Source organism: Sminthopsis crassicaudata, chromosome 2, assembly GCF_048593235.1.
Source record: "Sminthopsis crassicaudata isolate SCR6 chromosome 2, ASM4859323v1, whole genome shotgun sequence".
Lineage (NCBI taxonomy): Eukaryota > Metazoa > Chordata > Mammalia > Dasyuromorphia > Dasyuridae > Sminthopsis > Sminthopsis crassicaudata.
Genome location: NC_133618.1, coordinates 7,361,480 through 7,433,568, shown reverse-complemented (window position 1 = coordinate 7,433,568; position 72,089 = coordinate 7,361,480).

The window sequence follows — 72,089 nt, the reverse complement described above, 5'->3', positions numbered from 1 at the left end:
AATTTTTTTTTTGTTTTGTTTTTTTAGTTAATAATATTTTTCCCAAATACATGCAGAGACCATTTTCAATATTCAAATATTTTTGTTCCAAATTTTTCTCCTTTTCTCTTCCCTCTCCCTAAGACAGAAAGCAATCCAATATGGATTTAATATGTGTGATTCTTCAAAACATATTTCCATATTCATCATAGTGTGCAAAAAAAAATGGGATCAAAAGAGAAAAGACCATGAGGAAAAAAAAACAAGCAAACAACAACAACAAATGGGTGAAAATACTATGCTTTGATCCCTCTTCAGTCTCCACTGTTTTCTCTCTAGATGAAAATAGCTCTTTCTACCCCAAGTCTATTGGAATTGTCTTAGATTACCACAGAAGAGCCACATCCATCACAGTTGATCATCACATAGTCTTGTTGCTATGTGCAATATTCTATTGGTTCTTCTCATCTTGCTTAGCATTGGTTCATGTAAGTCTTTTCCAGCTTTTCTGAAATTAGCCTGTTCATCATTTCTTATGGAACAATAATATTCCATTATATTCATGTACCATAACTTATTCATCCATTCCCCAAAGAGGGACATCCAGTTCTCAAGGGCAACTTCTCTCCACACATTCAGACACCCATTTCCTCTCATGGGGACAATTTTGTTTACTCTCTGATTGTTCTCTCTGTTTCTACCCTCCTCACTTCATATAGATAGATGGATGGGTGAGTAGATAGATAGATGAAACAAAGATAAATAGCTATAGAGATCGATAAATACAGATATAGAGATAGATATAAAGTTACAGAGATAGGAAACAGAAGACTGAAGGGAAGGTGGTGGTGATAAAAACTTGGTTCAATAAATTGAAGAGCTATCGTGCCCTTGTATTATGTGGGCCAAGAGTAGAAGGAGCAAAATGCAAAAAAGATAAATATCATTAAGATTCTTTTTCAGATACAGGTTGGACCAGATGACCTTAGAAATCCTCTCTACCACTCAGATTCTATGATCGCGGATAGACAATAATCTCTTCCATTTGGTCTTTATATAAATCTCCATCTTTGTTGACAAATGAGGGCTAACTTTTTCAAGATCAAGGTCTCACACTTAATACATACACGTTATTATTGAATGAAAAAATTGTCCAGTAGAAAGAGCAATGAACTTGGAGACATGAAACTCAAGTTGAAATCCTGAACCTATCACCTCCACAATGTCAAAGAAGCCACTTGCCCTCTGTGACCTTCAGTTTTCTCTTCCCAAAAATGAGGGAGTTGGACTAGATGGCCCGCTAAGGGCTTTCCAACTTTATGAACCCAAGACCTTAAGATTTCTTCAAATTATCTCAGCAGAGTGAAATGAGCCTGACCAGGAGATCATTATAGACTTCAACAACAATACTGTATGAAGATATATTCTGATGGACGAGGCCCTCTCCAACAATGAGATGAACCAAATCAGTGCCAATAGAGCAGTAAGGAACTGAGCCAGCTCCACCCAGAGAAAGAACTCTGGGAGATGACTATGAACCGCTACATAGAATTCCCAATCCTTCTAATTTTGTCCGCCTGCATTTTGGATTTCCTTCACAGGCTAATTGTACACTATTTCAAAGTCTGATTCTTCTTGTTCAGCAAAACAACTGTTTGGGCATGTATACATATATTGTATTTAATTTGTACTCTAACCTATTTAACATGTATTGGTCAATCTGCCATCTGGTGGGGGGAAGGAGGGGAAAAATTGGAACAAATGGTTTGGCCATTGTCAGTGCTGTAAAATTACCCATGCAAATATCTGGCAAATAAAAACTATTATAAAAAAATTATCTCAGCATTTTTCATACAGGACTAGCCTCGGCTTTATGAAGAAATGAATGAATGTGTTCTTCAATATAACCAATAATGTGCTACTTAAAATACATTAATGTTGAAAAGTTCAATTGCAAACAGAGATAGAGATTTCATTTTTGTCCCTTTAAATTGGAGACGGCACACATAAATGTACCATGTAGACATCAAAGGGAATGTTGAATGCTCTGGATTTTCTTCCTATGTCACTGAGTGAAAATCCTCAATGAAATACTCCCCGGAGTACGATTACTTCTTCCCTTTACTACCTGGGCTTAGATAAATGGCCTTTAAATTATGAAATGAAGGAGGGAAGAGACACAACTTTCTTAGCAGGTTCAGTTCTTGAAATGGATCAAGTAGAAAGGGAAGTAGGATTTATCCAGGCTATCATTTTAAAAGCCACTTTATTTACAAAAGATATACTGGAGGTCTCCATATATGTATTAAGACTCTGCCTCAGGGATTAGGTACTATGATGATAAGTGTTTTGAGAATAACAGTGGGAGGAAATTTTACAGTGAGTAAAAAAAATATATATATATCTGAGCTAAGATATTCCTTAGAGCATAGAATGTTAGAGTCTGTAGAGACTTTATAATACAAAATAGGATTTATGAACTAGGAAGGACCTCAGGACATAGAATGTGAGTGCTTGGAAAAACTTTCAAACATAAATCAATGTCTGAGCTGGAAGGGACCTTAGAACACAGAACTACAGAGTCTGAAGGGACCTTAGAACCCAGGCTGTCTGAGCCAGAATGAATCTTAGAACATAAAACACTAAAATAGGAAAGGACCTTTAAGATCCTTCACCCATTATTGTCATTTTACGGAGAGAGAATGAAGTGATTTTTCATGATCACATAATCAATTAGCTGATAGCTGCCAGGTCAAGAACCTGAGTTTTGTGACTTTAAATCTGTTCTTTCCCTTCTGTCATCCAATCAACAAAAACCTTTGTGGCCACGTGAAGATGGAGTCTAATGAGGAGGATGGAAAGGGGATCAGCCATTGAATAAGTATTTATGAAGAGCCTCCTAGGGGATTTTTTCACCTGAATTTTATAGAAAATTTACTTTTTTTGGGTATGGATAGAACTGAAAAGCCGGAGAACTTCCTTCCTATGATTCTGTCTTCTGTTATTCTGACCATCTCAAATTAAAGCATCATTTTTTCACTTTGTTTTTCTTATTTTGTTTTTGCCTCATGGCTAATCTGAAAATGTTTTGTATGATTTCATAGGTGTAATTGATATACAATGTCTTGCCTTCTGAATGGATGGGGGGGCCTAGAGAGAAGGACAGAATTTGGAACTCAAAATTTATTTTTTAAATGAATGTTAAATATAAATAAAAAGGTGTTTTTTTAAATCATTGCTCCTAATGCTGTACTATTTTCAGAACTACATCCAGAAGGCCTATCAATATTCAGGTAACATCTAAGAAGCAGGGATCAGATCTTGCCTAAATTTTGCCTTTCCCATAGTACCTAGAGAGGGCCCTGCACAGGGCAGGGACTTAACAATTGGTGATTGAATTGCAGAAGGAAGGCCTGGGCTAACTGGTATCACTAGCAAATCTTTTCCTTGCACTGGCCGTAGACTGGGATCACAGGCCCTTCTGCTGGCAGACTCAGCCCCAGCTTTGCTCAGCTCCTTGTTTGGATGCACCAGATTAGGGCCCTGAGCAATGTTCTTCAGCCTCTTTTAAAGCATTTAATCAAAATCTGCCATGTGACCGGTGATGCTGCCAGACGTTGCTCACAGTGGGGATCCTGGTGGGGAAAGAAGCCTGAGACCTCATTACTGCTCCAACTGCCATTACTTGTGTTCAAGTTCAGTTTAGAAGTCAAGGAAAAATCAGGGGAATGAGGGCCAGAAAAGCTCATGGATTCAGAAGGATGCTAATAATGTGCAATAAGACAAAGTCACTCTAATTGAAAAAGCATCTATGAAGGGCACACAATAAAAATAGATAAAAAGATAAAAAACAAACAAACAAAAAAAAAACAAAATAGCTGGAGTCTCTGGGAATTTCCATTCTACCTGGAGTGATCCAACATGCAGCAGCAGGTGGACACAGAGAGGATGGCCAGGGCAAGGACTTCTGTTGCCCTCTTGTGGTGGGCAAGTGACCTCTGGTTTTCAAAAACTGCAAAGTTGGGGCAAATCCTCTGCATCCTTTGCTTCCCTTTCCGGCCAGAGTCTAGTGTGGACCCGTCTGCTCTCTCCCCGACCATGCAATGGCCATTGTCCTTACTTCAGGGAAGATAACTGGTCGGGAAGTCCAGTCAACCTGTGCTCCTGTCAACCACTGCCTGTGGGGTCTTGGGGAAGTTCTGAGCCTTCTTGGTTGATTTCCTCATCTGCAAAATGAAGGTGTGGATCAGTATCCACAAGGATGTCCAGTTCTAGATCGACCATCACCCCTTCGGCCAAATTTATATCACTAACGCATAGATCTACCCTTGTCACTGCATTGCTAAAGAAGCATCGATACCTCCCCGTTGTCTTCAGGATCCTGTGAAAGCTCTTCGCAGAATATCTCCCACTCTTGTTTTCTGATGGATTTCACACACACACTCATCCCCATGTGCGTGTAGGACAAGCAGAGAAAGTGTTGGGATTCAAGAGCTGGTCTTGCCGGTGGAACAGCCGGGAGGCCAGTGTTATTGGGATACAAGAGTTCATGTTGGGGAGTAAGGTGTAAGAATATGGAAAAGGTCCTGGGGGAGGGCAGTTGGAGGAGCAGGTTTTAAGGGCTTCCAATGGCAGCATTTTCTATTTGCTCTTCAGTAAGGAAAATTAAATAGGGAGCCACAGGAGTTTATTGGGTAGGAGAGTGACGTGATCAGAGCTGCTTTTTAGGAGAATCACTAGTGGATGAATGGAAGATGGGCTGGTGCGGAGAGAACTATTCATTATGCTGTACTGCTTCAATACCAATGGAAAACATTTAACGCTTACTGGATTAAATAAAAGGATTAATAGGATGCCATCGTAGAGCTTTTGTCAATTTGTCTCATCATCATTGCCTTCTGCAATCTGACTTCTGACTTCCTCCACTTGAAAGCATTCTCTTTAAGATAAGCAAATGTTCTTTTTGTTGCTAAAAGTCAAATGGACTTTTCTGGGGGGGGAGGGGGGTTTACACTTCTTAACCTCTCTGTGGCATCGGACACAATTGACCAATCTCTTTTCCTGCATACCCACTGCCCTCCTGGGTTCTCCTCATCGCTCTCTCCCAGTTTGCCTCCCCTTTGACCACTTTTGCTAACCCATCACTCATAGTGAAGCTCCTCTTCATGGAAGGATCTTTCCTGTGTCTTTTCCTCTTCTCTCTACTCACTTTCTTTTGGTAACCCAAGTGGTTGCTATAGATTCATCACCCTCCCAAGAAGACTCAAAGATCTCTCATTCTAGCCCTCATCTCTCCACCCAATTTCCATTCTAAATCACCAATCGCCAAATGGAAATTTCAAAATGTCAAAATTAATGTATCCAAAATTAAATTCACCTTTTTTATCCTTGAACTTTGCCCTCCACCTAGCTTCCCTGTTTCTACTGAAGACTCCGCCATCCTTCCACTCACCAGTTTGCTGCGTTATTATCATCAATTCCTCATTCACCTTTGCCCCATAATTCCAAACATTTACCAAATCTTTCCTTTCCCATGTGATTATATGTAGTTTTGTTTTCTCCACCGAAAGACTGGCTGTTTGTATCCCTTGACTATTTTATCAATGGGGGAATGATTTGCATTTTTATAAATTTGACAGTTCTTTATACCTTTGAGAAGGTCCCACCTCAATCAGTGGCCATGATTCAGACGCTTCCCTTTTTTGGATGCTCAGGCAATATCGCACGCCTCCTCTGCTAAATCGAAGGAGGGCTGGCATTGGAATCGGGAGAGCGAGTATCTCCCCGGATGAAATCACAAAGTTCTGCTATATATAAAGTGCCGCTTTGGGCATCGGGAGAGCTCCAGACTTAAAGGAGATACGAGCCAGGCCCGTGCTGGCTGGTGATTGGGAAATATTTGTTAAGCAGAACTGACAAATCTCCAGCACTATCAACATTTACTGAACAAACAGAGCGTTTGCTGTGTCAGGAGATGTGGGGAACATAAACAAGTTAAATCCTCAGAGCATGCAGTAGATGAAGAGTCAGGAGGATGGGCCTTAAATCTGAAACTTTTTCCACTCGTGAAAACATGAGAAATTTTTTTCATGATCCCAGGTTACAGGAATATAAAATAGGTGCACAAATCCATCATTCAATGATACTAAATCAGAATTTGGCGAGCCCCACAATGAGGTTTGAGACTCCATATGAGGCCATGATCCGTAGTTTAAGAAGCTGGGGTTTAAACGAGCTAAATCCAGCATCCTCCTTTTGCAGAGGAGGAATGGGAAGCTGATAAAGGTAAATGACTTGACCAAGATCACCCAACAAGACTAAGGCAGGATTTGAACATCTTCCTAACTTCAGGACCAGCGCATTATGTGGCTCTTTAGAAGCCTTGCAGAAGCAAAAGGCCCAGTGCCTGCCCTCAAGAAGCTTACATTCTATTGGAGAGAAAACATAAATCATAAATAAAATACATAATAGATAAATAATAAATAAATAATATAAATAAATAAATAAATAAATATTAATTTATATATATATATAAATTTATATATTAAATATATAAATAATATAAATAAATAATAAATAATATAATAAATAAATAAAATAAAATACAGCAAACTCTGAAAAGCGCCCAAAGCACAGTGGGAATGACCCAGAAGGCACAGGTCTCAGTTGTTTGGGAAGCTTGGAAAGGTTGGAAAGGCTTCTGCAGGAAGGGAAGCATCACTGTGCCTGCGAATAAATGAATCTGCTTCTCCTCTGAAGCTCTGAACCTGAGCCAGGCTTCTGCAGAGGTGCCACTGTTGTGCAATCTGGGGTACCGCACCCCAATCTCAGAGGCCAGCTCAGTCCTAGAGGAGTTAAAGAAAACTTCCTAACGCGGAGAGCTGGCGAAAGTAGAGCGCCCCACTTTGGGATGCGAAAAACCAGGCAGCGAGGGGGAACCAGCGGATAAATGGCTGGATCTGGAGTCAAAAAGATCAGAGTCCAAATCTTGCCTCAGATTTTTATGTGACTCGGGGCAACACTTAACCTCTGTCTGCCTTTGTCTTCATCTGTAAAATGGAGATAATCATAATACTTACTCCCAGGGTTGTTATGGGGATAACAGGAAGTAATTTTTATGAATTTCTTTGCCAACCTTAAAGTGCTATAGATGTGCTTATTCTTATTAATTATGAAAAAACCCTGTATTAGGGATATTTGCAAGGAGATGCTGTTCCTACCAAAGTAGCAGTTGGGTTGTCTCTAAGGTGCTTCCTAACTCTGACAGTCCACAGTTTATGTCCCCTTCTGGCTCTGACATCTCCTTTTTCTATTTCAATAGTTCCTGATGCTCTATGGGCTCATTCCAAGATCCTTCCCCAAGCTGACCTCCTCTCTGCTGTTGCTAAAGTCCCTGATGTTCTGGGAGCTCATTCTAAGGTCCTTATCAGCTTGGACATCTTCTGTTCAGTATTCTAAGGTTCCTGATGTTCTGTGAACTCATTCTAATGTTCTTACCAGCTCTGACATCCTTTGTTCTGTTTCTAAGGTTCCTGATGCTCTATAAACTCGTTCCAAAATCCTTCCCAGATCTAACCTCTTCTATGCCGTTGCTAAGGTTCCTTTTGTTCTATGAGCTCATTCTAAGGTCCTTATCAGCTTGGACATCCTTTGTTCTGTTTCTAAGGTTCTTGATGCTCTGTGAGCTCATTTTAAGGTCCTTACAAGTTCTGATATCTTCTGTTCAATATTCTAAGGTTCCTTTTGTTCTATGAGCTCATTCTAATGTTCTTACCAGTTCTGACATCTTCTGTTCAATATTCTAAGGTTCCTTTTGTTCTATGAGCTCATCCTAAGGTCCTTACCAGTTCTGACATCTTCTGTTCAATATTCTAAAGTTCCTTTTGTTCTATGAGCTCATTCTAATGTTCTCACCAGTTCTGACATCTTCTGTTCAATATTCTAAGGTTCCTTTTGTTCTATGAGCTCATCCTAAGGTCCTTACCAGTTCTGACATCTTCTGTTCAATATTCTAAAGTTCCTTTTGTTCTATGAGCTCATTCTAATGTTCTCACCAGTTCTGACATCTTCTGTTCAATATTCTAAGGTTCCTTTTGTTCTATGAGCTCATTCTAATGTTCTCACCAGTTCTGACATCTTCTGTTCAATATTCTAAAGTTCCTTTTGTTCTATGAGCTCATTCTAATGTTCTCACCAGTTCTGACATCTTCTGTTCAATATTCTAAAGTTCCTTTTGTTCTATGAGCTCATTCTAATGTTCTCACCAGTTCTGACATCTTCTGTTCAATATTCTAAGGTTCCTTTTGTTCTATGAGCTCATTCTAAAGTCCTTATCAGCTTGCACATCCTTTGTTCTGTTTCTAAGGTTCTTGATGCTCTGTGAGCTCATCCTAAGGTCCTTACCAGTTCTGACATCTTCTGTTCAATATTCTAAGGTTCCGTTTGTTCTATGAGCTCATTCTAATGTTCTTACCAGTTCTGACATCTTCTGTTCAATATTCTAAGGTTCCTTTTGTTCTATGAGCTCATTCTAAGGTCCTTATCAGCTTGGACATCCTTTGTTCTGTTTCTAAGGTTCTTGATGCTCTGTGAGCTCATCCTAAGGTCCTTACCAGTTCTGACATCTTCTGTTCAATATTCTAAAGTTCCTTTTGTTCTATGAGCTCATTCTAATGTTCTCACCAGTTCTGACATCTTCTGTTCAATATTCTAAAGTTCCTTTTGTTCTATGAGCTCATTCTAATGTTCTCACCAGTTCTGACATCTTCTGTTCAATATTCTAAGGTTCCTTTTGTTCTATGAGCTCATTCTAAAGTCCTTATCAGCTTGCACATCCTTTGTTCTGTTTCTAAGGTTCTTGATGCTCTGTGAGCTCATCCTAAGGTCCTTACCAGTTCTGACATCTTCTGTTCAATATTCTAAGGTTCCGTTTGTTCTATGAGCTCATTCTAATGTTCTTACCAGCTCTGACATCTTCTGTTCAGTATTCTAAGGTTCCTGATGCTCTGTGAGCTTATTCTAAGATTGTTCCCTGCTCTGAAAGCCTATGTTCTTTATTCTAAGGTTCCTCATGTCCTGGCAGCTGTGTTCTAAGGCCGTTCCCAGCTCTGATGTTTGATGTTTTGTGTACTTAGAGGCAGCAAGTTTGAACATAGCCTCTCAGAGTGGAGGTTGAAAGACAGCTCTGTTACTCACCGTGTGATTCCTCTTTGGACTCCAGTTTCCTCACCTCTAAAATCAGGGAGTTGACCTAGAGGACTTCGAAGGTCCCTTACAAGTCTGTTCAGTGTTCTAGAATCTTTTTGATAACTCATAGACTCTGTTCCTCATTCCCCAGTCCTTTCTGACTCTGCCATTGTGGATTCCATGTTCTAAGATCCCTCTCAGCTCTGGCATCTTGGGAAATATTATTAACACAAGATTTTCCCCACTAAATCCCCTTATCTTCTTCTTTTCATAACTTACTCTTATTTCCTCTTTCATCTCATTTTATAGCTCATAAATACAAAGATAATGGTTTGTTTATAGCACAATATAATTATGTAATTGGGCTTTTTTATTAAATAAAAACTCCGTAATGGCAGGATGTTTATTTTATTCAAATATGGCTTGCTGATAAAAACTAATTGACAAATTCATAGTAAGCCCCCAGTTCCTAGCAGTGGGGCTCACGAAAGCAAAAGAAATGAGCCCCAGCCCTTCATTTTCATTGTGCAAAGAATGTCATTCCTTTTCCACAGAGCTTAACTTAGGATCTCATTATCCTATTATTACAGCAGCTTCTTAGTTAGTCTCGGAGTCTCCAGTCACTCCTCCCCTCCCCTCCGATCCATACTGCACAAGCTATTTGAAAAGTCCTCTTTCATATAGCTGTCACACCTCTCCTCAAGCATATGCAATGACTCCCCGCATCTTCTCCTCTGTCTGACATCCAAGATGTCAGACTGCTATGCCCACATTATATCTCTACGTACAGGAAAGTGGAATAATATGCTCTAGGATTTTGTCAGGAATGGTTGTCAAGCTCTCTGCCCTGAGTTGACACAAAATTTCATCATGATTGTCTCTTTTTACAAAGAACTGATGGCATTTGACCTTTCCATTTCCCTTACCTGCACCTCCTTTCTGGTTCCCAGCAGTATTTCAAAAATCAACGGATGCTTTTCATCATTGGACTTGTCCTGGATTATAATATCCTGTTGACATTTTTGTGGAGGTCATTTCATACATGTCAGCAGAGCTCCCACAAAGCTCTGTCCAGGGTCCTTTTTTTCCTTTGCTTCTCTATTATTTCATTTAAGGATCTTATCAGCTTCCATGGATTTAATTATTATTTATATCTTGATGGGTCTAAGATCTCTACCTATCCAACCTCACCTTTCTATTGTCCTCGAGTCGCACATCTCCAATTGCCTATTGGACTTCTGGAACTGGATTTCCAGTAAACATCTTAAACTCAATATTTCTAAAACAGAACTTCTTCCCCTCTCTCATTCCGAATTTCCTTATGAATGTTGAGAGAACCACCATCCCCCAGGCAGTCAGGCTCATAGCCTCACAATCTCATTAGACTTCTCCTTCTTTCTCTTCCACTGTTTAATCTTTTGCCAGGACCTATAGATTTTTCCTGTAGAACATCTCTTCTCTGATACTACCCTCACTGCAGTATAGGATCCATCACCTCACTCCTGGATTATCATAATAGCCTCCAGAGGAACTACCTAGCTCAAATGTCTCATCCCTCCTTCAGCCACCAGAGTGATTTTCCATGCTTGGAATACTCTTCCTCCTCCTCTTCGCCAGCTTCTGGCCTTTCATTTCAAATTTCAGCTACCAGAAGCTTTTCCTGATCTCCCTTAAGCCCAATGCCTTTCCTCTTTTAATTATTTCTCATTTATCCTGTCGATAGCCTGTTTGTACATCTTTGTTTGTTTATTGTCTCCCTCATCAAGTTGTGAGCACATCTAGGGTCCAGATTGTAGCCCTAGAGCTTAGCATAGTAGGTCAATAACAAATACCTATTGACTGACTGACTGACTATGATCATAATCATATGATTATGTCCTTCTCTGATCTTCTTGACTCCAAGAAAGTTTTGAAGGCTGTTTTGTTGTACATCGCCAGCTTCTGAACATTCTAGGCTTCATCTGTCCCAATACTATTATTGCAGAACTGTTCTTTTCTGATGTATCCATGCTTCCATCTTTTGTATTTGTCTTTTGAAAAAATCAGAGTTGATGAGTTTCCTTGATAGCCAAGTTCTTCTCTTTAGAGAAATGCTGTCTTTCCTCCTCACTGGAATGTTTTACTTGTCTGCCCCTTCAAAATTTGATTTTAGAGCTTGTCCATCTCTCTTAGGTCAGTATTCCTGAAACATATCAGACCAATGAACCTCTCAGGACCCAGACAAACCTTTTCTTCTTCTAACTTTTTGGTCCAATGTCTGAGATGGCAGCTAACAGGGGCACTGTGGAGTATGGCACTCGGTGAAGCATTAAAGTGGCCAGGGTCATCCAATGCATCCCAGGTCATCACCGGCTGCCCTGACTTTTGTCCTGTCACTGGATTTTAACAAGAGAGAGAGACTGATGACTTTGTGCAGTTTTTACTTCACTTAAATCCAATTCATGCACAAGGGAAGACATCTCCCCATGATGTCATTGTTTCTCTTTAAAAATGAAAGACAAACAACACAGCCTATTTGTATTTAGACACCTGATGGGACAGTAAGTTTTATTGCCGGTTCTCTTGGTAAATATTGTCTCCAGGGACTGACCGGTTTTGTCTTTTGCTAATTTGCTATGTTGTCCCTGCAACTATAAGATCAAGCTTGGCAAACCCAGACCCTCAAAGCTGGAAGGGATTACAGAAGCCTTCAGTGCACTTCCCATGTGAACAAGGGTCCCACCACAACATACGCAAATGGCCCCAAAACTGTTATTTTTAGCCTTCCAAACATCCTTTTTTTGAGGTTGGGGAACTTATCCTTTCCTCAAGCCTAAGTTTGCCTCTTTGTCTTGTTCATCCATTGTTTCCATTTTACCTATGAGACAAATCAATGAATCAATAAACAATCATTTATCAAATACCTATTCCAGGTAAAGTTTTGGGTACTGGTGAGATTCTTTTTCTTGAGGTCAACTAGTTCACTTTGGAATAGCATCAAATATTGGGGAACTTATCCTTTCCTCAAGCCTAAGTTTGCCTCTTTGTCTTGTTCATCCATTGTTTCCATTTTACCTTTGGGGCAAATCAATGGATCAATAAACAATCATTTATCAAATACCTATTCCAGGTACAGTATCGGGTGCTGGTGCACTACAGATAAAAAGTGGACCAAAGAAACAAGCTCTGCTCTCAAGAAGCTTCTTTTCTATAGGGAGAAACAAGCACATATATTTATATCTGTTCATACAATGGGAGTTGGAGGGTTTATTATGGATATAATCTGCTAGAGAAGATGGGATGGAGTGAGAATGTGTATACATGGAGAGGGATTTACCTGGGCAAAAAAAAGGGGTCGTGTCTTCTTGTGAGACAGGGAGGAAAAAGCAAAAAAGGGGTGGAAGACACACAGTGATGTGTAATGAGGAGGGAAGAGGAGAGAGATCTCAACAAATTCAATGAAATAGGATTCAGAGAAAGAATTACCTGATCTCCATGAGGCCCTTTGCCTTCTGAACTGCCTCCTTCCAATTGCTCTTATGATGACCAATATTCCTTCCATTCCACTCTCCCTGAATATCTTTGATGCTCATTCTGATTCTGTTCTCTCCAGACTAATGGATGTGCAGAGATCTTGCCTTTGGTGGATTCTTTTTCTTTTCTTTTTTTTTTAATTTCTTTTTTTATTTACAAAGCATATGCATGGGTAACTTTTCCAACACTGATCTTTGCAAAACCTTGCTTTGTCCCAATTGTTCCAATTTTTTCCCCTCCTTCCCCCACCCCCTCCCCTAGCTGGCAGGCGGTCTAATACATGTTAAATATGTTGGAATACATGGTAGATCCAATATGTTTACATGTTCATAGTTATCTTGCTGCACAAGAAAAATCGGGTCAAGAAGGAAGGAAAAGAAAAACTGAGAAAGAAAACAAAATGCCAGCAAATAACCACAGAGAGAGTGAGAGTGCTATGTTGTGGTCCACACTCTGTTCCCACAGTTCTCTCTGAGTGTAGCTGATTCTCTTCATTACTGAACAAATGGAACTTGTTTGAACCATCTCGTTGCTGAAGAGAGCCACGTCTGTCAAAAATGGTTGTCGTATTGTCTTGTTGTTGCCGTGTATAGTGATCTTGTGGTTCTGCTCATTTCACTCAGCATCAGTTCCTGTAAGTCTTTCCAAGCTTCTCTAAAATCATGCTGCTGATCATTTCTTACAGAACAATCTTATTCCATCACATTCATGTACCACAATTTACTCAGCCAATCGCTAACCGATGGGCATCCCCTCAGTTTCCAATTTCTGGCCATTACAGAGAGGGCCACCACAAACGTTTTTGCCCTTTCCCTCCTTTAAGGCCTCTTTGGGACATAAGCCCAGTAGAGACTGCTGGATCAAAGGGTACACACAGTTTGATAACTTTGTGAGCACAGTTCCAAACTGCTCTTTTTGGTGGATTCTTCCACTAAGCTTCAGAACCCCCATCTTGGGGTCACAGAGCACAGGGGCTAAATCCGTGCATGAATACACTTAGCATGCTGCATGGTGCAGTCAGACTCACGCAGGATCTCTTTCCAAGCTGGCGCATCTCCATGACTAAATATTTGATCTGGCCCCTGTAAGAGCTCTGAATGCATCCGCTTGTCTCTCCATCTTTCCTATGGGAGAGCTGGTGAGCCTGTCAAAGACTCGCCCCGCATTGGAGCAGACTCTATCTGCGGCGTTCCCCCGATCTGGCCAGTCTAGCAATCCTGTCAGAAAAGGAAACACGGCCAGTCTGGCATGACCTGTTCTCGATGAAGTCGTGTGTGGGTAGTTTTTCTCCTCCTTCATTTTCAGCTTAAAGCCTTTTGATCAGGTGCTCAAGCTCCCAAGCAGAGGCGGCTTTCAGGAGGCAGAGAGGATGAAGGAGCATTTCCCAGGGATGAAGGGAAGCCTGTGCTGGAATCCAAAGGCAAGAGAAAAGATGGGATGGGAGAGCCAGCTGAATTTAGCATCTACATGGAGAACATTCCTCAAACTCTGAAACTTATCCAATCCAAGGGGTCTCGGAATCACTTAGTCTGACCTCTAAGTGAGAGACCCAACCTCAGAAAGGGAACTTACACAGAAAGTCAGGATCGGGACCTGGAGGATGGCTTGTAGCCCCTGGCTCTCCAGCTAGGCCCAGTGCTAATGGCTTCCTGGGGCAGAACGCCTTCAAGCAGAGCTGAGATTTCCTCCGATTCCACGCACCTCTCCACCCTCCGATGAGGACTCTGTCCAACAGTTTCATAACAACTTGTAATTACAGATTCCTACATTATGTTTGATGCCATCCGTTCAATCATCACCTTCTTTCTAATTAAGCTTGCCTGAACACAAATATGATTTTTTTTTCTTTCCCATAGAAACACTCCATCTGGGGCTGGCAACTTCAGAGATAGCAGCACCTCTCAAGAGTTAACACAGAGCCAAGACGACTGGCTGGAGAATGGAAAAGAAAAAGAAAAAAAGTGTTTGTATGGGGGAGGAAGAGAAGGAAGAGGCCTTCCTTTTCAGGATCCAGTCTGGTGCATTTCCAGTTTTCTTATCTTAGAGCTTTTTTCTCTCTACAAATAGGATGCATTCATGCTTTATTGATAAGCTTCCAGAAAACATAAAGGATGGGAGGGAGGGAGGAAAGAAAAGGATTCTGTGTGTGTGTGTGTGTGTGTGTGTGTGTGTGTGTGTGTGTGTGTGTGTGTGTGTATGAAAGAGAGAGAGAGATTGAGAGAGACAGACAGACAGACAGACAGAACAGAGAAGGAAATCTGGATTCTGGCTTGGCATCATCATCATGCAGACATTTTCTCACCCTCATCCTCAGTTCCTTCTTCTAGAAAACAAGGGGACTTTAACGTACTTCCTAATTCTGACATTCCATGTAATAACAAACACCCCCCTTTTCCCAGCTCTGACATTCTGTGTTCTAGGTATCAAGGTTCCTTCCATCTCTCAATTTCCCCGTGTTCTAAGGCTCTTCTTGGCTCTGACATCCAATGTGCTGCGGTCTCATGAGATCATGGGCCTGCATATCTACAGCTGGTCCCTCAAGCCATTACCTTATTTTATAGATGTGAAAACAAAGGCCGAGGGAGATAAGTGATTTGCCCAAGCTATAAAGGAAGCGAGCAACAGGTATTTGTTACACACTTACTCTGTCCTAGGCACTGGGGACACACTTACAGAAATTGTTCTCAATGAGCGTACATTTGGATGGAGGAGACAATAAACATACTTATTGATGCACATAGAACATATACAAACATTTATAAGAAACCTGGGGAGCACCAGTGGTTCCAGGGACCAGGAAAGGCCCCCATATGGGAGCACCAGTGGCTCCAGGGACCAGGAAAGTCCCCCATATGGGAGCACCAGTGGCTCCAGGGACCAGGAAAGCCCTCCATGCAGAAAGTGGGGTTTGATGTAAATCTTTAGGGAAGCTAGGGGATTAGGGAGAGCATTTAAGACATGGGGAACAGTCAACTTAAAGGCAAGGAAATGAGAGATGGCGCATCACGTGTGAAACCCCCAGATGGCTGGACCATGAGCAGATTGTGTGGAATGGGTTAGGAGTAGGATGGATTGGAGGCAATGGTGGAAGGCAAGGAAACCAATGAAGAGATCATGGCAGTAGTGCAGGCTGTGGCGGGGATGGAGAGAAGGAAACACTTTAAAGAGAAGCTGTGGAGAAAGAAAGAACGAGATGCGGTCAATGACATTTGGTCAATGGCCTTGCAAATAGCAAGTAATTAGGAAATGCTTGTTTCATTGGATTGATGCAGAATCATTGGCTTTTCCAAAGCCTTTTCCCTCCCTCTTACCAAGTCCAGCTTTCGAGGGGGCTCCAAGTCTAGTGCCATTTAAAAATCTAGGAGGCAGTTATTAGTCAGATCTGATACCTCCCACGATCCCTTTGGAGGCACCGCCCACTTGGCAATTTTATAACATTCCTGTTCAGTCATAATAATTTTGTTCCCTGTGATTCCATTTAGTGCACCATTTATGAAGTGTCTTCTAGGTGAAATGTAGACTCCTTTCTATGTCATTCTGTCTGTCTCTGTCTCTTGCTCTCAATAAAAAAAAAAAATTATTCATCCGTGTATTATTGGGTATATTCTCATTTCTCTGATTACTATTTTCTCTCCATTTGGATAAGTGGGTTTAGTTGTTATTTACCATATGCAGTCTTTTACAACTGCAGTTTGGTGGGAAGATGATCAAGTCTTAGTTAATTATCTTATGGCACAGGGAAGTCAGGGAAGGGGCCCCAGATGCTCAATCAGCAAGACTTTGGGCTGAGTTGAGCCTCTGGACTTTATTAGATGTGTGGCCGTAGGAAAGCTCTTAGCCTCTCTGAGCTTCGGTTTTCTTATCTATAAAGTTAGAATGCTACCTCAGGGAACTATTTCGAAGATCAAATGAAATAATAGACATGGATTGCTTGGAAAACTTCATGAAAAATCCCCAAGTTTTATAGCTGAAAACTACCTCAGCAGCATCTAGTCCAACTTCAACCTAAAAGAGAATCTCCACTATAAGATGATTGCTGTGTAGACATCCTGATCCAGTCCAATCCCACCTAAGGTGCTCATTCTCATCAAGGGCAACTCTTATTACTAGGAAAGTCTTCAGTTAACATGGATTTAACATCTTTTTACAACTTCTGCCCCTTAGTCCTGTTCTACTCTTGGAGGTTCAGCATGATACGTCTGATCCATTCCCTCGGATAATCCTTCCCAATTTAGAGCCATCTCCACTTTAAATGAATTATTTGTGCTGATCTGCAGTAAAGCCTTCCAAGCTCATGTTGGTCTAATCAACCGCACGTGGGCACACCGTATCTTGATCCTGACAAAAATGTCGTTTCTATTCTCTTCAAGTCCAAAGGACATCCACCAACCAACCATCCCTTCAAGGGAAAAATAGTTTTCCTGCCTTCCATGAATATTCTCTCCTCTTGGTTAAATCTCCCCAGCTCTATTAGCCAATCATCATAAGCTACAGACTCACAGCCCTGCGGCATCTTCTCTGGTCTCCCAGGGACTTTTTCCAGCTTAATGGCGTCCTTTCTAAAACATGTACCCAGAACTGAACACCAATGTGAAATTATCATTTGTCGCCATTTGTGTGACCTTGGAGAAGTAATATCATCTAAGTCTCATTGTCTTCATTTGTAAAATGACTTCTGACACTGGATGCCCTCTGAAGCCCCTTCCTCTGATCCTCTAGTCCACTATTATTATTAGCCTTCTCCTGATGCAATAATTAGTCAGACTCATGATAGATTTTAGAAAGGATTGTATATCAATAGGAAAACCAGATGCAACTGTAATCAGGGAGACTTATGTCCCTGAGTTCAAATCTGGTCTCTTGCTAACTATGTGGGCAAGTCACTTAATCATGCTTGCCTCAATTTCCTGATCTGTAAAATGAGCTGGAGAGTAAATAGCAAAATACGCCTGCATCTTTGCCAAGAAGAACCCAAATGGGCTGATGAAGAGTCAGTCATGACTCAACAACATTTAGTAATCAAGCTTATCAAAGATGGTTTTAAAAATTAAATTTTAATCGATATGACTTTTATATGCCCCAAATTTTCCCCTGCATCATCTCCTCACGTGGACAGCTGGGACAGAAACAGCTCTGCAGAGCCAAGGGCACACCCTTCCTTTGCTATCACACTCTTACAGTGAGATCAGACTTGCAGAGCTCAAGCCTAAGCATAAACTCAAGCTCAATGACTGGAAGCTTTTTCATCCTTCTCTCCATTCATGGAGACTTCGGTGTCCTTTAGGTGCAGCTGTCATGTGGGCTCCAAAGGTTAGTGTCTCTGTAGTGTTTTGTGACTGGGTTTCTTCAATGCATCTGGTTCCTTCTCATTATGTCCCTCATTTCCTATGCAGAGTCAACACTGCTGCTGGGGGACACTTCCACCCGAAGGGAATATGGCGACTCCAGATCTTCTCACCTTTTTAAGTTCCCAAGGCTGGGACCTGTTCATTGTGGATGAAGTGTGCAACATTTCCTCTGGACTCATTCCCCTTTCCCCACTTCCTATCCCCTGGTAAAGACTCAAGGTGCAGTCTCCTCAAAACACTCCCAAGTCAAGGAGCTAGAGCGGTTACTGTGATTTCAGCTGACAAACTAGCCTGCAATGTTATCCATGGACCCCAAAGTATTCCTGATTCTTTCAGCTAATGACAAAATATTTTCCATCTGACTCATGCACTTTTATCAGGGATTCATATCCCTTACCTCTACCAAGAAGATTCAGGACTTTTCCCTAAAATTGATTCTATAGCAATGTCTGGTACCTGTTTATACCTGATTTACATTTTGATTAATTTAGTGAAGAAGTTACACACACATCACAGAAAAAGACAGGGAGAGAGAGAGAGAGAGAGAGAGAGAGAGAGAGAGAGAGAGAGAGAGAGAGAGAGGGAGGGAGGGAGAGACAAAAAGAAACAGAGAGAAGGGGAAGAGAGAGAGAATAAGGGAGGGAGAAATGAAGAGAAAGAGTAAAGAGTGAGAGAGGGAGGGAGGGAGGAAGAAGAGAGAAAGAGTGACTGACAGAGAAAGAGAGAGGGAGGCTTACAAACTACAATTCTATATACTACACTTCTCAAGCTTGCCCTAGAACTCTGAATATTAATAGTATCTCCAATGGATGACCAATCTTGCCAGTAGCAAGTTGGATGAGTATCCCACAAGATAACATGAGATAAATCCAACATGAGTAATGTGAAATAAATCCAATAATCAGCTTATAAATTTTACAATGAAAGGGACCTACTTCATCCCTCCTTATTATAGATATGAAGTACCTTGGGCTCAGAAAGAGAGGCTTTCCTAAAGTCATATAGATAATTCTTATCTTAGCCAGACCTCAAATCCAGATCCCCTGGGTGCGGGCCCAGCATTCTTCTCTCTGAGCCACATTACATTGCTTAATACCAAAGAATATCAATCTGGAAGGACTTTTAAAGACCTGCTAAGTCCCTTTTAGATGGAAAAAATTAGGCCAGAGAGGTTAAATGTCAGATTTGGAATTTGGTCCCTCATCTCCCCAAACCAATGCTCTTTTCACTAAGTCATCCTCTTGCTCTCACTGAATCAAGTACACCTGATGAAGTCATTTCTCCAGATGTCTTATTTTCCTGGGACAAGTCAAGGTCCTGACAGGATATTCCCATCTAAAGAGGCTCCAGAAAATCATTTTAATGTCCCTTCCTTTTCTCTGTCCCCTCTTTCAACCACAGTATAGTGCATGGCATAAGTTATTTAATAACAGTGAGATTTGACAGTTTTAGTGGCACTAAAAAAATTGCCATATGAGGTATTTGGCAGAATGACTATAGAAAGTGCGCAGCGATTCACAGATGTGCTTGCCTCTTCCTGGGCGTCATCACTGAAGCTGTGCAGCTGCTCCCCAAACCTCATCTGGGCCCCTGGGGACTTCCCGAGCTCCCAGAGCACAAGCTTTCCTCGTCCGCAGCACAAGATCTTTGGCGTCCAGGCTCTGGGGAGCCACCAGGACCGATGAAAGTGCTGGGCGACCAAAGTGGGGTGGGGGTGGAAGCAGTGTTCCCAGAGGGGATTCCTTGGCTTAGGAAGGGAATCTCTCCCACTGGCAGATCAGGGACATAGAAGGTCCCCATTTGTTGTACAGGGTTCAGAAAGTACAGAGACACTGAAGAAGGGTTTCAAGAGGCCAGTGTGTCTTTTTGATCCTGAACACTGTTATTTAATTCCAATTAATGTAACATTTATCGAGGAGAAGACACATCCAGCCTCTTGTTTGCCCAACAAAACCTCGATATCTGCTGAATTATCCTGGAAAACTCAATGCGTTGCTTTCTTTGTATTGGCAGAAAAGTAATGGAGTTTATGTTTGGAAGTAAGACAGAGAATACAACAGCAGGTGGATGGCACATGAGGGGCAGAGAGTTATTCAGTGTGAGAAGGGCTTACCGGTTATACTCTTTGTCCCACGTGTCATGTAACACATCCAGGCAAATGGACGAACAGCTGAAGCAATTAGTTTGACTTAGTGTACAGTTTTTAATTGTGTTACTAAATCCGCCGAGTAAAGGGAGGGATGAAATTTTTATCTGAAGTGTTGGCAAGTTATTCTGGGGAAGGAATAGAATACAGAGTTTTTATCATGGCTTTGTCACCAACTAGTGCTTGCTCTTTCTCTTCCTCTCTTCCCTCTCTGTCTCTCTGTCTGTGTCTGTGTATGTGCCTGTCTCTCTCTTTTTCTCTCTCTCACTCTCTCTCTCTCTCTCTCTCTCTCTCTCTCTCTCTCTCTCTCTCTCTCTCTCTCTCTCTCTCTCTCTCTCTCTCTTTCTCTGTGTGTCTCTCTGTTTCTCTCTGTCTCCCTTTCTGTCTCTTGCTCTCTCTCTCTTTCTCTGTCTGTCTCTGTTTCTCACTCTCTCTGTCTCTGTCTCTCTCTGTTTCTGTCTTTTGCTCTCTCTTTCTCTGTCTTTGTTTCTCTCTGTCTCTCTGTTTCCCCCCTCTCTCTGTCTCTCTCTGTCTCTGTCTCTGTCTCTCTCTCTCTGTGTGTCTCTCTCTCTGTCTCTCTCTGTCTCTCTGTCTCTCTCTCTGTCTCTGTCTCTCTCTGTCTCTGTCTCTCTCTTTCTGACTCTCTCTCCTTCCCTCCCTCCCTCCCTATCTCCTTTACCAGTATGTGTCCTATTAAAAGTTGTGAGACTTGACCTATTGCTAGACTAGCTAGACTCTAGCTAACCAAAGCAACTCCATATTTGATCATTGATTGATCCATGAGTATACCAAAAAATAATTGTTCGGTTGGCTATATTCAGGCAAATAATGCAAGTCTACTGAGCATAATCAATTGAGCAAAATTTATCTATTCTATGTATGCGAAATAGCACATTTTCTGTTGTATTTGTACTCAATAAAGGGAGTTAGATTGACCATCCTTAAGAATCCCCCCAGTTAGACCCCTTAGAATCTGCCTGGCAACCACAATCAAATATAAGTGCCAGGAACCAAAGATCTGGTTTTTCAGCTGGGGTTCCTTCTGTACTCTCAAGCCACTGCTCCTATTCTTTGGCTCTAGAGCAGGCGAGCCTCATTCTTTCATACATATAAGAAGGAAAACAGAACATTGTGACTTGTTATTCTTTGAGCATTTACATCTATTCTTAGAACCGCTCTCAATTGCCTCACAAAAAATCATCTAGTAGACTAATCTTTCAGTAAAAGCATTTAATAAGATGGTATAATAACAATTGGTGGGAAAAAATCCTCACAAGGGAAAAAGAAAATAGAGTTCATGTTGGTGAAGATGTGAACTAGTCTAACCATTCAAGGACTATAAAACCACGTCTACCCTTTGACCCAACAATACCACCACTAAGTCTATGCCCCAAGGAAATGAAGAAAAAGGGAAAGAAAAAGTGCAAAAATATTTATTGCAACCAAAGACTTAAAAACTGGGAAAATATCTTTCAAATGGTGAATGGCAGGAGAGGTTATGGCATATGAACGTAATGGAACACTCGTGCTGTAAGAAATGATGAAGTGCATGATTTCAGAAAAGAACTGAGAGTAGAAGGAATTGATTAAAAATGAAGTGAGTAAAACCAGGAGAACAACCTACAGAAATATTGTAATGATAATTAACTGTTAGTACAATGACCCAACACAACGTCAAAGGACATAAAATGCTATCGTCCTTCAGAAAGAGAATGGATGAAGGCTGAGTGCAGAGTGAAATATCTTTTCCTTTCTTTTTTCTTGCTTTTTTCCAGAACATGTTTTTCATGACTTTATATGAATAATGACCATAGATTTCTTAATAAGTAAGGTTGGGGCTTAGAAAGGGAAGACAATTGGGAATTGAAAATAAATATATTTTAAATAAATAAATTGAAGATAACAACCGTAATAAATAAAAAAATCAGGCACTATGGTATATTCTCCAACATACACAGACATCCAAAATCCATGGAAAAACAGATTCAAACTTAGAAAATAAAGTTGTGAAGCATATAAATATATATGTGTATATAAACATCACATGTGTACAAAGAATAACTCAAACCTCCTAGTTTTTTGAATACCTAGCCAATTATCTTCTCTGCTGTGAAGGTCATTCTCCTTAAAATGATTTCCTTCCTGAGTTAATTATATTTCTAAATCTGTATCTGTCTTTAGTGTTTTTGCCTGCTCCTGACTTGATCCAATCTCCTCATCCACCCCACCTTCCCTGGCTCTTACAAGTAATTCCATCTTAGAATCCTGGGGTTTCTTTCACTTCTTGCTTCAAATCCAGGACCTAAAAGTCCCTGAAATGGACATCCAAGCTGACTTTCAAGGCTGATACCGAGGCCTGAGTGATGTGGGGATTAGTTCTCCCCGACAATCACACTGTTCTCTTTTTGATCCAATTAAAGTAGAGTTTGACCCATAAAAAGAGATCAGGGCAAAGATGAATCTTGTTTACAAATTCAAAGCTAAACGTTTTAATTTACTCATTGATCGAATCTACGAATACATTAATTTAGTTGAAGATGTTCATCTCCCTTACATTTCTTTTGCAGATAATAACATAGCAGTTCATGCTGTGCAAAGCTTTTTATAAACATCGTATTATTTGACATTCTCACCAATTATGTGCTACCAACTCTGAAAGAGGTATAATGTTACCTCCATTTTATTGTTGAAGAAGCTAAAGCTAAGAGAAAGGGCAGAAACTCTTTATTCTCCCAACTATGTCCTTCTCCTATGACTGCAAATAGTAGAACCCCAATTAATGTTGAAAGTGCCCACAAAACTCACTAGGCAAAACCAGTTACTGCCTTCTAGAAGAGATTTATGCTATAACATATAACTAGTGGAGCACTAATTTGTCAGGCTTTACAAAAGGCTGTAGTTTAATTTCACCCAAACTCGAATCTTTAGTGGTTCTCTGTTCCCCCGACCAATCTCCAAAGAGACCAGCCTATTCCTTTCAACTTTTCATTACTGGGCTCTCAGTAAACATTTGTATAGATAAATAATCGATTAAGTATTTACTACAGCCCAGGTATTATGGGAAATGGGCAGAGTCATAGCGATATGATATTTTGCCTGAGACTTACCCCCCCCCCACTTCTGGAGACTAATGAGTTACACAAAGGTTACTCCCCATGATAGAGACCTACAGTTCCTGTAAGTTCCTTTCAAGCCCAGTACTACTTAACTAATTTGTTCTTTGCCACTTAGTTCTAAGGCTAGTTGTTTTTTTCTTTTTTTTTTTTCTATTACTTTTTTAAATTGAAATTTTTATTTTCAAAACATATGCAAGGATAATTTTTTCAACATTGACCTTGAAAAACCTTGTGTTCCATTTTCCACCCCTTCTCCCCTCACCCTTCCCCTAGATGATAAATAATCTAATATAAATTAAACATGGGAAAATATATCTTAAATCCAATATAGACATACATATTTATACAAGCCAATTTTTTTTTTCACACTTGGTACCCAAGAAGCCTAATTATTGGGGATAAGGTAATGAATGTTTCATTAAAAAGATATTTGGGTGAGGGAACTGAATCCTACTTCCCAATTCCAAAGGAGCATCCCTGGTACTTTGACTGATGACCAAGAGAAGACAGATAATTGACGGAAGAGGGAACTGATAAGAGAAAACAGAGAGAAGGCTGCTTCTCAGTTATCTCGTTGTTTCTAATTCTGCCATCAGGGAGAAAGATCTATGGGCGGAAAATGATAGAACAAAAAGTGGCTAATAGGGGTTTGAAACCCAAGATAAATGAGTGTAAGTAAGAAAGCCCCTCACTTGCCTGGACGATCCAAGTCTGCTAACTTGGGTGAATTATAGCCAAGGCGATGGCAGTGTTGAGGGCGTGATTGCTGGACCGCTGGTATAATTTACAGAGAACCAGAGGGCAAGGTGGCAGGAGGTAGCATGATATCAAAGAAGGGCAAACGTTCTGATCTTCAATTAAGGGGGCACTCTGCAAACAATCAGAGACGGAGCTTGATTTCAATTCCACACAGAAAAGCAGAAGGGGCAGACTCTTACAGGCATAGTTAAGGAATACTAAGAAGGAGTCAGGGAGCACAAAAAGCCCACCAGGTCTCATCAGGAGCAGGAGATGCCCTATATTTCCTCTAAACCAACAAAAGAGGCAAATACTCTGTGTGTTCTGGACATCACAGCTAGCAGAGCACTTCACAAGGAACCTCGTGAAAAAGATAGAGACATGAGAACTAGATAAAAATAATCAGATGCCTTATCTGAGGTCTAAGGGTCCGTGGACCCCTCCCCCAACTAAGAACACTAACTATACAGTTAATAATCCTAATATTATTAATAGCTGTCATTTAGCAGCGACTTATATTGAGTGTGGACAAGGGAAGGGAATGCATGTTTATAAAACACCTCCTGTGTCAGCTAGCAGGCTAATTGCTTTACAAATAATATCTCACTTGAGCTTTACAACAATAGCAGGAGGTAAATATCATTATTATCCCCATTACCTAATTGCAAGGAGACTTTGACTTGTTCAGGTAGAATAACTAATTTCTGGAGTTGAATTTGAACTCAGGTCTTCTTGCTTCCAGGCCCAGTGCTCTCCCCACTGAGCCACCCAGCTGATTTTTCAGCAGCAAAATGATGGTGATAATCGTACTTACCTCCTAAGGCTGTTGCGAGCTTTGAAAGAGGTAATGAGTGTTTGACATAGTGCTGAGCAATAGTGAATGCTACATAAGTGTTGGTTGTTATTGTTATCATAGGAATGCTTTCTTCACTTGAGAGTCATTAGGAAAAGGTTCACTATGAGTCATGATTCCCTCCTTTAAGATCTCATGGTATGTAAGCCCAGGAGTAACACTGTTGGATCAAAGGGTGTGCACAGTTTGATAACTTTTTGAGCAGAGTTCCAAATTGCTCTCAGAATGGTTGGATCCATTCACAACTCCACCAACAATGTATCAGTGTCCCAGTTTTCCCACATCCCCTCCAACATTTGTCATTATCTTTTCCTTCTTATCTTAGCCAATCTGAGCTGTGTGGAGGGGTATCTCAGAGTTGTCTTAATTTGCATTTCTATGATTTATAGTAATTTAGAGCACATTTTCATATGACTATAAATAATTTTAATTTCTTCATCTGAAAATTGTCAGTTCATAAATTTTGACCATTTATCAATTGGAGAATGGCTTGTATTCTTATAAATTTGAGTCAATTCTCTATATATTTTAGAAATGAAATCTTTATCAGAATCCTTAAATGTAAAAATATTTTCCCAATTTATTGCTTCCCTTCTAATCTTGTCTGCATTTGTTTTGTTTGTACAAAAGCTTTTTAACTTAATATAATTAAAACTATCTATTTAATGTTCAGTAATGAGTTCCAGTTCTTTGGTCACAAATTCCTTCCTTCTCCACAGATTTGAGAGATAAACTATCCTTTATTATTCTAATTTGCTTATAATATCACTCTTTATGTCTAAATCATGAACCCATTTCGATCTCATCTTGGTATGTGGTATTAGGTGTGGACCAATACAGTGCTTAGTTTCTGCCATACTAGTTTCCAATTTTCCCAGCAGTTTTTGTCAAATAGTTAGTTCTTATTCCAAAAGCTGGAAAAAATGATGTTTTTATAGAAGAGACTAAGGTACAGTAACAGAAACATTGTGTGATGATCAACCATGGTAGACTCGGTTCTCCTCAGTAATACAATGATCCAAGAGAGTTCTGAAAGACTCATGATGGAAAATGTATCCACTCTAGAGAAAGAACTATGGTCTCTGAATGCAGATGGAGGTATATGATTTTTACTTCCTTTCTCTGTGTGAGTGTGTGTGTATTTCCCTTTTATTCTGTTTCTTCTTTTACAGCATGACTAAATGTTTTACATGATTGCATGCATGTATAACCTATATCAGATTGTTCTTTTTTAAAAAGAGGGAGAGGAGAGAAGGAGAGGAAGAAAAAGGAAGGAAGAAAGGGGAGGGAGAGAGGAAGGGAAGGAGAGAGGAAGGGAGGGAGAGAGGAAGGAAGGAAGGAAGGAAGGAAGGAAGGAAGGAAGGAAGGAAGGAAGGAAGGAAGGAAGGAAGGAAGGAAGGAAGGAAGGAAGGAAGGAAGGAAGGAAGGAAGGGAGGGAGGGAGAGAGGAAGGGAGAGAGAGAGGAAGGAAGGAAGGAAGGAAGGAAGGAAGGAAGGAAGGAAGGAAGGAAGGAAGGAAGGAAGGAAGGAAGGAAGGAAGGAAGGGAGGGAGAGAGGAAGGGAGGGAGAGAGGAAGGAAGGAAGGAAAGAAGGAAGGAAGGAAGGAAGGAAGGAAGGAAGGAAGGAAGGAAGGAAGGAAGGAAGGAAGGAAGGAAGGAAGGAAGGAAGGAAGGGAGGGAGAGAGGAAGGAAGGAAGGAAGGGAGGGAGAGAGGAAGGAAGGAAGGAAGGAAGGAAGGAAGGAAGGAAGGAAGGAAGGAAGGAAGGAAGGAAGGAAGGAAGGAAGGAAGGAAGGAAGGAAGGAAGGAAGGAAGGAAGGAAGGAAGGAAGGAAGGAAGGAAAGGAGGGAGGGAGGGAGGGAGGGAGGGAGAGAGAAAGGGAGGGAGAGAGGAAGGGAGGGAGAAAGGAGATAATTAAGAAGCAGGGCCTTGGAGTGGGAACAAACACCTCTGAATCTCTCTTGCCATGAAATGTAAGCAAAATGAAAATCCAACACGGGACTAGGATGTCCTTGGGGATAAAAAATAGGATCTGGGTCTTCGGACAAACGTGCACATACATACAAGCAAATATTCATCTATTCATATTTTCTAGAAGACTGCACCCGAGTTAATTCCTATAGTGGAGAAGAAAAATGAGCCAATTAGTGAATTAAGTTAGAATCCTGTAATTATAGAATATTAGTGCTAGAAGGGACCTCAGAGATCAACCAAGAGTCCAAAAGCCTCATTTCAGATAGAAACAAGTAGAAGCAGAATGGGGGAGGAAACTCTCCCAGCTCATTTCTATCTCACATGCATTTCTTGAGCTACTCCATCTTTAGCATGATGCTCCGTGGGGGGAATTGAAAGCCAAAAAAACCAAAGCACTCAGCAGTCATTTGTTAAGCACATATTCAGCCAACATTAAGTGCCTACTATGTAGCAAGCACTCTGTTTCTGGGGACGCTGTGCCCCAAGTACTCTGAGAACAGCTGGGGAAGAAAGCCAAAGTGGCCTCTGTCCTCCTGGAGGAGGCTTGGGCAGTAACTGGAATATAATGAGATAAGGATCAATGGATGGGGTAGCCACAGAGGTTGCGTGGAGCCATCGCTGTAGAGGAGGGAGACAAGAAAAACTTCCTGCAGAAGGAGCCTACGAGCCCAATCTGGTCGAGTTCAGGTTCTAATAAGCAGAGGAGAGTAGACAGAGATGGCTTTTCAGCCCATGAGGAGACATGAGATAGGAGGAACACAATCGTTTTGTTGTTGTTGTTCAATCATTTCAGTTGTGTCCAATTCTTCATGACCCCAGTATTGGGATTTTTTATATTTTGGGGACAAATATGTTGGAGAAGCTTGCCATTTCCTTTTCTATTTCCTGAGGTAAGCAGGGTTAAGTGATGGGTCTAGGGTAGTAATTAGTAAGAGCTGTATTCCGGGCTCTATACTCTATCCACCACACCATCTGGCTGTCCATAAAATAGAAAACTGAAATAATCAGGATCACCAGCAGTCCCTAACTCTAGGAAGGTTTAGTGGGAAGGAGCTGGAATCAGCAGAACTGAATTTAGCCTTCACCTGTCTCCAACTGTGGGACTTTCTGCAAATCTCTCACTTCCCAGTCTCCCTTTCCTCTCCTATAACAATGGGAACTGTCAGCCCTGTCAGCCATAGGAAACGACTTACCAGGATTAAATGAGGTGCTGGATTTGAGAAGCTCTTTGGATCCATCACGTATAATGGACGTGAGCGTTATGGTTCCAGGTGCCTCATCCCTAGACTGAGAACAATCACAGTACTGGTCAAACTGTGTAGACCTGAATAAAGGGCAGCAATCTGTTGGGAAGGTTTCCCAGATAGGATGTTTACACTAAAGAAATGTCTACATTTTCACAGGGATGGGATGCGAGATGATGGCAGTAGATTTTTCAATTCTCCCATGAGACATGCTTCTGGATGGAATTTATTTCACTGGAAGCAGAGAGTTTTTTGTTTTCTTGGGGGGACAATGCGCATGAGAATGGAAAGGGCCTTGAGCTGAATAATAAGAAAGAACCTATGTTGGAGACATGAAGAGGTTTGGAACAGTATAGGAGGTCAAAAGTTGACTTTGGGGAGATGGAATCTGAATAAATTTAAAAATCAATGAGAAAAAATTATAAAGAAGAATGTGTCCCATTCTTTTCCCCTTCTAGTGCAAGTTCTAGTTCTGAGTTATTTGAGAAGCAAGATGAGTGAAAATTATGTAAAATGGAAAAGGATTAGGGAGGATTAAGAAAGATTAGAGAATGGAACTTCAAGAGGTAAAATGAAAAAAGAAAAATAAGGGAATGCACAACAAAGTGGAATAAATTGATCAAATGGAGTAGGAGTAGGACAAACTACTTTTAGAAAACTATAACATTAAAAATGAATAATTACCTACAAGAAATTAAGTGGGACTTATAACTGAGCTATGAAGAGCCACAAGTAATTTCAGGAAGCAAGGTGGGATGGGGGACAAATCAACCATTTTGAAAAGTAGGAAAAATTGTACAATCACACCATTGAGTTGGTTCGGTGTTTGCATTTCTGAATTCTGCTATATTGAATGATTTATTTTTGTGTTCCAGGTGTAAACTGAGACAAATAGGGTTAAGTGGCTTGCCTAGGGTCACACAACTAGTTTATGTCTGAGGTCAAATTTGTCCTGACTCTAACCCCCAAATTCTAGACACCTAGGATGGAAAGATGCTACATGGAAGAAAATGGAGAAAAAGGGACACCTGCACAATTAGAGCTTAAAAATAAATTTAAATACTGTATTTTTCTTTAAAAAAAAAAGAGAGCTGAATTCTGTAAGGAATAAAAAGCTTCTTGTCCTTCCAAGAATGATTGTTAGAATCACAGAAGCTATCTGGTGAGAGACCATCTAGTAAGAGACAAAAGAAAGAAAAGAAGGGAAACAGAGATTAGGGATTCCTTACTCAAAAATGGCAGAGAAGCTATTTATGACCCTAGCAACTATATGGAGAGGTCAATCATTTTCCTTGGGCACATGTTCAGGACATAACAGAGATCCTCTTATGAGTTCTCAAAATTGATGACAAATATCACCTTCTAGTGAGTCAAGTCGTCCAAATTACACTTTCCAGAGGAATCTTTGAAAAATATTGGCAACAGTAATGAAGCTTTCAGCAAGAAAAGACCATAAGTCTAACACTCTATCTTCCAGATTTTTGCTCATTGAAGGCAAGAGATGTAGATGAGAAAAGTTAGATTATGAAATGAATAGTTAACTAAGAATGGGGCATCTGAGAATGGGTTTGTATTTCATTCTCACAGCTCATAAATACTGGCTGACAGATTCCTGGCCAGAGATGGAGAACTTCTAACAAAGTCTGGTAAGAATATAGAATGTCTTACAAATCTATTCCTGGGATTTAAAATCAAAAGGATGGTTAAGGGAGGATAGCCACAAAAAGGGAAAGAGAATGACACTTATTACAACCACAAATTCATTGAAAACCATTGAAGGAACAAACAATAAATTCTAGGGCTGCCAATGTCTACAAACTATTGAAAGCTTAAGCAACAAAAAAAGAGCTAAAGACAAGTAACAAAATGATTACAGCACTCTCTTCCATATGAACTCCATTCTGTTCTCTTCTGTGCATTTCTTTAAATGTTTCACTCTTTTATTTTTATTAATTAATTTTCCCTCCATCTCTAATACCTTACCTCTAATGAAAAGCAAAGAGGAAAAAATCCTCATAAAAGTAAACAGTCCATCAAAAACAAATCCAAATGATGATTGTATCTAAAAAAAAATCTGTTACTTCCTGTGGATTGCATCGCCTCTCTATTAGAATTTAAATGATATGCTTCATCATGGTCATTGCACTGATCAGAATTATTTTCTTTCAAAGCTGCTTTTATGTTGTTGTCATTGTAAAAAGTGTTCTCTTCAAATGTCCTCCCTGGTATTATCATCTCCTTAAATTATTCTCCCTTCTCATGTTTTACTTGTTCACTATTGAGTTTGTTATATTCCTACATGGAATTCTAATGCAAATCCTTGTGTGTGCACACAAAGATGTATTCCACCTCCTTTATATCTCATAGAGCAGGAATATACATTTGATCCATGGTCCTTCCCACCCCTATGTCCATATTTATATTTTTCTCATGCATTTAATTATGAGAAATAACAAGTTCAACTGATTCCTTCCTCATTTCTGCACAAATGTATTCCTCATTTCTTTCCATCTCCTCTTCCTCTCTTTCCTCTCTTAAAACCCTCAGAACAAAACAAAACTTTCAGATCATTTTCTAGTTAACTCTTTCCAATACCAATTTTGCATTTTTCTTGACTCTTCTGTTTACATTTCACCCTTCCTATTCAAATCTGCATTTTTTCCCATAAAAATCCACTGATAAGTAGAAGTATGTATATAATGATTTTGCATATATACATATTTGTGTCTAATAATGGTCATCTCTAAGATAGGGATAGGAGGCAAGAGGAAATAAGGGGGAAAAGACATTTGCATGATAACTTTATTATGTATTTAAAAGGAATAGCAAGTTGTTTAATATATTTTCAGTTTTGTGCGCAAACATACATGGAAGTCTTCTATTTCAATTAAAATCTCACCTCTCCACTTTGTGATTATTTTCAACTTTGTTGGGAAAGGTATTTTTAGTTTTAAGTCTAAATATTTTGTCTTCTCAAATATGGTATTCCAAGATCACCTTTCATTTATGATTAAAGCTGCCAGGTCTTATATGTTTCCTTGATACTTTAACTCCTGAGAGATTTATAATCTTTTTTCTTTGATATGGAAATTTTTCTTTTTGGATTTTCTTTCAGGGGATCAGCAATGGGTCCTTTTTATCTGCATTTTGCCCTCTGGCTCTAATAGATCTGGGTAGTGTTCATTTGTTATATTTTGAAATATAACATCTAGGCTGTTTTTCTAATACTCCTTTTCATGGTCCTACCCAGCATCTTCCCTTACCCTGCCTTCATTGATGTTTTCCCTGTAAGATTGCTTTCTCTGAAAAACTTCCTTGAGAGTAGGTATTTTGGTTTAGGTTTTGTTTTGTTTTGTTGTTTTTGTATCCTTAGTTCTTATCTTATATCTGTACATAGTAATAAATCCATGTTGACAAATTAATTTAGATGGTATTCAAGAATCCAATTATAGTACTAAATCATTTCTCTGTGACCTGTTTTCTGGGTTAGTAACTTTTATTATAAGTTTATTATAATAAGTTATGTTTTATTATAAGTTATCTTACATATTAATTCTTTTTCTTTTGTTCTGTATTATTATCTTGTGAAATTGTTCATTTGTTTAGCTTATTCCAATTTTTAGGGATACCCCAATATATCTCTAATAATCTATTGACCTTTCAAACCGGAACTTTCATTTTTATTACATACTCCATTCCTTTTAGTTATTCATATAGTCTTTATAGATAAATAAATACACTTATACATATATATGTGGTAAACATACATATACAAATACATATAAATATATATTTGTATATATATATAAATCTATATGTCTACAATTGTTATAAAGTTGCTATCTTCTTCTCAACTGGATTTTAGAAGATATCAGAATCCATAATCATTCTTTATAGAAGTTGGAGTCTTCTTTGTGTTAATCATCTTTTCAACCTTAATTCCTTAAATGAGACTTTGTTCCATGGTGAGTCTTCACTCTCTGATAGCCTTTTTGGTGGGGAGGATGTCCTTTCTTGGTCTCATACTAGATCACATGTGTTCTCATGTTCTTCTCTGTTTTCCAGGATTAGGTTCCCATGGATCCCATAGATCATTAAAGTTCTAGGAGAAGCATCTTCAGGAGCATTTAGGACACCTCTGAACAGAGAGTTAGCAAGCTCAGTCTTCAGGTGTTTTTCTCTGCTTTACCCATACTGTCAATGAGACTCTGGTGACTTCAAAGACTTGTGCCTGGCTTGCCAAGCACCCTGAGAAGTTTTAAGGAGGACTCCCTGCTCTTGTTCTGTCCAAATCCTGACCATGACTCCATCCTGACTCTGGTCCAGGTGACGGGCTACTTTATTCTTTCAATTTTATGTCAAAAGTCAATTGTCATTTTTTGATCATTAATTCATCTGACACAATTTTAATTTTTTTCTGGAGTGGGTACGTAAGAGCTGGTGTTGCTTCCTATGCTCAAAGAGCTATCTCGATGGGCAGTAAGAGGCAATGTTTAGTATTCAGATAAGAGCCAATGTGTTGTCAGAGACTGCAGTCAATCTGACATCAGACAACCTGAGTTCCAATCCCAACTTTCCCATTTTCTCCCAACAGGAAAATCACTGATCTTTCTGGTTCTCCATTCTTTCCTGTATAAAAGGAAGGAGGGCACAGAGGAGAAATCATTTAGGATCCTTTCTCTCTGAGTATCAGTTTTCCCATCTTTACAACAGGAGTTGGACTTAATGATCTCTAATTTTCCATTCTGAATCTATTGCCTTTCTTCTCCTAAACCTCTGATCTTATCCTAAACAGATGGCATTGATATTCTGAACCAAAATTACATATCCCCCATATTGGGAGTTGCCTTGTACTCCATGGTATGTTATATATTCTATGAAGGGAAAATAAATAGAAGCAAAAGAGAGAAGGGGCTTGCTAGGCCTGACCTCAGAACTTTAATCACAATGGGGTCATGTGTGTGTCTTTCCTTTCCCCCGATGGCTTGAACAAACTTAAAACAAATTGAATGGAACACTAAAAAGACTATTGTGCCATGGAGCTCCTAAGACAATAGCTTCTCAGAGTAAATAAAGCAGCCAATTTTGCAATATGACAGATGGAGGAAAGTTTTCTCTCTCGCAGAAGTCTTTGACAGATAAGGTGTGCCGTGCACCGACATTGCCGTGAAGAATGGAGGTAAGGATGCCCGAGCGGGAAGGCGTAAGTCACTGGTCTCTCAAGCCAAGCGGGAAAATCCTGGAGGGAAGGTTTGTGGCTGGTGGAAATGAAACTAGGAAATCATTTTCCCGGCCTGGGGACATGAATAATAAACAGGCGCATGTGTCGATAGCTGCGCCAAGACTGGAGAAGGAGGCAGAGTAATGGGGCCGAATTCCCTCATTTCCCCATCTGTAAAATTAGAATAATATTTCTGGAATGACCTTCTTCACAGGATGTCGGCAATCAAAGAGCTTTGTAAACCAAAGAATGGTGAACACTGCGAATGGTTGGGGCCATTTTGAGGGAAAACACTCGTTCTTATGACTCACATTCCTATAACACTATTCAATGGGATAGAACATAAGCTAGTCATAGATAAATCCCTTGACCTCTCTGAATCCCAGCCTCCTTATCCATTCAATGAAATGTGTGAGCCATTGTGCTCTTCCCCAGCTCTATAGTGCGTGATACTAAATACTTGTTGTTTGACGAACTGATAAGATTTCATGGTGTCCGAAAAATATTTATCTCATTAAGAGGCCTCTAATAAGCTAATTATCCATTGGGATATTTGTTCTTTTTAGCTATTTGCAGTGGGAACCATACCAGCCTCACCTTTGATCAGAGCAAAAGTAGGCAGAAAATAGGGAAGTCGGAAGGCACGTGGCTGGATTGAGGAGGGTCTCTCTCTGGCAGGCGAGAAATCTAAAGTGATTATTAAGTAGTGAGTGCTTGCTATTGACCAGACTCAAATAGAAATACAAGAAAAAAGAAAGACAGTCCTTGCCTTTAAGGAGTTTATGTTCTAATAACAATAAAGGGGTTCTAAAAAGTTCTGCAAAGAGGTACCCAAAGTTTATGGTGTCAAAAGGAGAGCAGGGAAGGGAATAAAGGATGGCTAATCTATTTCTCTGTCATCTCCACTGTCAATTAAATGGAGAACCCAGAGGAAACTGGAGGAGGAGACATTCATATACAAAATACAAAAAAGGAAGACAGCCCCTGTTCTCAAGGGGCTTATAATATAAGGGGGAAGGGGAATACAGGGGGAAGAGCCCAGGGTCAGAGGGAAGCTGAGAAGGGAACTGAGGCATGGAAGGTGAAAGCCAGACTTGGAAGGGAATATGAGACAGGCCCCTCCCTTAAAGTGAGCAGCTCCCTCAGAGACTCTGGTCTCAAGTATGGAACTTGGGACATGCGACATCATCTTAAATCTCAAGGGAGCTATGGAAAGTCTAAAAAGACCTTAACTAGGAGCATAATGATAAGGTTAGCCTGGAACTGATAAGGAGGATAGAGGAAATATGTATGTTTGCAGGTGTGAGTGTGTGTGTGTGTGTGTGTGTTTTGTGTTTATACAAACATATACACATATATGACCCTCTCTCTGTCTCTGTGTCTCTCAGTACCATTTCTCGTGTCCCCATCTCTCCCAACTTTAAGTTTTACTGGTTTGTTTTGTCTTTACCTTATAAACATTTACATATTACTCCCATTTCATGAAAGGTCTCATAATAAAGTAAAACAATTAAGTAAAACAAGTAAGTCAGTAACCTTATCTGATTGTACACACATTGCACATATATAGTGCATTCTTCTGCTCTCTATTTTTTAAAATTAAAAAATTAATTGTTCTCTTTAACCCCACTGGCATAAAAGACCAAATATACTATAATAAGTCTGTACAGTCAAAGAAAACAAACTTACGCATTATATTACATTATTATTACACATGTGTGTATGACTGAGTATGTATGTGTGTATGTAATCATTATTCACTTTAAATCCATCATCTCTCTAAATTTCGGTCATAGATAGCATCTTGAATCAACTGTCTTCGGGTGGTGCAGTGGACCGAATGCCGGGCCTGGAATTAGGAAACTCTGAGTTCAAATCCAGCATCAGACATTTACTAGCTAAGCAAGACACTCTGCCTCAGTTTCCTCATCTGTAAAGTGAGCTGGAGAAGAGAATGACACACTTTGCTAATATTTTTTGCCAAGAAAAGCCCAGAAGGGCTCCTAAAGAGTCAGATGCAAGTGAAAAATGACTAAACAACCGCTTCAAGTATCAGGAATGGTCACTGTATTGATCAGAGTTCTCAAAGTTTTCCAAAATTGTTATTGTGTAAACTGCCATCCTGGTTCTGCTCAGGATTAAGATGGTAATTCATTCAGCTTCATCTTTAAACTATAAGCACCTTGAGATTATAGTTTTTTGTCTCCTTTTTTGTTTGTTTGTTTGTTTACCCAGTGCTTAGCCCATAATTGGCACTTTACAAATGTTCACTGATGGATTGAGTGATCGATCCACTCACGTCCAAACTATCCATTCTCATCCATATCCCAGCCTTAGATTTTCAGAGCACATCCCTCTGATATACTGATTTGCTTCCTCACTGGATTTCCACATTAGTCGCATAACCAGCCCGCGTTCTCAGATCTGCATTTCTTTGGTGAGATCCTGTACGCAGTTTCCCAGAGAGTCCCTTATTTATTCTATTTCTTCATCATGGTCATACCCACTCACGTCCCTCCATTGCCTTCTGGCTGATCCTCATTTCTGACTCCTTAGAGAGGATAAGGTTCTATAACTTTTGGCCTTTCAACAGTGTCGTGGAATTATTGACTTAAAACGAACAAGTTATTCCTCATGTAGGTACTTGGCCCATGGGCTGGAAACTGGACCAATGATACCATCAGCAACTCAGCACTTATTTAAGTGGAACTGCAAGTAATTTTTTTCCTGGTTACCTGTCATTGGAAATCATTTCTGCAATGTGCAGATGTGTCAAAAGGCCTTCAGGCATTTCTCTGAACCATGAGTCAGCAGATAGTTTCTCCTACAAGCCTGGATGATTGGGGGCAAAGGGGAGGGAATGCATTCCCATCTGAGACTTTGGAAGATATAATGTTGTGTCCGGGAGTGTAAAAACAGGTGAATTAGGTTGATTGAGTTTAAAATTACATTTGGAGACTACTACTTTTCAGCCGCCCTGCCAGGAGTTTGACAACCACTAGCAATTACTATTTGTTGAGTGAACAAAGAACTTATTAACCTCCTTTTCCCTTCCAGCGATCTCTACAGGGTTTCCGGTCCTCCTTCCCTATTTGGAAATGTGATACACATCATGATCTGCATCATCAAATCCTCAAAGAGTTGGAACATCACAGGGCATCCGCACTTTCACTGATCGTGTCCAAATTAATAACTTGTACCTTACCTTTGTACCTACGGCTGCATCCACCGTTTTATAAACAAATTGGACAAGTCAGCTATTGAATAGCTACTACCCATTTATCTCCCACCTACTTTTCTTGTTTTTGCATTCTGGGAGAATGATTTCCATGTGATGAATCATGTATGAGCTTCCTTTCACAGACATAGGGCAGAACGCTCTCAATTCAATACCATGTTTCCAAAGACTCATATAGACAGAATAAAGTACATGTTTTTCTGTTCAATAAATGGGTATTAGTCCCCACTCCCTCCAAAATGATGACTTTTTCTGTCAATGATTCTAATTTGCGCATGAATTGCCTCTCCACGGAGATGGAGAAACCAACAAAACTAGAACATGTGAGCTATTTTGACCTGAAAGAATAGGAAGGGATTCTCAAGTTTGAATCAAAAAAAAAAAAAAATCACAGAATTATGGGAATTGGAAGAAATCTCGGTGATCCCCCTCAGTGATCTTTGTTGTAGCATTCCTGACAAATCGTGGTCTGCATTCTATTTGAAAACCTTCAAAAGAGGTTCCAAGAACCCGTTACCTGGAAAGGCAATACCATTTCCCCACACCTCTTGTAGTCAGGAAGTTTCATTTTGTTTATTTGCTTGCTTTTCCTGACATTAAGCTTAAATTTCCCTATTTGTAGCTTCTGTCCATTGCTCTAAGCAGACCAAATTTCATATTTCCTTCACAAAAGCCCTTCCAATGTTATCAAGCCATCCTACCTACATGACTCCCCAAGAGCCTTCTCTTCTCCAAGCTACACTTCTCCCAGTTCCTTCAACCAACCCTCAGTTGTCATGAATCCAATGCCCTTTGCCTTTCTGATGGTTCTCCTCATAATGTCCTACCTAAGCCATCATGTCAAGAATTGAACACATTATGCCAGATTGTCCAGAGTGGGAGGGAGCAGGTCTGTCGTCCCTCTCTATTTCAGGAAGTGAGGTCCCTCTTACCGGAGCCTTCAACCAATTACTTCAACCAATGAACTTGCTCCTCCCAAGCAAGCAAGCTCTTCCCCAGAAATTCACAAGTAAAACTCCCAGTCATGGCCAGAACTAGAGAATTGTTAAGTACCGACTTAGCACTTAGTAAGAACCTAATATCTCATTATCTCATTAGCACTTAGTAAGAACCTAACAGGAGCCCAAGATCACAATGGCTTTTTTGGTTGCCACGTTGCATTAGTGCTTTAGATTCCCTTTATATATTCATTTGTTGTGGTGGCGTTGATGGGATTTTGTTTGCTTTTTATTTATGGAACCTGTGATTTGTTATACGATAAGCTCTCAGGAGAAAAACTCCCTCTATCAGCTCAGGTTAGTTCACATTGAGAGGTGCGGTGACCCATAATCACATAACCTGCACGTGTAAGAGGCAGGATTTAAACCAGCCTTGATGATTCCAAGGTTAGCTCGCTGTCCACCACCTTACCCAGCTTCTCTTTTGAATTTTGAATGAGAGAAGGCGAGGGACCTTCCTCTGGTCAAGAAAGCATTAAGAATAAATTACAAGAAGCTAACTCAATATAATTCCCTTCACCCAGAGGGCTCTACCCACTCAGCAATACTGTCTCCCTTTTGGTCACTCTCCTCCAGATACTATCTAGCCTATCAATGTTTTTCCTAGACTAGAGGGATGACTTTGAAATTAGCATCCAAATGAGAAATACTTTGCAATTCTTAAAATACCACGAAAAATATTATCATTCTAATGGTTATTGTTATTATCATCATCATTATTCCTTTTACCTGCTTCCAGAGCGTCTGTTTCTTTTAACACTCTTTAATATTCTTCTGAAATCCTGACAATAGATAATTAAAAACCTTAACCAGTCTGGCCTGAGAAAAAAAAAATCAATTACCTTCTTGTCTATGAAAACACCCCAGTTCTGGGACTGCATGTTCCCGGGGAACTATATTTCCTGGGCCTCCTACACAATAACCAATCCAGAACTTGAGTTTCTACGGCAGGTATAGGACCAGTTGTAATTGATTTAGAAGATGTATTTAGATACCTTTAATAATGCATACCACCCACAGAACATTACTTTGTGCATTATAAATATTTCAGGGCGGAGAGCTTTTAATAGCCCCAGATATTACTCGTTGATCATATTAGACAAATGATAATACCAGCCCATTCTCTGAGGCCTCCGGGTTCTCCTCCTGAAGATATATTTTCGTGTCTCCCAAACGCTTGTCGGAATAAGGGCGCTGAGAATAGAAACTGCTGGCGGTGAGAGGGCCCTTTTTGGTGACAAAGTCCCTCTGGTTTCTTCTAGCCAGAGGTGAGATTTCTGTAGCACTTCACAGTTTGCAAATATTGTCTCAACTCAGACTCTCCACTGGTGGGTAGCTCCTCTTGGTGGTTGTTGCTGATTGCTGTTATTGTGGGGACTGGGAGTGAGTATGGAGGATCTATGAGTTCATTAGCATTGGGAATTCCAAATTAATGTGTTCCATCTACTTTCTGTAACTAACAAGCTTACCTGGAAAACTGACCCCTACATTTTATAATTATAAAATTAATAAAAAAAAAAAAAGAAAGAAAACTGACCCCTCCTTATGCACCCAGTACGTCTGAAGCAATATTTGAACCCTGGTGTTCCTCTATTCTAGGCTATTCCTGAAACCACAGTATCACACTCTAAGAATTAGTGAGCCCTTTACTGATTAATCAAATGTCCTTGATCTTGAAGTCATCAGAGGAATTGAGGTTTAGTCCCCATGCAATCACTCAGATCTGTTCATTGCTGACTCAGGCATTGTCCAATAGCTAATGTTTATCTAGCACCTACTGTGCGCCAGGCAGGCAAACGGCTTTACAAATAGCACCTCATTTGATCTTCACAACCATCCTGGGAGATGGGAATTATCATTAGCTCCATTTGATGAGGAAACTCAAGGGAACGGAAGTTAAGTGTTTGCTTAGGGTACCACAACTCATCAGTAGCTATAGCTGAAGTCAAGTCTTCCTGATTCTAGATCCATCACTCTATCTACTGCTCCTAAAATAAATGGTTGTTTATTTGATCCTCTGTTTGGGAGGTTAGTAAAAATAAACAAAACAATAATCAGGCTCTCTCTCATTTGTGCAGAGCCCTGATTTAGAATAAAACCCCAACATTTGATTTGGTTTTTCTCTTCCCCTATTAGAATGTCAATTCCTTGAGGACAGGGACTGTTTTGTTTAATTTGCAGCTGGATCCCAGGTGCTTAGAACTGTGTCAGACACTTCGAAAGTGCTTCCTAAATCACCCATCCATCTATCTAATTCATCCATTTTATTATTTCCTAAGGCACAATAATTTCCCATTGCATTAATATATCCATCATGACTTTCCCTTTGGTTTCTCACATGGACTTCATTATTATCTCCGGCAAGATCTCATCAGTCTTGTCTTTAGTACCCTCTGTCCTTGGGCTCCTTCCTCCCTCTGGAGAGGGTAGCGAGGGAACATCAGAGATCCTTCCATATAGCCTGTGTAAGTAGGAAGCCTAAGGCAGACATATCATGCTTTCTGAAATGGCTTCAGGCTTCATGGCCCAAGCTGGGTATCCTCCCTTCCTCTTCTTCTCCCAATGTATGCCTTCTCCCAATAGACTATAAACCATATGAGGTCAGGGACTGCCTTTTGACTTTCTAAATATACCCATTGCCTAGCACTTTGATTATCCAGTTGTGTCTGATTGTGACTCCATTTGGGGTTGTCTAGGCAAAAATATTGGAGAGAATTGTCATTTCCTTCTCCAGCCCATTTTCAAATGAGGAAACTGAGGCAAACAGGATGAAGTGACTTAAGTCACACAGCTAGCAAATGTCTAGCTGGGTTCAGATTTGAACTCAGGAAGATGACCCTTCTGACTCCAGGTCCATCGCTCTATCCACTCATCACCCGGCCTCTCTAATTTATATCTCCTATAAGCTATCATTAAAATATCACCTAAAAACAAGCAGTTTAATTTAAAGAATAAGAAAAGTTGATGGATACACCTTGGGAAGTTCTCAGCTGTGCTCTGGACCTCTGACCTGGAATGTCTGCAGACCTCTCCATTGTTATTACAAGGAGTTGCTTCAGAAGGGATTCACCTACTGCCATTTCCCATCTATTCCTTCTTTCTCTGAAAACTGTTGGATGGTTTCTCAGTTGATTGCATATCAACTCATTATAGAACCAAAGAATCTTAGATTTAGAACTAGAAGGGACCCCAGAGGATTTCTCCATGGCCCCTCATATTGCAGACAAATCAATTAACAAGAATTTAACTAGAACCTACATAGTAGAACCTACTATGCACCAGGAACAATTAACAAGAATTTAACTAGAACCTACATAGTAGAACCTACTATGCACCAGGAACTGTGTTAAGTATTGGAAAAAAATGACATAACTTAAATAGGAACTTGCAATCTGAAGAGGGATACATATGTGTCAAGTACCTATAAAACAAAGTGGGGGGGGAAGAAAGGGAGGCTCAATACTGTCTCAGGCTACTGTCACATTTCTTGGAAATTATCTGGAAGAAGCAGCCAGAAAGACTGGAGAGGAGCCAGCCAGATGACTAGGAACAGAACGAAGTAAGAATAAGATCACAAAAACCTCGAAAGATTATCAAAGATACGAGACTGACGACAGTGGCAAAAAGGGCAGAGATGTGAAGAAAGCGGGGATTGGGAAAGTCCATTGCAGATGGCAATGAAGAAATGATCAATAATCTGGGGAGAGGAGCTGGTTGAAGGATGAAGCTGGAAACCCAGCTGTGGAAAGATAGGGAGAGGAGGAGGAGAAGAGGAGGTCCCTGCTGCACTTGGAGCCCTCTTGGCTGGGACCAGCTCCCGCCTTCATTGGCTTTGCTTGGCCCTTGGATAGCCTCGTGGCAAACAGAAACCGCCAACAACTTTTTCCTGCGTGTGAACTTCAAACAGTCCCATTTTAACCCCTTTGATTTTCCTTCCTCTTTGATTTCTACTGATTGATCTTAAAAGCTGAATCTCGTCTTTTTGCTTTTCTGCTGCTTTCTGTGATAGAAACCCCACTCAAATTCTCCCCTCCTCTGGGGCTACAGTCAGTCGGTCAGCTGCTAGGTGTTGGGCACTGTGCCAGATGCTGGGGAAATAAAGAAATGAAGAGATGATCCCTGCTCCAAAGGAGCCCACGGTCTAACGTGGAAGACAACGTGAAAACAATTGTGTACAAATAAGAGATAACCAAAGGAAGGAAAGCTTGGCTGTGGGGGAAGGGGGACTGGCAAAGTCTTCCTGAAGGAAGCCAGGGAGGCCAGGAAAAAAGATGTGAAAGGAAGAGAATTTCAATAGTGAGAATGTCCAGCACTAGAAAATCAGATGTCTCGTGTAAACGGCAGTAAGGAGGGCGGTGTCCGATCCCATCTTATGTTGCTATGGAGAAGGCAGCTCCTATCACTTTTACAGAGCTTACTACAGAGCAACTATTGCTTCGCAATAAATTAAGAGTTCATTAATAAATTATTAAATTAAATAATTTTTTTAATTTTAATAATTATTAAATTAAATATTTTTTTTAATTTTAATAATTATTAAATTAAATAAATTAAGAGTTCTGGAGTTCACCAAAGGGCCACCAAATAGGTTTCAGGTCTATAAATAATAAATAAAATAAATAACTAAAAATGTGGGGGGGATACATCTTTATTTTCACTAACCTCTCATTAAATTTAGCATTTTTTCTCATTATCTATAAACATTATTTTGAGAAGTTGGGTCCCTACACTTTGTCAGGCTGCCCAAAGAGCCCAAGATATGAAAAGGTTAAGAAGGCAGCCAATGAAGTGGAACATCTTTGCTCTGTCCCATTTTCCCAGGGTCACGATAAAACAGTATCAAAAACTATTCTCACTTCTGGCTCCTTCTCTTGCTTTTACTATTCCAGTGCAAGCAAGCAATCGTGGAATCTATCAAGTATTTAATGAGTTAAGGGGATGCCCTAGATATTTTGGCCACCGGATTCAAGTTAACCATGACTTGTCTATTCCAGCTGATGTGAGCCTGAAATGGCAGTAGTCAGTCCTTAGACTTCAGTGGAAGTCTAGTGAGCATAATCTGGAATAAACTCAGAACATAATTAAAAACTCTTGATCTCCAATTAGCTCAAGCACCCATTTCCCTCCCATGGGATGATTTACCCCTCAGTCATATTTCACATTCCACCTCTGAGAATTCAACAACCTACTGTTAATTTGTTAAAACAGATTAAAAAAAAGAAAACAAAAAAGAATAAAAGATATATAAAATAATAAAAATAACATTGTTGTCTAGACTGGTTTATACTCTCTTCCCATCCCATCTCCTCCCCTTCCTTTTTTCTCCTCTCTCCTCACCCCCATTTCAGACAGTTTGAAGCAAACAGGAAAAAAGAATGGTCAAGTTTTTAAAAAAACAGCATCTCCTCAGAGACTAAGTTAACTTTTGAGAAAAGAAAATAAGGAGTGGACAAGAATTCTACTTGACGTCTCCAATGTCCATTTGGCCCAGTCTAGTCTTGTCACCGTTGTTAGGCCAGGCTGACCTTCATTCCTGGACTTGTCATATTTATACCCTGTCTCATCTGAACAGCTTCACGAAAAGATCTCACTGCCTTTTGTTTTGAATTGCACCATGTGCAGCCCATCCCCCAGAGGAAGGCAGATTTAGAAACTCAACTTGCCTTCCACAGACTTTTGACATCGACTATGGAGCAGGGAACCTACAGATTACCCTGAAAAGCCAAAACCAAGTGGATAAGAGCAGAAAGTAGCCTGGGATCTTAGGGGCCAGAATGAGAAAATAGCCATGGAGCCCATGACACTAAGGCCGAAAGCAACAGGATCACAAGTCCAGAAGCCAGGAGCATCTCTAGCATTGTAGGTATGACATGCCCCAGTTACATGTGCTCCGGTCTGACGTCTCTGTCAAGCCCTTAGCATCCACACTCGGGGTCCTGAGGTTTGTGCCTTTGAATATATTCCCTAAACATATTTCCCTATGCATTTAGTCACAAACATATGACCAGACTGTGTTCGTTCTCCATGTATGTGGCCCTCTATACTGATGGTCTGGTGACTTTTATGGAAGGTTCTTTATGCATGCAAGGGTACATCCTTTCTCATTATCCCATAACTGTTCAAATCAAAATATCCCTGTCTGGTCACCAGACATCTTTATCTGCATTAGCTCTTCCATTCTGATGTAAATTCTTTGAAGGTAGGGATTTTCTTCCCTTTTATATTTGTCTCTCCCTTGGTTTAGGATACTGCTTGCTATAGCGTTTTAAAATTCATTTTCTTATCATTTTATTTATTATATCATTTGATTACTTCTTTACATTTAAGCTGATATATTTTTTAACTATCTGGTAAAAATCAAACATATTGGTGGGGATCTGTGAGAGACTGGAGGAGCTCCCAACTTGGAGAAATCAGGGAAATCAATAAATCTTGTAGAAAGTAACACCTGAGCTGGATCGTTAAAAATATGAGATTTCTCCAAAACTAATGCACACAAGATTAGAAGGGAAGCAATAAATTAGGAAAACATGTTTACATTCAAGGATTCTGATAAAGGCTTCATTTCTTTCTTTCTTTCTTTCTTTCTTTCTTTCTTTCTTTCTTTCTTTCTTCTTTTCTTCCTTCCTTCCTCCCTCCTTTCTTTCTTTCTTTCTTTCTTTCTTTCTTTCTTTCTTTCTTTCTTTCTTTCTTTCTTTCTTTCTTTCTTTCTTTCTTTCTTTCTTTCTTTCTTTCTTTCTTTCTTTCTTTCTTTCTTTCTTTCTTTCTTTCTTTCTTTCTTTCTTTCTTTTATGATCTTGTGATAAAGAGATCCATCTGCACCCAGAGAAAGGACTGTAGGAACTGAGTGTGAATCACAACATAATATTTTCACTCTTTTTGTTGTTTGCTTGCATCTGTTTTCTTTCCCTTTTTTTTCCTTTTTTGAACTGATTTTTCTTGTGCAGCATAATGAATGTGGAAATATGTATAGAAGTATCGCACATGTTTAACATATATTGGACTACTTGCCATCTAGGGGAGGGGATAGGGGAAAGGAGGGAAAAATTTTAGAGCAGAAGGTTTTGCAAGGGTTAATGTTGAAAATTATGCGTGTGTTTTGAAAAAAAAAGCTGTAATAAAAAAGATGTGAGAGTTTTCAACAGATGGAGATGTGGAACATGGGAACATGGCAGAGAGGAGAATTTCAGGCTTGAAGTAAGGGTATGGAGCAATGATTGATGGTGACAATAATGATGCTTTCATATGCATAAGATTTTCAGATTTTCCAAAATATGGGGTTTTTTATTTGTGACTTTTTTTTGGAAAATTTTCTAAGTCAGAAATCCAGATATTTTCATCGAGAAGTGGTTAGTGTAACTATTATACAAATACTGCTATAATTGTGATAATATTATGGAATTTTCATTTGATTTGCTCTAAAATTCTATGAATTATTTATTAAAAGCATAAAATGCCATATAGGAGAGTACTATGGAACCCAGAATATGGAACTTCAGATCTGGGAGGAACCTCAGAGCATAGAACATGGAATACCAGAGATGAGGGAGACAATAAAATAGCATATAAGAGCTTGGATGGATCCTAGAATGTAGAACACAGAATGTCAGAGTTGGGAAAACAGAGCACACATTTTCAGAGCTGAGAGGGACTTTAAACTATGGAACAGAAAATGTTTAAGCTGAGAAGAGTCTTAGGATAGAGAACAAAGAATGTCAGACCCTAGCGGAAGAGAAAGATTTCTTAGTATGACCCGTCATTTGCTACAATCAAGCCTCGAAAGAGGAAATATTTTGCCCAAGGAAACACAACAGGTCAGAGTCAGATAAATTCCTTCCTGTGTTAATTCTCCCACAAGTGCTTTGCCTTTTACTCATCCTCTCCCCTCATGGCATCCCCGATCCATTTCAATATTCTGGGGGACTCAGAACTCATCTCTTTAGATGACGCTATCGTTTTCCAGAAAGGGCAAACATGTTTGGGGGACAAAGCTTCCCTGTTTCTGAATGCCCCCCAGACTACTCAGATTTTTGTGTCTTTCTTTTCTTTAAATGGCATAGACTTGCTAATGGAATTGGCGCTGATGACTTTTTTTTTTCATTCCCGGGTAGCCAGACGTTGGCTTAACAAAGGCAGAAAGCTAGAAAGAGATGATAGGGATGAGCCGCACTGAAGCTGGATCAATGCCCTGTCACAGGACCAGAGCTTATTCCAGCCTAGCCTAAGCCCGCTCCTTTTGTAGTCCACTGCCAAGCTCTATGGTATATACTGTCCCGTAAAAATGAGATATACTTGGAAGTTTGCAGTAAGAGCTCTCCCGCGAATGAGGCTACTAAAAAAAGCAGGTGGATCTACTCAGGGGCTTATGGGATTTTTCTTCTTTTCCCTCCTCCCAGTTTTGTTGTTCCACATACTAGTTGTGTCCCTTCCATATTTTGTGCCCCAATTTTCTCTCCTGAAAAATTAGGAATTAGGTCAAGCTGATCTTTAAGATTCCTTTGGGTTCTAATATTCTACTTTCAACTTTGATGCCCTCCTGGATCTGAAGTCTGTGACCTTCTCCTGATCAATTTTCCTTTCTTCCTCTATTTCATCTCCCCATCACTATTTTATTCTTCATTGAATAATCCATGCCCTGTTTTATTCTCCATTGAATGAATGACTGACCCACATTCGACATGTGACTTGTGACCAAGGAGTTTCTCTAACTGCTGGACAGCTCCACTCTTAAACTGTCCACTGTTGGTCTCAATATGGTTTCTTGTGGAGACTGCTACTGCAGAGGCCAGTGAGGAAGGAGCTCTCCATCCAATCTCTACCACTGATCTTTCTCCTTAATCTCAACAGAAAGGTCAACAACTAACGTATGACCAAGTCCAACAATATTCAAGCAAATGATGGATCTGATGGATCTGCTTTGGGACAGACAGGTCACTTCCTTCTTTTAATATATGAAGAGGTCAAGGGTCAGAGAAGAAAAGCTAAGTTGTCAAGGGAAATGAGTGGCCTTGTCAGGGCTTGAGTAGTCACAGGAGACCTTGTTCCACAATGGTTCATCACAAAAAGATCTGGGCGGTTGGGCAGACTGTAATATAAATATATTTAATGTAATATAATATATATAATATATTATATATAATATATAATATATAATAATATATAATGTAATATAAATATATAATAATATATTATAGGTAAATATAAGCCATTAGGATAGCCATCAAAAAATGAATGAGCCTGGGTTGAATTGAGATGGTCAGAGTATCTAAAATTAGAGAGGTAAAACACCTTCTCAATTGATCTTTCCTAGAGAGATTACATGTAGAGAATTGTATCCAGTGCCAAGATATATGTTTGAAGAAGACCATGGATAAACTGGGGTCGGTCCAGAAGAGGGCAATTAAATAAGACCTGGGTTCATTTCATATGAGATTTAGTGAAAGAAATCAAGAATATTTAGCCCGGAGAAAACAATTGGAGAAGACACAATAGAATTTTTCATGTATTTAAATGGCTATCATAGGAGAAAGAAATTAAACTTGTTCAGCTTGGCCCCTGAAGACAGAATTAGATGAAGGAAATTGAAAAGAAACAAATTAGACATGGTGACAGGAAAACCTCCTCAATAATTAAAGCTATTCCATGAGGTTAGGGACTGTCTTGAGAGATGGCGAGTTCCCTCCCAATAGAGGCCTCCATGCAAAAGTCATAGAGAGGATGCTTGTTCAAGGACAAAATCAGAGAAGTTCAAAGATGGAGGGAACCTTTGTGACTCTGTGGTCCAACTTTTACATGAAAAAGAATCACCATTTTACATACCCAACAAGGGATAATTTCAGTTCCTCTTGAAGGTCTCCAGGAAAGGGGAGCCCTCTGTCTTCTAAGGTAGACCATTACGTACCTGGACATCTTCAAGTACTATCCCTCATTCCATCCTGCCCATAAGATCAAGCATAAAGTGGTCTTCCTTCAGCTTCCATTTATCGAATCAGATTGTTTTTGAGGTTTCTCCCAACTTTGAAACTCGGTTGTTCTATTACACTGAGTGCCAGTTCACGTCTTAAGCCCTAAAAATCATTCATTCATCCAACATCTACTGTGTTTCCTAAATCATCATTCATTCAGCATTTATTAAGTACCTAATGCAATGCATTGTAAATAGGGGAGATCCAAGTTTAACTAAAGCATGACCCTTTCCATCCATTATGGGGCTGATTGTTTAGGAAAGAAGGAAGCACATACAGAAAGAACTATAATCCCAAATAAAGTATGGTAAATTCAAAAGAGAAGACTCATTGATGTATTATGAAATCAGATACCTAGGCTCGGGGATATCAAGGATTATTTCATGAAAGAAGTGTTATTAGAACTGCGGCTTGAATAGTAAATACAAGAGACAAAGATGGAGCCAGAGGAGTGTGATGGGAATTCCAGGTGTAAGAAATGATCTAAGTACAGCCCCAGAGATGGAGCAGGGGAAATTGAGTTTTAGGGGCTCAGAGGAATAGGTAGGACAGTAAAGGAGCCTTCTGTCCCCTCTCCTCGTCTTCTGACAAGGGAATGTTGTTTCTCTAACTCAAGAGATGACTTGCTTAGTTGCTCAGGATTCCAATTTGATGATGCACTTTCTATTCCTGGCCCTGCCACTGTTTCTCAGAAAAGCCTCGGGAAAGAAAACAGACTCGTCATGCTTCATTTCCCCCTAGACCGAATATGGGCAATGTTACCTGCCAGCTCCCCAGGAATGGCATTGTGACGCTGATCACGGTAACGTCTACCCAAGTGACTGGAGGCTCTTGAAAGAATATCGTGGGCTAAATATAAAGTGCGACTCTCTTCCCCCCTCCCTACCTCCCAACCTTGGAAATCTTTTGTCACCTTGCCTTGGGATGAAAGTAATACACGCAAGAAGTGATTCACTCCTATCTGGAACAAGCATGGTGTTGGATTCTTAAAATTTAAACATGTAAATGTTTTGAACTTGAAAACTTTGTGGGGAGAACACACCTTGCCTCGTCCTATAATCCCAACAGAATAGATCACATGCTGCGTCAACCAACGGTTGTGGATTTCTTATTCTGGATTAAGATTTGAAGACATTTTAGTAGATGAGGAAATTCTGGCTAAACACAGCAATCAGGAGCTTAATGAGTGTGACAGTGGATAGAATGGTGGAAACACTCGGCTGCAGGTTGTGTATTTTGTCACTTATTGCATGGCCTTAGGCACATCACTTGACATATAGGAACCTCAGTTTCCTATATAATTAAAGAGATGGACTAGATGACTCCCAAAGTCCCTTTCACCTGCAATCATTAATCCTGCAGAGGGTCTTTGCCAATCTCCCCAAAACCCAGTGCCTTCCTACCTCAGGTTATTTCCTATTTGATGTGGATTTAATAGGACCTACTTACATGCATGTCTTCACCCCATTAGAAAGTAAACTCATGAAGGACAAGACGTTTTAACTCTGCCTTTGTATTTTCAGCAGCTATCTGGCACAGAGTTAGTGCTTAATAGATATTTGTTAATTATCTGATCGATTAAGATTCCCTTAGTGTAAAGCATTGTGCTGGCAATGGAGCCACGCTGGACAAGGTAGCAAAGTACAAAGATTACCCAGGACTAGACGGAGAATACTGGAGTTTGTTTAAATTCTGGCTCTCCCAAGTGAGAATTTGAAGCAAGTCACTTCCCCTTCATGATCCTCAGTTTCCTCATCTAGAAAATGGAGCATAATAAGGATTTCACTGACCCTCATCAGCATAGTAGACTAGAAGATATCTAAGATTACTATCATCTTTTTTTCCTCATAAACTGGGGCTTTTTTTTCAGATCCTTTGTATAATATACTATATAATTCTCCATTGTCTATATAACTTACTATGTGCTTTGATGCTTTTTTCTATAAGCTTTTCCTTCAGTGTTTATCAACAAGTTTTTACAATCCTGTATTTAAAATCTGAATATTTTAAGATTACAGTCTGTTTTTCATTCCTGATCCTATGAAGGTCAGAGCTTGAAAAGAAATAAAGAAAATAAGAAATCTAAGGAACAGAAGGAACTTTTCCCAGGTGAAACAGAGTGAATTGAAAGCTATGCTTTGGATGTCAATCGTATTGTCTTTCTATCATTTAAGGAAAACAGAAAGAAGTAAAATATGGGCAAGTAAGGGTGCGGCTCAGTGGGATATCAGAGCACCTCCTAGGACAAAGAGCGGGCGATTTCATCCATCATAAAAATCACTGGGGAGATGTTTGGAGTGCCGAGGTGACCGACTCAACTGTTTACTCCTTGTCTGGATTTTGAAGACAGGACAAGAATGATGACAAATAGCATGCGTGCATCTGGCTCCTGCACCACAGGAAATGCCTGGTACTGTGTTTGAGCATTTGCCAGCATCTCCTCCTCCTAAGATAAACGCTGGCCCTTGAGTCCAGGCCCCAGCCCTGAGGTATTTTGTATGCTCTGTACGTCTATGTATATGTGAGTTCTTCACCAGATTCCGCCATGTCCCCAATTCTCAAAGGCATCTGGGACATTTGCTCTGAGAAATGCTAATAAGCTGTCAAAGAAATGAAAAAAAAAAAAAAAAAAACCTGAATCCTTCTTAAGCTGTCCTATTTGTCTGCTCGTGAATTGACCTCGGAGGATGGAGAAAATGTTTTATACATTACTATATTTTGGACAGTTATTTCAATCTTTATGTCCTAACTAACATTTCATAGTCCGGGGAGATGTTTTTGGAATTATCCAACCCTAATTGATACACAGAAAATGTAGGGGACACATTCTCTTATCTTCACTCTGAGAGGTGCTTTCTGGAACACAGTAGGCACTTAATAAATGCTTGTTGATTTATTGTCGGCTTGTATGAAACATCATTCCAAACAAGGTACTCACAAAAGCTGGCATGGGGCATGAGGGGGAAAGAAACTGGAAGCAGGGCAGTACCCAAAGTGTGACGTTACCATCCCCAGTTACAGTTGGAATCCAGAACTTAAATCCCAAGCAACTGGAGAACAGGGGAAAGTTCTTGAGGGAAATACTCTATTTATGTGAGACTCAGGGTGTAAGTTGCAGGTAACTCATCAAGATCCATCCCCTCCTTGAGTTCCTTTTCTGTAAAGATACAGATCTGGGATACAAACACATCTTGGAGGAGCTCCCTCTGCCATGGTCTTTGTTCTAAGGTCCCTCCCAATTATGACATTCTGTATTCCGTGTTTGAAGGGCTCTCTCGGCTCTGGGATTTTATATCTAGATGCTCAGGCCTCTTCCACTCTAGTACTTAGGCTCGAGGCTCTATGGTTCCTCTCCTTCCCACTCTCCAGCAGCTTCATTATTCTGAGTCTACGTTCTGAGCTCTTTTCCACTCCTGGCATTGTACATCCTACTGTCTAAGAGCCTTAGGATACAGGTATCCTATGTTCTATTTCAGAAGACATTTTGTCTTCTGGCTCAATGGTTCCCCACTCACCACACTCCTGTCCCAGATCTTGCATTTTCGCTTCTCTGAACAGATGATTTCAGGATCTTCCCATGTGACTGCTTACTGCTGTCTGGTCCCATCACTCTCTGCAGCCCCTTGGTTTGATTAGAAACTGCTTTGCATCAATGGACACTCCTTCCTCAAAGTGTGACATGCAGAGAGCAGCTGCCAGAGTCCAGGTCCCTCTAGATATGTTGCTATTGGTGAAAAGCACCTAAGAGATATGGGAAAAAGAAGCTACAATTCATGGGGGTAACATCTGAAAGCTTCATGGGGGGCCTTTGAGGACCTCCAGCTCTACAATATTTTCCAGGTACTTTTCATGAGAAGACTTAACCCCAAATGATGGACGTCATAGGGTTACAGATCTGGAGCTAGCAGGGACATCATAGACAATCTAGTCCAATCCACGCGTTTTAAGGATGAGAAAATGAATCTGAAGGGAAGTGACTTACTTAAGGTGACACTGGTTGAATTCGAACTCAGTGCCTCAGAAGTCTTTCTACCATGGCTCTCTAGTCCTCACCTAGATCTGAGAGAGTAAGAGTCTCTCCTGCCCTCTTCTCTCATTGGTCCCAAAGCCTTTGGCATACTTTTATTAATGCTAGGGAGCTCTTTTCTGACTATGGGCCCCAGCAGCTGTTCCTCTGTTCTCCAGCAGATTTCATCAGATTGTTATGAGCTAATGATCATAATAACAAAGAGGGGCTGAGCTGAGCTTTCCCTGGACCGTTCCCGGGTCCTTAAGTATGTTTGCCAACAATAATCCTGGAAGACGGAGACGGCTCAGAGTCTCAAGGCTACTAGTAACTACTGGATGACCTTGAGCTTGGTTTTTAGCATCTCTAAACCGCACCACTTCTTCTCAGGGACTCTGTGTGTGCTGGGGTAAAAGTCTTGGCAGACTGCAGGCTTCCCCCTTCCCAGCCTCCCTGTTTCTCCCAGGCTGCTCTTGACTTCCCGGTCACTACCAGGAGGCATTCCTGACTCAGTGGCTCCAGATCAGTTGCCAGGGCTTGTGTCCAGCTTCACAAAATCTCCATAGCTGCTGCTCTGCTGCGTGCCCTCCTCTGCTCTCACCTGGACTATTGGAATAAGCTGGTAATGGTGCCCTGGCGTGGGCCCCCAGTCTATCCTCTGCCCAGCTGCCAAAGTTCTTTTCCAAAAGCACACCCTGCTGACCTTCCTTCGGCTGCCTCTTTCCTCCGAGACAAAATACAAACTTTTCTTTGGCTTTGAAAGCGCCTTCTGATTTTCTTCTATATTATTCCTCTCCATACAGTCAACAAGTTTATTAAGCTCCTCCCATGTGCCAAATGATGCAAAATGCTGGGAATCCATAAAAGCAAACAGAAACACAACACTCTCAAGTGGCTCAGTCCAATGGGGAGAAACTTAGAAACAAGACGCATGTGGGGTAAACAGACAGCCACAATTCCTCACCCAAGATCTTTATATCACAGGACACTTTGTATCCCACCTTTGCACTGATGTCCCCGTGCTTAAAAGGCTCTCCCCTAAACGTCCCTCACTTCTTTTAAGAAGCAGGTCAAACGCCACCTTTGCAGACCTTGGTCTCTCCTTCTCTGGTGGCACCATTCCTTCCAAAGCCATCTCGTAATCGTCATGTTAGTTACACATATGTACAAAGTCTCCAATATAAGCTCCTTGAGGACGGCCCCCGCCATTTTTCTTTGTATCCACAGTATTTAGCACAATGCTTGGCACTTAGTAAGTGCTTCATCAGTTACTTACTTTATAGATGTGCAAAGAAACCCATAATTATTAAAAGCTGTATTGATAATAATAATAGATATAAAGTTTTCCTTCACTTTGGAAAACCTGAGTTCTAGTCTGAGCTTTGAGATTTCCTAGCTAGTCATGTGGCAGTGAATAAGTCACCTAATGTCACAACTCCACAAATGGCTTTGCCAGTTTATAGGTTATAGACAGCATTGAAGGGAGGTTTACTAAAAATTCTTGACATCAGTGAAATCATAGGTTCAAAATTTTCTCCAGATGATGGATATGGAGAAAAGAGAAAGGAGGATGAATAAGAAGAAAAAAAGAAAAAATAAGATGAAGAAAAGGAGTGAAAAAGAGGAAGACAAGAAAGAAGGAAGGGAAAGAAATGGAAGGAAGGAAGGAAAGAAGGAAGGAAGGAAGGAAGGAAGGAAGGAAGGAAGGAAGGAAGGAAGGAAGGAAGGAAGGAAGGAAGGAAGGAAGGAAGGAAGGAAGGAAGAACGGAAGGAAGGAAGGAAGGGAAGGAAGGAAGGAAGGAAGGAAGGAAGGAAGGAAGGAAGGAAGCAAGGAAGCAAGGAAGGAAGAAAAGAAGGAAGGAAGGAAGGAAGGAAGGAAGGAAGGAAGGAAGGAAGGAAGGAAGGAAGGAAGGAAGGAAGGAAGGAAGGAAGGAAGGAAGGAAGGAAAAGGAAGGAAGGAAGGAAGAAGGAAGGAAGGAAGGAAGGAAGGAAGGAAGGAAGGAAGGAAGGAAGGGAAAGAAATGGAAGGAAGGAAGGAAGGAGGAAGGAAGGAAGGAAGGAAGGAAGGAAGGAAGGAAGGAAGGAAGGAAGGAAGGAAGGAAGGAAGGAAGGAAGGAAGGAAGGAAGAAGGAAGGAAGGAAGGAAGGAAGGAAGGAAGGAAGGAAGGAAGGAAGGAAGGAGGAAAAAGAAGGAAGCAAGAGAAGCACAAATTAAATTTCCAATTAACCTTCAATGGTTCCCTTAGATAGATAGATAGATAGATAGATAGATAGATAGATAGATAGATAGAGATAGATAGATATAGATAGATAGATATAGATATACATATAGATATAGATATAGATATAGATATAGATAGATATAGATATGGAAAAAAAGAAGAACTTTCAATGATATCCTCATTATGACTCAAATGCACATTTCTTGCTTTATTCCCCAAACCTCTCAAATACAAAACATCTGTTCTAATTACACTTGTTTCTTTACTGTCCCATGAATACAACACATATATGAATATTTCTGCAGCTTTGTTTGTTTACCTTCTACACTTGGCATCTTCCTTCATTCCTTCCTTTTTTTCTCTTTATTTTTCTGTTTTGTTTCCCCTTTTGCCTCCCTTCCCTTTCCTTCTTCTCTTTCTTCTCATACTCCTCCTTATTTATCAGAAGCTAACAAGGAAATTACAAACCTAGTCCAACGCCTTCATTTTAGAGATGAGAAAGCTGAGCTCCAGAGAGGATGACTTAGTTGCTTAATGTCCAGCAGGTGGTAAGTAGAAGAGTTGTCATCCAGGTCCTCTGAAGCTGGCCTCCTTATTCCTTCTCTTCTGCCACCTTTTGTTGCTGTTCAGTTATTTTTCTGTTGTGTCCAACTCTTTGTGACTCCATTTGGGTTTTTCATGACAAAAATGCTGGACTGCTTTGTCATTACTTTTTCTAGGCCATTATACAAATGAAAAAACCGAAGTAAACTGGCTAAACAACTAGTAAGTGTCTGGGGTCAGATTTAAACTCAAAAGAGGATTCTTCCTGACTCCAGGCCCATACTCTACCACTGTGCCACCTAAGGGAACCCTCTGCCTCTCAGGTAATGAGACTGCACAACATGCCATTCAAGGAGGGCATTTAGAATGGAGAAGAATGAACTGAGAGAGTGAGAACATGAAAGATCTCTTTAAGAGAAAGCTCACATAAAAGAGAGGCCTGTTTTGTTTTACCCAGTTTGGTAAAATTAGCATCACTGATCAAAGTCGCAGAGAATCATGTGTAAACTTATTATAAAGAAGGGTTTCCTAAATTATAGAGCTATCCAAATATAAATGGGTTGCCATTGTATCCGGTGAGTCACATATCCGTGGAAGTATTTGGGCAAAGTTGCAGGACAGAGGGGTGGAGATATTTGTTCAAACATAATTTGTTACTCCCTGTGGTCTCCTCTACTTGGAAATTTTATGACTTGGTGTTCTAAAGTACTTTGCAATTTTAATTATATTTATTTTCCCCAATTACATATAGACATAATTTTAACGTGCTTTTAAATTTTTTTGAATTCTAAATTCTCTCTTTCCCATTTTTCCATTACATGGTAAACAATCTCATAGAAGTTATACATGCTCTATCATGTAAAACTAATTTCCATATTGGTTAATTTGCCAAAGAAAACTTGAATAAAGACAAACAGAGAGGGAAAATTGTATGCTTAAATCTGTATTTAGACTTTATCAGTTCTTTCTCTGGAGATAGAATATTTCTTAGCGAGTCCTTTAAGATTATCTTGGATCATTGTATTGCTGAAAAATAGCTGAGTCATTCACAGCTGGTCATTGCATAATATTGTTGGAATAGTGTAAAATAGCCAGAGTAATTTAGTGTTAATTCAGTGATTCAAGTTTTAGGGACAAAACCTCATTATTTGACGAAAAGTTCTAATAAAACTGGAAACCAGTTCCACAGAAATGAGGTATAGGCCAACATTTCACACTATATAGCAAAATAGGTCCCAAAAACTTGGATCACTGAATTAACACTAAATTACTATGGCTATTCAACACAATACATTGTGTACCTAATCTGTTTCGTTGATCCACCACTCAGTTTCTTAGCCAGTATCAGATGGTTTTAATGATCGTCCCTTTGTAATAGTTTGTCTGGGATGGCTAGGTCATCTTCCTTCACAACTTTTTAAATTAAGTTCCTTGATATACTTGATCTTTTGTTCTTCAAGATGGCTTTTGTGATTATTTTTTCTATTCTATAAAATAATTTTTTGTTGTCTTATTGGTATGGCATTGGAGAAGCAAATTAATTTCGGAAGGATTGTCGTTTTTATTATATCGACTCAACCCATTCATAATTAATTAATATTTTTTCAGGTTTTTTAGATCTGATTTTGTGAGAAAAGTGTTTTGTAATTGTGTTCACAGAACTCTTAGATTTGTCTTGGCAGTTTCAATTTATTTTAACTAGAATTTCTCTTTTTTCTATCTCCTGCTGCTGGACATTATATAGAAATACTGAGGGCTTGGGTAGGTTAATTTTATATCCTTCAACTTTGTTAAATGTGTTGTTTCATCCAGCTTTATAGTTGATTCTCAAAGTATATCATCTTATTATCGGCTAAAAGTGGTAGTTTTGTTTCTTCATTGCCCATTCTAATTCTTTAATTTCCTTTTTCTTCTCTTATTGCTATAGCAGGCATTTCTAATACATTATTGAATAATAGTGGTGGTAATGGGCATTCTTGCTTTGCCCTTAATCTTTTTTGTAAAAGGTTTTAGTTTATTCCCATTTTAAATCATACTCTCTAGTGGTTTTAGATAGATACTACTTATCATTTTAAGGAAAACTCCATTTCTTCCTATGTTCTCTAGCATTTTTAATAGGAATAAACATTGTATTTTGTCAAAGGTTTTTTCTACATCTATTGAGATAATCATTGATTTCTGTTGGTTTAGTTATCAATATGGTCAGTTATGTTAATCGTTTGCCTAATAATAAGCCAATGTTGCATTTCTGGTATAAATCCCACCTGGTCATACTATATGATCTTTGTGATATATTGATGGAATCTTGTTGCTAGTGTTTTATTTAAAAGGCTTGCAATAATCTTTAAAGAAATTGGTCTATAGTTTTTTTTTCCTCTATCTTTACTCTTCCTAATTTAGATACCAGCAAAATGTTTCTGTCCTAAAAGACTTTATTAGGACTTCTTCTTTGTCTATTTGTTTCAAATAGTTTATATAATTTGGGAATTAATTATTCTTTAAATGTTCAGGTAGAATTCACTTATGAATCCATCTGGTGCTGGTGATTTTTTCTTTGGAATTTTTTCCCCTGAGGCAGTTGGGGTTAAGTGACTTACCCAGGGTCATACAAGCTAGGAAGTATTAAGTGTCTGAGATCAGGTTTAACTCAGGTTCTTCCTAACTTCAAGGCTGATGCTCAATCTACTGCGCCACCTAGCTGCCCCTTAGGAAATTCTTAATGGATAGTTTGATTTCTTTTTCTATGATAGGGTTATTTAAGTATTCTATTTCCTCTTTCGTTAATTTAGGCAATTTGTATTTTTATAAATATTCATCCATTTCACTTTGATTGTCAGATTTATTGGCATATAATTAAACATAATAGTTCCTAATAATTATTTTAATTTTCTTTTCATAAGTGGTGAATTCACACCCCACCCTTTTATTTTTGATACTGGTAATTTGCTTTTCCTCTTTCCTTTTCTAATCAAACTAACTAATGGTTTATCTATTTTATAGTTATGTTTTTTTAAATTTTTCATAAAATCAGCTTCTCATTTTATTTATTAATTCAATGGTTTTCTTACTTTTAATTGTATTACTGTCTCCTTTGATTTTTCAGGATTTTCAATGTGGTGTTTAATTGTGGATTTTTAATTTGTTCTTTTTCTAGTATTTTTTTAATTACATGGCTAATTCATTGATTTGATCTTTCTCTATTTTATTGATGTATTTAGATATAAAAAATTTTCCCCTAAGTCCTACTTTGGCTGCATTCCATAAATGTTAGTAAGTTGTCCCATTGTTGTTCTCTTTAATGAAATTATTGTCTCTAAGATTTATTCTTTGATTTACTTATTCTTTAGGATTAGATTATTTAGTTTTCAATTAACTTGCCATCTATCCTTTCACTTCCCTTTGTTGAATATAATTTAATTGCATTATGATCTGAAAAGGATGTATTTAATATTTCTGCTTTTCTGTATTTGATTTGAGATTTTGTGCCCTAATTTGTTTTTGTGTGTATCCCATTTATCACTGAGAAAAAGGGAAATTCCTTTCTATTCCCATTCAATTTTCTCCAGAGATCTATGATACCTATTTTTTCTACAACTCTATTCACCTCCTTAATTTCTTACTTGTTTATTTTGTGATTAGTTTTCCTTAGTTCTGAGAGGGAAAAGTTGAGTCCCCCACTAGTATACATACTTTTACTTTTTATTTCCTCTTGTAATATATTTAACTCCCTTAAAAGTTTAGATACTATACCACTTGGTGCATTTATGTTCAGTATTGATATTACTTGATTGTCTGCAGTACCTTTAGCAAGATATCATTTCCTGCCTTATCTTTAATTAGATCTCTTTTTGATTTTGCTTTTTCTCAGATCATGATTGCCACTCTGGCATTTTTTTTTAACTTCAGCTTGCAAATAATAAATTTATGCTCCAATTCCCTATTTTTATTCGGTGTGTTTCTTTATGTTTCAAATGTGTTACTCCTAAAGAATATATTGTAGGATTCTGATTTTTGATCTATTCTGCTAGCAGCTTCCATTTTATGGTTGAGTTCATCCCATTCATATTTACAATTATGAAATTTTTCTTCATTTTTTCTTCTCTCTCTCCATCTCTCTGTTTCTCTCCCTCTTCCTTTCTGTCCCTCTCTCTCTCTCTCCTTTTATCTTATTCTTCCTCACAAGCATTTTGGTTCTTCCATCTTCCTCAATCTGTTCTTCCTTCTTCCAGTTCTCCCTTCTCTTATTCCCATTTATTTTTATTTTGCTATAATGTAAGATGGATTTCTGTATCAGAGTGTATGTTAGGAGGTAATTCTGTCTTTGAGCTAATTCTAATGAGAGTAAGGTTCCAGCATTGTGAGATAATTTACCCCATTTTGCTTCTCATTCCCCTATTATCCCAATGCAATCCTCTTTCTTAGCCCTTAATTTTTTGATATCATCCTATCAAAGTCAACTAACTCTGTCTATATACACTCCTTCTAATTGCCCTAATAGTGATTTTTAAAACTCTTAAGAATGACAAGCATCATTTTCCCAGGTAGAATATAAAATTTAATTTCATCAAAATCCCTTATGCTATTTCTTTTTTGATTACCTCTTTATAATTCTCTTGAGTCTTGTATTTGAAAGTCAATCTTTTGGTTCCACTATGGGTCTTCACATAAAGAATGCTTGAAGGGCCTCTATTTCATTAAATATCTATTTTTCCCTGAAGAATTATACTGTCCACTGAGTAGGTGTGATCCTCATTCCTTTGCTTCTAGAATATTGTATTTCAACCCCACCCCCCCCCCCCGTAGAAGCTGCAAAATCCTTATAATCCTTGGTGTCTGTCCATGATATTTAAATTGTTTCTTTTTGACTGCTTGCTATACTTTCTCCTTGGGCTAGAGGTTCTGGAATTTGGCTGTAATGCTCCTGGGAGTTTTCATTTTGTAATCTCTTTAAGGAAATGATCAGTGTATTATTTTAATTTTTCCATTAGCCTGTTTACTTTTTTAAATTATGGCTTTCAGATTATCCAATAATTCTTAAACTGTCTCTCCTTAAGCTATTTTCCAGATCAGCTGTTTCTTTTATAAGAGAAATTTGCATTTACTTCTAGTAAATTTGTTTGTTCTAGTAAGTTTATTTGTGTTTCTTGATGTCTCATGGAGTCATTAGCTCTAATTTTTTTAAGGAGTTATTTTCTTCAATGAGATTTTGTCCCTCCTTTTCTATTTGGCCAATTCTATTTTTAAGGAGTTGTTTGATGAATTTTTGTGTATATTTGTTCATTTTTTGTGGGTCCTTTAGCAAGATGCTCTTTTTTAATGCTTTTCTTCAATTACTCTAATTTCTTTTTTCCAATTTTTTCCTACATTTCCTATTTGTTTTTTTAATCATTTTTAGCTCTTTCAGAAGTGTTTTTTTTTTTGGGGTCTGAGATCATTTCTCTTTTAACACTATTGTCTTCTTCTCAGATTTGTACTTGATCCTCCTTGTCACCAAAGTAACTTTTTAATGATTGTTATTTTTGTTTGTTTTTGTTTGTTCATTTTGTAGCGTATTTAATGACTTTTCATTTTATATTAAAGTTGAACTCCATTTCTGTAATGGAGAGGGCACTATCCAAACTTTTTCTTGTGCCATGGTTTGGGGTCTTATTTTTGGTTTGCAATGGGATTCAGGGTCTTGCTGCTGACCTCCCCTTGACTTAATTGCTGAATAGTTCCCTCCCACCCCAATCAGACATTCTTTTCTTGATGACCCTCCAATGTGGCTTGGGCTGGAAAACTGCTTCACTGATCCAAAACTGGTTCTGAGTCCTTATTGCAAGGTTGTTGGAATTTGGAAGCCCTCAGGTGAGTTCCTCTCTCATTCCACCATCTTGGCTTTGGAAATGAGAACCATTCAAGTTTGAATACAGTGCTCTGTGTTCTGGAGTCCCTACCAGCTCTAAAATTCTCTCTCTAACACTTAACCCCTAACACATTTAGACATGCTGGGATGACAGAGTTACACTTAGAAGCAAAGTCTATAGTGTCCAAAACCCTCATTTTACAGATGAGAATAATGAGACAAAGAGCATCAGATGATTTACCTCTGGCCACAAAGCTTAAAGCATCTGAGACAGTTTTTGACTTTTCCTTCATGAGGATGGCAATTCCCACCTTTTATTCAGGCTGAATAATACTGGAGAACTTGGCTATCTGTATTACAGAGACACCTAGATTACCAGAGAATCCTTGCATGAAATCTCTCATTCCCTCCGCTGGGCAACGATACCAGTGAAACTAGTAATTAACTCGAAAAGCCCATTTGCTCCACTGCATAACTGATGGTGTTCCTTATAATTAGGATAATATCTTAGAGTTATTCAGGCCTTTCTCAGAGACATTCTGACAGCCCTACTTAACTCCTCCTTACAGTGCTCTTGGTTCCTAGAGGCCCTCACATAGGAGGCTAGGCTGGCACGGAGACAGGAGAGCTCTGCTTTGAGAAAACATTGGCAGACAGAGCTTTGGACAGAAGTAAATAAATGGCTGGAATGTAAGAGGAGCCAAGCTGCTCTGAGAAGAAAGGGGGATATTTTTGCAGAGAATAAAAGAATCCAAGGAATGAGAGGGAATGAAGAGGAAAGAGAGCAGGACATTGGAGATCTGTGTCCAGAAAACAGGAGACTTTTCAGTGTTCTAAGGCCCACCCACCTGGTTCTGCTCAGTATTTCAATCTCACTCCCAGCAATGACATTCTATTTTTTTATATTCATTTTTTCTGATAAAGATCTTATTTCTTTTTATAGCTTTTTATTTACAAGACATATGCAAAGGAAAATTTTTCAACACTGACCCTTGCAAAAGCTTCTGTTCCAACTTTTCCCTCCTTCCCCCCACCCCCTCCCCTAAATGGCAGGTAGTCCAATACAGTGACATTCCATTTTCTAAGGTTCTCCAAGAGCACAGATTCCATGATCTGCATATAAAAATCCTTCCCACCTTTAAGATTTTCTGTTCTAAGGCACCCCCCAATTTTGGCTTTCCATCTCATATGCTCTAAAGTCCTTCTCAATGACCTTCAGTATTCTAAAGTCCATCCGGTTCTGATATATTATGTTCTGTGTTCCAAGGCCCCTCTTGGTGTCGGAAAGTCCTCAGCTTTGGTATTCTATCTGGTCTATCCCAGGCTTGGTAGCTGATTTTCTATGTTCTCTCCCAACCGTGACATTACTTGATTCTATGATGATTAAGGTGATACTGGCTACCTTATGATCCTTATGAATCCTCACTTTGTGGGATTTCTAAATGTAGTGAGAAAAGGTGACAGCTCAAGAAACCATTGCATTGTGGGTAGATTTTATTTTCTAAGAGGTCAGAACCAGAGGCCAGCTCCAGCAGGATGCCCTTGCATTCTCCCTGCCTCCAGTCCTGCAAAGCCTTCTAGAAGCCCTTGATCAATCCAATTCCATTCATTTGGGGAAACTCAGTGAGATTATCTCTGAGAGCTCCTTCTACTTTAAATCTGTGATCTCATAATTAAATTACATGGACTATAGGTAGACATTCAAAACATTAAGGCACCCTATAAATAGTAGCTGCTATTTCTATCCTTTCATCAGAGGGCTGGGCTCTCAGTGAAGAATGTTGGTGGAGGTTGGTTCTCTCCATGGTTGGTGCAGAGGAATTCACAAACCCTTCCAGGTGCATCCAGGAGTGTCTAGAAGCATCTGGCACAAAGAGGAAAGGGCATGACTGATTAATGTAGCTATTAAGATTTCAGAGAAGTCACTGAGTCAAGGATACTAGAGAGCTCCCGTCCAAAGCTGCCTCGTCTGGCCTTTACCTTTGTCCAGGACATGCAGCTGGCAGAAATTCAGCTGGGGGAGCCACCCTCAGCTCAGATAAGCCTAAAGGGAATGGCGTCTCTTTCATTTTGGGCCAAACAAATCTGAAATTAGCTTTCTCTGATGCTCCCATGGGGAGGAGATGGATGTCAAGACACAATTACAGTGAAAAATGTGTTTTGTGATTCTGCAAATACGGGCACAGATTCAGAGAAAGTCAAGAAAAATGGAGTTTTAGCTTCAATTTTTTTGTTTTACTGAGGGCCAGAGACTCACATAATCCCCTTTGTAGAAGGGAAGAAATCTCCTCCACTCCACCCCCTCCCAATACTACTCTTTACAGAAAGTAAGTTGCTCGAGGACGCAATTTCTCATTTGTATTCCCAATGCCTACTATAGTGCCTGGGACATAGTAGGCACTATATTCATATTTATTGATTTGATTGACTCTAAGAATATCAGGGAACGTCTAGTTTAACTCCCACCATAAAAGAATAAAATCTACTATAGAATAGAAGCAACAAAAAATCCACCTGCCCTTGCTTGAATACCACGAGTTAGGAATCAAAGAACCAAAGGTTCTGGAAAGGATCTAAGAGGACATCTTGTCCTAATCTCTCATTTTTCAGATGAGGAAACTGAGATCCAGGGTGATTAAATAAAGTATCTCTAGACTCCTAGACTTAGAACTCTAGATCCATAGATCAAGGAATCATTTTGTCACTGTCACTCCATTACAGATGAGGAAACTGAAGCTTACAAAGCCTACTGCTTGTCCAAGGTAGGATCAAATATTGAGAGCTGGAAGGTCCTGAGCCATCATCCAGTCCACTCCCTTCACTAGGAAGAACGGGAAACTGAGGCTCAGAGAGATTGAGCGACATTTCCAGAGTCACAAATAGATTCCCAGAACTGGAACTGGGAGGGAACTCCAAGACTCAAGTCCATTACTTCACTGGGCAGAGTGCAGGTAAAGTGACTTATTCAGGAAACTACAGTTTGTCAACAGCAGAGATAAAATTGAAGCCCAAGCCCCTTATTAAATACTTTCCCTACCCCTTCCATTGTATCCCAGCACACTTTGGCTCAGCTCTAGTTATCAGAAAGGTTTGTTTTTCCAATAGAAAGGATAGAGCAAGGATAGAAACCCTGAGTTCAAATCCAGCAATAGATACTTATTATTAGCAATGTGACTAATTTAATTGACTCATTTAACCTCTGACTACCTCAGTTTCCCCATCTGTAAATGAGGATAATAACAGCACCCCCTTTGTGGGGTTGTTGTGAGGATCACATAATAAAATATTTGCAAAATGCTTCCCCCAGTGTCTGGCACATAGTAGGTATTATACAAAAATTATTCCCTCCTCTCTTCCTCTTCTTTCCTTAAGGATACCTAGGCCATTTTTCAACTCCCAGCCAATGCTCTTAATTCTTGGTCCTTGAGGCCAGAACAAAGCCTTTCATGTGTCAACTGTGAACATGCCTGAGGATGGCTCTTCATGACCCACCCACGGCTTCTCTGGTCTAAGTTAGGCGAGCCAGTGCCTGCCACAGAGCCTCGTGTGACATAAATTCCGGCTTTTCCAGATTGTCAATAGTCTCCACAAGCTGGGGTTTTCATGATGAGAAGAAATAATTCAATCAAATTCCCACAAATGAAAATAATCTCCCACATGTTGTCTAACAAGGCTAGAGACCATTAGAACTCAAAGGGAAGGTAATAGAACTAGTTAGTAAGCCGAATTAAGTCAAGGCAATGTGCATTTATTAAGCACCTACTACATGCCAAGTACTGTACAAAATAATGAGGTTACAAAGAAAGACACAAACATCCCCTGATCTCAAGGTTCACAATCTAACAGGTTTAATCACATGCCAATAAATGAAATAAGCATGTTCACAGATCTTACTTCACTTGATATCATAAGGTAGGTGACCCATCTGAGTTTTAATTTGGCAAATGTTTTTCCTATTTGTTTTTCAAATAGGGAAAGCAAGATCCAAAGAGTAAGGTCAACTTGACTTGGACGTAGAGTCCAGAAGACCTGAGTTCAAATTTTGCCTCAGAAACTTAGCATCTGTTTGACTCCAGAAAAGTCATAATGTCTCTAGACCTCAGGCTCCCCATCTGTAAAATAAAGATAATTATGGCCTCACTCTCAGGTTCTTTGGCAGGATCAAATAAGATATCATATGTAAAGTCTTTTGCACACTTTAAAGGATCATAGTAGTAGTAGTGGTGATAGTAATAGTAGTAATAGTTGTAGTAGAAGTAGAAATAATAGGAGTAAAAGTAGAAATAGTAGTAGTAGCATAGTAATAGCAGTAATAGTGGTAGTAGTAGTAGTAGTAGCATAGCAGTAGTAGTAATAGTAGTAGTAGTAGCAGTAGTAGTAGTAGGATAGTATAGTATAGCAGGAGTAATAGTATAGTAGTAGAAGTAAAAGTAGACATAGTAGTTATAGTAGGAGTAGTATAATATAGTAAGAATAATGGTATTATTCCTAATTAATGGTATTATGTAGTAGTTACAGAAGGTAGTAATATAATAGTAGTAGTAGTAATCGTTTAGTAGTAGTAGAAGTAGATGTAATAAAAGCAGAGCAAAAGTAGAAATGGTAGTAGCAGTAATAGTAGTAGTTGTTGTTGGTTATTGTTAGTAGCAGTAATAGTAGTAGTTGTTGTTGGTTATTGTTGTTGTAAAAAATCCCGTAGGCTCAGGTACTAACAGCTGCTTAGGAGAGGCAGTCAGATCTAATACTGAGCCAACTTCAGAGACTCCAGTGATATGGTGAACTTAAGATGTCTCCTGGACATCCAGGAAACATGCAATATTTAATTCATTGCTGGTAATTCAGCCCTTAATGAGCAATATTCTGACTGAACATCTAGGGCTGGAATGACATCTCACTTTGACTCTTATGGCTGAACTCAAGTTATTGGGAGTGAGCATTTGTCCTTCAACATCCAATATGTTGACTTCAAGTCAGGTCAGCAAACAGTTGTGAGAACAGCCACTCCACCGAGGTGGGGCGCTAGGTGGGGTACTAGGTGGGGCGCTAGGTGGGGTACTAGGTGGGGCGCTAGGTGGGGCGCTAGGTGGGGCACTAGGTGGGGTACTAGGTGGGGCGCTAGGTGGGGCGCTAGGTGGGGCACTAGGTGGGGCGCTAGGTGGGGCGCTAGGTGGGGCGCTAGGTCGGGCACTGATGTGAGAATGCAAAGCAGCATCCATACTGCCCTCAGGGAGCTTAGTGTCTACAGAATAATATATATACATAAATGATCATCACAGCTTTAATTTCTATGTGTGTTCCTCTCAACCTGGGTTTGGGAAGGAAGTGCAAAGATTATTGTCAATATCAATCATTATCTGCTAAGTTTCTACTTTATCCCTAATTCTAGGGATCCACAAGAAGTTTGAAACAAGAGATTTTATCCTATGAAAGAAAGACACGCTAACAGAGAAATAGAGGAAATACCTACATATATCCATCCATCCATACGTCAAATTGAGTATTACAACTCACTATATTAATACACATCACTACACAGTGATCTAAGGCTACTAACAAGTAGAATTATCAAGGAAGTTTGAAGAGGGATAGAGTTTCCATTCTAGGCATGAGGAACAGCCTGGGAAAAGATGCTAAAGCCAGAGATGAAATGATAAACACGTAGCAAGCAAGCCCATTTGACTAAAGCAAAGAGAGAAAGATGGAGGATGATGTACAATAACCCTGCAAAGGAATGATTATAAAAGCCAGATTGTGAAAGCCTTTAAACATGTGAACAATGTAAATATTGTAAAGTCTTTAAGCCTTCAAATAAAGAAGTTTCCACATTAAACTATAGACAATAGGGAGTGACTGAAACTTCTTGAACAAAGGAGTAACATGGCGCAAACGTATTTAAGATCTATTTGGTTTCAGAATGGAGGATGAAATGGAGAAGGGAGATGGAGTAGAGTAACAGTAAGTATCAGATCTAAGATTTGAAACCTGGTCTCTTTGTTACAAGTACAGCTGGTTTTTCATTTAGGGAGAAGGAGGATCCTTTAGTGAGGATCCAAATCTTGCCTCAAGCGTCTCTCAGCCATGTGGCTATGGGCAAATCCATTGATGCTTCTGAGTCTTGGTGTCCCATATCTTCAAAATCAGGACATCAATGCCTGTAGTACATAGTTCACTGGAGAGCTTCAAATGAAATAAATTGTGCAAATTTCTTTGCAAAATTTAAAAAATAAGATAAATAGCATACCAGTGGTTCTCTTAACATAATTTGTAAATATACCCAAACACAAGTTCAAAGTCTAAAGTCAAGTTTAATCTCTCTTGGTCTAATCCAGGCCATCTCCACTAACTATGAGTGTCCCCAAGGCTCTATCTTGGGACTTCTCTTCCCTCTCTCACTTGATGACTGCTTCAGCCCATCTTTATTCAGGCGATTCTCAGATCTCTTTTTCTAGCCTTGCTTCCTGTCATTTTCAGTCTCACATCTACAAATGTCTATTGAATATTTCAAGCGGAAGTCCAGCAGACATCTAAAACCCAATAAATCTAAAAAAGATTCATTATTTTCCTCCAAATCTTCCTCTCTTCCTAATTTCCCCTTCACTGTGTAGGATACCATCAATCTCCCAGTCCATCCGGCTCAGCATTTAGGTGATAAGTCATTACTTCTAACACACTCCCGAGGGAGCTGAATTCTACTTCTCCTCCCTATAATATGCTCGTTCTGCAAGAAAGGGTCCCAGGGAGGGGTCAGGTGGTTTAATATCACATGGGAACAAACGCTTTCATGGGGAAGGATGCTGGGAAAGACTTTTCTATGATGTGAAGATATTCACAGACTCTCAGCCCACCCTATCCATATCCAGCAGGTTTTGCTGATTTTACCTTTGCAACTTCTCTCCTCTATGTTCTCTCCTTCTCTCCTCTGACACTCTCATCATCCTGGTGAAAGCTTTTATCAAGCACCCCTGGACTATTTCAATAACCACCAGCAAATGGGCCTCCCTCAAGTCTCTCCCCACTACATGCATTCTCTATTCAGCTGTTCCGTTGACCTTTCTGAAGGGCAGATCTGATCATGTCAACTTCCACCGCCTTCAACAAATCCCTGTGGTTACCTTTTACTTCCAGGATCAAAAATTAAGTCTTCTGCTTGACATTCAAAATCCTCCTTAACCTACTTCCTTTCTACATCCCCATTCTAATAACACCTTGCTTCCCACCACCTTGTCTTTGATCAGTGTCCATGTTCCCCAGACAAGCCTTTCTAACTCACAATCCACGTATTTTCAGACTGTCCATAAGGCCTGGAACTCTTCCCTCCACCATCTTCATCTCTTGGCTTCCTTCAAGTCTCAGCTGAAATTCTACCGTTTACAAGAAGTCCTTCCTGAGCTGCAGTTAATACCAAAGGCTTCTCTCTGAGCCTCTTCTTTATACTTCTGTATATATTCTGCCTCTATCTCTTTGTGTAACATTCTTGGTGCTTCTTTCCCATACACATATGTTTATATGTTTTTTAATATGTTGGCCTTCCAACTGATAATGAATTACTTGAGGGCAATCTTTATCCTTTCTTTGTATACTCAGAGTTTAGTACAGTGGGTGACACATTGCCTCTGGTTGATCTGAGAAAGACTTCCCAAACCGTAATCTTTTAGGGTACGGAAACTTTCTCCATATCGGGCAGAGTGTTCCAGTCAGCACTAGCTTACTTCCAAAGACACCTAGATTTACCCAGAAAATGGTACCAAAATTTTAGGAACTCCAACTTTCCAAAAGCAGAAGCATTGGATTTAAGGAGAGCATCTCATCCCTACTTCTGGTACTATGTCAGTCTAGGGGTCCCCTACAGCTCACTGCTTCATTTCCTGCTGTTGCTCAAGTCTTCCTTCAGATTCACATCATAGAAAAGTCTTCCCTAGCACCCTACCCCCTGGTGGGGTTCATTACCATGTGATATTAAACGTTCCTGGGACTCTTTCTTGAGGGTGTTACAGGGAGAAGAAATGGAATTCAGCTTCCTAGGGAGTAAGTTGGAAGTAACCCTTATTTGGCAAACACAACGAAACCTGTGGGGATTTTACAGCAAAGGGGATGCTCTTTCCTTCAGAAATTGAAGTTAATCCTTTCAAAGTGTAATTGCAGTGGGAGGAACCACAGTGGAGGGTACAGTTGACAACCCAGCACTCAATACTTTTTTCTCTCTCCCACTTGCTGTATCCCTGCAGGGCTAAATCTTTGCCAGGATGGGGGTCTACAATGTGATTTTTTCCTTTAGTTAACACCTCTCTTCTTTCTATTCCTTTCCTTTCTGGACATTTGGCTACACTATGTTATAAAAATTAACTTACTTTTTAGACTAGGGGAAATAGAGCAACCCTCAGCTCCATGTAGTCTCCTTTGCTATTGTACAGAATTTATCTCAGATAAAAATAAATAATGACATTGATGATGATAACTAGAATTGATACAAAATTTGAGATCGCAGATTTCTTCACATTTGTGATGTGAATATGAATGGGCATGCCTTCTTTGATCATCACAAAAACTTGGACTTGAAGGTTTATCATTGCCCCATTTTATAGATAAGTTTCTTTCCCAGCATCTAATAAGTAAATGAGGAAAAGTTTTAAATTCAGGCTTTCAGAATTGAGATCTTGGATGCGATCCAGCTAATATTCTATTTATTAGTGAAATTATAATAATTCAGTGTTACCAGTCAAGAAAATCCTTAACATTAAGAAAAGTTGGGATATCTACCTTGAAATCCTTGAAGGGTCCAGTGGATTGGCTCATTCATTCCCTCTAATATTATTACTCTACCTTTCACGAGATTCTCTTTCACTCCTATTCTTTCCATTTGACTTTTTAAAGATGGGGGAGGGAGAGAAAGGCTCCCAGAATTACACAACTAATGTCACATATTAAAATAAACCCCAGTCTTTAAGTCTACCCAACTTTCACCAGACATCATATCTAATTTTAACCCTAATGCCATAATATTTCTCTTATGAGACACTTGTGTTTTCTGGAAGGAGGAAAAGAAAGCCAGCCAAATAAAATCAATTTGATTCAAGAAGTATTTATTAGGTTCTTATGCACAGTCCTTGGCTAGGGGCTGCTGGATATAAAAAAAAAAAAAAAATGACAGCTCCGTGACCTGTAGGAGTTTCTAGTCACTAGAACATGTTCAATAATTATTTGTATTGATAGTTATAATACAAGGTATAGTGTGCTAGAGAGAAAGGAAATTCAGGTGGTGAGTTATAAGAACATTAAAGAAGGAGTGATGATTTTGTTCTGGGATAGAAAAGGGAGGGGAGTTTCAGAGCAGATCTCATGAGAAGATAAGTTTATTCCAAGAACTGGTCCATTGAGTTCTCCCTGAAATTTCCCCCTTTGCTTCTAGGATCATGGGGAGCTCCTAGATAATAAATATGTCCTAGATAATAAATAATAAATATATAAATAAATATAATGAGCTTCCATTCAGCACCATTTTCTACACAAAGGCTGAGAGTCGTTCATGGATTTTGTCAGAAGGATCAGGAGCAGACATGCTCTGTGTGAGTGAGGCACATGATCTCCACAGATCCTGATACCTGCTCTATCTAAAACCCTATTGGGTTCCATACCCAAGGAACTAAGAGGCACATGGAAGGGAGGACAATTCAAAAGTTAGCTCTCTCTGCTCTGATCTAAGTGCAGCCTTCTCTCTGATTCCCTTCCCATGTAAAGAAACATCTGAGAATTCACACTGAATCATGTCTAGTCTATGCACATGCTGCCAGTGTTGCATGTTTCCATGGTCTAACATGTGCTCTCATTTTCTTTCTTCGCTCATTCTAAGTGACACAACCTATATACTGGTTCTTGGCTTTCAAAGTAGCTTCATGGATAAGTTGGATCATAAAGAAAGAAGGGTGATGCAGAAATGTTCTGAGAAATGTGATTTTTTAATAATAGATTATAGGACACATTTTTTAAAAAGTTGAACTACATTATTAACACTTTCTATATTACTTTCTTAAGTCTAGAGATGAAGAAGAAGAAGAAGAAGAAGAGGAAGAAGAGGAGGAAGAAGAAGAAGAAGAGGAAGAGGAGGAGGAGGAAGAGAAAGAAGAAGAGGAAGAGGAGGAGGAGGAGGAGAAAGAGGAAGAGGAAGAGGAGGAGGAAGAGGAAGAAGAAAGGGAAGAGGAAGAAGGAGAAGAAAGGGAAGAAGAGGAGGAAGAAGAGGAAGAAGAAAAAGAAGCCGAGGAAGAAGAGGAAGAAGAAGAAGAAAAAGAAGAGGAAGAAGAGGAGGACGAAGACAAAGAAGAAGAAAGAGAAGAGGAGGAAGAGGAAGAAGAAGAAGAAGAAGAAAGAGAAGAGGAGGAGGAGGAGGAAGACGAAGAAGAAGAAAGAGAAGAGGAGGAAGACAAAGAAGAGGAAGAAAGAGAAGAGGAGGAGGAAGACGAAGAAGAAGAGGAAAGAGAAGAGGAGGAGGAAGACGAAGAAGAAGAAAGAGAAGAGGAGGAGGAGGAGGAGGAAGAAGAAGAAGAGGAGGAGGAAGACGAAGAAGAAGAAGGAGTAGGAGGAGAAGGAGAACAAGAAAATCAACAAGAGGAAGATGAAGATATGCAAGAAGAAGAACCAGAAGAAGCAATATATCATGTCCATATCTGTACTATTTCCTGATTTCTCAGACATAAACAATCATGCTGTAATTTTAACTGTCTATTCACATGACCTCTAGCACATTCCTGGAAGGGAAACCACTATACAATAAAACAAATCGGTTTCCTGGAGATCCAGATACTTGGATAATATTGGTGTTACCTTCAGTTGTAGAGGGCCATGGGAAGATTAAGGCAGGAATTCAAGATGTCAGACAGAAAAAAAGCAGTAGCAAGAGGTTTAGCATGACAGTTGTGCCCTTGAAAATGTCTTCTGAGTCCTTCCCCATTCTTTGGTAGGAATGTCAAATGGCTGCCTAATCCCGGTTGTCTTATATCACAGGGGCTCATCATAAATTAAGGAGACCTTCAAGAATGAGCCTTCCTTCCATCCCCCGTAATATCCATCCCCCGATTCAGTGACTTGCACTAACTTTTGCCTGTGCCTGGAATACTTTCTGACTCTCAGCCTCCTAGGCTTCCTCCAAAACTTTCGGCAGACCTTGAATTCCTGCCTTAATCTTCCCATTTTTACTGTATATATCTCATATGTTTAGTTGGGAGGCAGAGTGCCTCCTCCATTGGACTGTGAGCTCCTTAAAGGCAGGGACTGTGTTTTTCAATCAATAAATAAACATTTATTAAGCACCTACTATGTGCCAGACACTGTGCTAAGTGCTGGAGTTACCAAGAAGAGGCAAAGACAGTCCCTGCCTTAGAGGAGCTTATAATCTAAAGAAAGAGCATGCAAACAAATTTATAAAAGAGAAACTACATTAATGATAAAGTAGAAGTAATTAACAGAATTTAGGGGGACTGAGAAAGGCTTCCGGTGAAGTTTGGGATTTTAGTTGACACTTGTAGGAAATCAAGGATGTTGGTAGGCAGACTTGAGGAGGGAGAGCATTTCAGCCATGGGGAACAAGCCAGAAAAAAAATCTTAGTGCTTAGCATAGCACCTAAGTGCTTACATAGTAAGAGCTTACAAAATGCTCTTGGCAGTGGGATAGGGGGAATGTGCAAAGGTAGAGTCCACCCCAAATGTTAATAGGGATTATTTGCACCTGATTTGTGGCAGAGCATCCCAAACTCCTATTGACCCGATCAGACACAGTTGGGACTCAGTGATGTCATTTTGGTCCTCTTCAAGAATGAAGGACAACATCTAGCCAACCAAAGGGTTATGAAGTGCGTCGGCAGCAGGGGAGGGACCTGCCAGAGCTGAGCTTTCATGTGTTTCAAAGCCAGAATTTGGTCCCCCAAATTTGATTCTCTCATCCAGTTTAGCCCCATTGACTACTGTCCCA